The sequence below is a fragment of the Tenebrio molitor genome, chromosome 8 (genome assembly GCF_963966145.1).
Source record: "Tenebrio molitor chromosome 8, icTenMoli1.1, whole genome shotgun sequence".
NCBI lineage: Eukaryota > Metazoa > Arthropoda > Insecta > Coleoptera > Tenebrionidae > Tenebrio > Tenebrio molitor.
The window spans coordinates 11,382,202-11,450,719 of NC_091053.1; the positions used below are offsets into that span (position 1 = coordinate 11,382,202).

General features: G+C 37.2%; 1 protein-coding gene and 2 long non-coding RNA genes across 7 annotated transcripts; 1 reads left to right on the forward strand and 2 right to left on the reverse strand.

Moving 5' to 3' along the window:
* The first annotated feature begins 9,104 nt into the window (after positions 1–9,104).
* Positions 9,105–30,582, forward strand: LOC138137574 (uncharacterized). Of its 5 annotated transcripts, none has more exons than XR_011161792.1 (5): positions 9,112–9,231; positions 9,418–9,621; positions 21,545–21,851; positions 21,906–26,903; positions 29,743–30,582. It is a non-coding gene; the product is annotated as an uncharacterized lncRNA (long non-coding RNA). The 5 variants fall into 5 exon arrangements; XR_011161791.1 differs by lacking the exon at positions 9,418–9,621 and adding an exon at positions 21,104–21,173 and having other exon boundaries at positions 21,302–21,851; XR_011161789.1 differs by lacking the exon at positions 9,418–9,621 and having other exon boundaries at positions 9,105–9,231.
* On the reverse strand, positions 18,235–18,604 carry LOC138137576 (uncharacterized). The gene is made up of 2 exons (XR_011161795.1): positions 18,463–18,604; positions 18,235–18,402 (listed from the first exon to the last, which is right to left on the reverse strand). It is a non-coding gene; the product is annotated as an uncharacterized lncRNA (long non-coding RNA).
* Positions 30,583–57,015: 26,433 nt separating the features above from the next.
* Positions 57,016–57,567, reverse strand: LOC138137045 (uncharacterized). Its single transcript, XM_069056341.1, has one exon. It carries the CDS (start codon positions 57,565–57,567, stop codon positions 57,016–57,018), a length of 552 nt encoding a protein of 183 aa, XP_068912442.1.
* Positions 57,568–68,518: the final 10,951 nt, after the last annotated feature.

Below are 68,518 nucleotides of genomic sequence, written 5' to 3' on the forward strand. Positions count from 1 at the left end.
CCACATTTGTTACCGTTTTGTGCAGGTTCAAATATTTGGCGGAAAAAGTAATGTATTCAAATCATTACAGTCTTAAAAACCAATTTTTGTAAAATTGTGAATACCTAACAAAAAATAATTAAGATAATTAAGGTGAACATCGTTCAGACCCTAATTTTTTTTGTCACAAGTGTGGAGACTATTTTGAGGAGGTAAATAACCATATGAATGAGAGGAATCCAACGGTATCAAACTCAATGTCATACGTTGCCTAACAACGTAACAATGGTCCATTAACGCTGTAAGCGACGCATTGTCAATTCACAAACAATGTATATTTTTATCATAATTCTACTGTTTTGAGATGTCTTATGGGATTAATAAAACACTAATGTCTTATACAGTGTGGAATAATAGTAGTTTATTTAACGAGTTCGTGTGTAAAGTGGGCTTTTTTTGGCATGAGGCTCGTTTCACTCGCGTTTTAAAGGCCCACGAGTGCCAAAAAGAGCCCAATTTATACACGAACGAGTTGAATACAACGTTTTTTTGTCCGACGAGCCTCTTAAAGGCTCGAAATCGCTTAAAATCTTTAAAATTAGCTTGACGTTTCGTTTTGACAAGTTGTGACATTTATCAAAATCCGTTCACACAGGAGAAAATTCTCAAATTCTGACAGTGTCGAACAAAAAAATGATTTACATCTAGTTACCTTTGGAATTTTTGCACATGTAAATTTTCCTTTACCGCTCTACTTTTTTTTTCGAAGTGCCGAACTATTCTGTCAATAAATGACATCAATCGAATTGACAATTGTTACAATTTACTAAATTGAATTAACAAACGTTGGTGGCCACTTTCAACACTAGCTGTGACTTGCTTTTGTTAGCTCCTTTTTAATTTCAATCTCAACTTTGCATTCATATCATCCCTTCGCAATAAATCACATTTCGAATTTGGATATATATTTTGAGGTTAGGCGTTCTTTTTCTTTGTAGAACGGCATTTCGTATTTTTACAAGGGTAATGCAAAGGTAACTAGATGTAAATCATTTTATTCCACACTGTATTATAAGACACTATAGCGCTAAAGTCAAAATAACTTTATAGATCTACTTAAGGTTTACATTAATATTCACATTAACAGACAAAACATTGGCGTTGTTTCCTTTTAAAAAAGAAAATATTATCGGTCTTTCTTTTTGTTTCATTGGCGAAGACAATAGTAGATGGAATTGTAGTCTCACCAGAAGTTTCGGTGCACTTTCAAAGTTGCCTTTAACATAGAGACATTTGTCTACGACGATGAAGGTACATACTTTTTACTGACATTGAAGAATTACGCCGATAGGAGCTCTTCGGTTATCACTGATGTTACACTCCTTTTTTTCTTTCCAATTAATAAAGTATGCAAATTTTCGTAGGCTTTTTTCGATTTTCTCGGTAATGACTCTGGAGTCGCTTTTTCAATTTCTGCAAATATTTCCGCTGAAATATTCTGATTCTTGTCAATATTTTCTATTTTTCAAAAATGAGTGATTGCAAATGGGGTCGACAAAACAATCGAAAATAAATGGCAACCGTTCCATGACTTCCTGGTACAAATTAATTCATCGTACAATGACACACGTTATTTGAAAAGGTCAAATAAAAATTTTCCAAAAAATAGAGGAAAAACGTGATTCTTTGTAGTTATGTACCTGGTTGTGGATAAAATTTTGTATTGCATTCGTTGTCTTATTAGCTTAAAACACTCAAAAAAAGCGTAAACAGCTCGAGCTAACGCTCTCGTGTTTACCTTTTTCTTTCGTGTTTTATATGCTTAATATGACACTTATACAATAAATAACTATTAGAAGTATCTTAAAAGCATCTGTAAAGTGATCTCTATTTGTAACTGGGTGGCATAATGCTTTGATAAATGTGGTGTTCAACAGGGTATCTCTTTGAATTATTTACCTATAGGTAATGTCCAGATTAAAGTTCTTTCTTCTCATCAAGGATTGAAGGTTACTATAACATTTAACTTTATCAAATGCCTTTACAAATATTATATGCGAATATCCCAACCTAGCGTGGAGAAGGCACCTACACTGCGGCGTTTTATTCTTGGAGCCTGAAGAAATTGTGCTTTGTGGAAGGTAGAAGGGTGACGGAGCAAGTAGCGCTTGGGGTGCACAAATAAACTTAAGTTTTAATGCGTTGAATTTCGAACCACAAATAATGATAAAAAGTCAAAAAAACTTTCTACACCGACACCGAGTTGGTTACTAATCTATAGATATGTTACGGGAATAGTGCGTAAGGGGGCGAAAGTGCACATTTATCGGGCAAACGTTCATAATGGCCGGTTTCGATGGTAAATGTGCATAACAATGTTTTTCAGTCGTCGTTTTCGTACATTCACCTTTCAAACATAGATTGTGTGGACATTTACCAGAGGCGGATGGTAAATGTGGATATAAATTTACAATAGTCCGTACGCTGATAGATTGCACATTTTTAAATTCTAGTTCCAAAAATAGTAAACCGTTGTAGCCTTGCAGATTAATTCCCGCCACACATGTCTCTGTGCCTGTCTTCTGCCAAAAAACGTGCAATATATCAGCGTACGTAGAAATGAACACACTTCGTTTAGTGTGTTCATTTTTGTCTATGGAATGACCGGTAAATGTGGTTTCCTGCCGGTGGCGGGCAAGAAAACTAAAATATTATAATCAAGGGCACCAACTTTGAAAGTCAAAGTTACTAGTTACCTTTAATACGAACAGAAAATTAGATTTTCATGGGTTGCTTAGATGCACATTTCTATGAAATTGATTGTATTAACATCTTGGTAACAAATGAATTTTCGTTAAATACTTAAAATCAATAAACCTACTGCAGACTGCTCCAGTTTACTAAATTTTCATTTCCCAGAAGTACTAGGACACTGTACACATTTACTGGTTAAAGTCCATATAAGAGATAATTTACGCACATTGGCCGGTTCTGCTGGTCAATGTACACATAAGCCGGCGGATGTGCACATCGACCCTTTTTGAACTCTTACCGTAACAGATATACCACCATTAATGAAACTTATTTCCATTTGGTGTTCGTTAAAAGATCTACATAGTATAGTATGAAACAATTTCAACATGGAGTTACTTGATGGTTCAACGAATATTCCATTATAGACTATAAATCAAAGACTTGATTGAAACAAACCTCACAAAAGCTGATTTTAGTTAAATTTTCCGTTTGACGTCAATGAGGTGGTCCTCGTTCCGAATGCACGTTACATTTATTTTGCTCTAGTCAGAGATAACTAACAGCCTTCGTCCTCTTCCACATTCAAATTTATATATCAGTATCAATATTTGTTACAGAATGGACAACCTTGTACGGTTTTGCTGTTTTTCATTGGAATATGTTTATCCAGTAAATTTTTTTGTGCTTTGTTATTAATGAACGTGTAATAGTTATTTGTATTAAGGGCATAATCAGGAGATTATGCTTCCATAACACCCGGTGTGCACGACAGATTCAGTTTTCTGCACGTCAAGACCCATTTCCACATCATTCTATCACTGATTAATTGTAACCACGCGAGGAGGTGGAGCTTATCAGCAGGGCCGGCTCAGAATAATTATTGTATGAGCACTTTGTCATATTAAAATTAACGCTTTTAATAGTTATTTATGTGACGCGCTTAGTAAATTAATCTTTACGGGCGAGCTGGAAGGTTGTGGGACGAGCGACGAAGGAGCGAGTCTCCATAATCCAGGGAGCCCAGTAAAGATTAATTGCTAAGCGAGTCGCATACAAACTTTTATTTCCATCTTCAGTAACTGATTTTAAATTGCTATTTATGTTTATAAAAAGATGATATTTTGTAACGAAAGGCGGTGGGGCAATTATACCTACGTCGCCATGGTGTTGTGATAAACAACAAATACTGTCAGAAGTTTTGTGAAAATTGTTGCAAAAAGAAGAAAGAAAACAAAGAATGACTTTAATGCCCGATGAAGACTTTGAAGGCGATTTTCTTGAAGTGCAAGAAAATAGCCAAGGAATTGTCAACGCTGCAAGTGGGGTTTTCTATTGATTCGATTTAAAGAGCGGTATGAAAATGACTTTCGAAAACGGATAAAAATGCATTATTAACGTATGTACAGTTGGTTGCAAAAAAAAAACGGGAAATGTCAGAATAAAATTGACACATTTTTACAATTGTTTTCATGGTGTGAAACCTTCTTACGAGAGATAGGTTAGAATTAACGTCAAAATTCAATGACATTTTTTAAAGTTATTTGATAGGTACATATTGTCAAGTAGACATTTAACTGACAAATGGACAAAATCAAATTTACATTAGGAATTTTTTGGCAATCAACTGTAATTGCAAAAATTGATAGTTCAATTTGTTTGTGTTTATAATAAAGTTTTTCAAAAATCATTTAATTAGTGATTAATTATTATTTTTTGATGAGCATCGTGAGCATAAAAAGTCTCTTCTGCAAGCCTGTCAAATATTACAATCTACCCGTAACTACTCATATACTTAGTTACCACTAATATCTGTAAAGTAACGCTTACTTAGAAGGTGGAAATTATTTTTTTGTTTGACACTGTCAGATTTTGAGAATTTTCTCCTGTGTGAACGGATTTTGATAAATGTCACAAGCTAGTGTCAAGCTAATTTTAAAGATTTTAAGCGATTTGGAGCCTTTAAGGGGCTCGTCGAACAAAAAAACGTTATATTCAACTCGTTCGCGTGTAAATTGGGCCTTTTTTGGCACTCGTGGGTCATGACCCACTCATGCCAAAAAATGCCCAATTTACACACGAACTCGTTAAATAAACTACTATTATGTTCGATTGTATTATAATTCATGATTTATGATATCGTTTATTGTCCATAAACTACCTCTTTAGGGACTCGTCCGTAATGATAAAGTAAAACGGACGTTTGTCAATTTTGGGTATTACTTCAAAATAAACGTCAAAACTACTAATTTTCATAATTTTATTTAAATCAGGAAAGAATAGAAAATTTTGCAGTAAAGATTCTTTGACTTTTGCCACAATTTCACTTACTTCAGCTTCAGCTCGTATTTCAAACACAAACACTGGTCGTTTTCAAATAAATTGTAATAAACAACTTCGTAACCGCAGCTACTAAAACAGAACACTTCGAAATTTTCGTAATTTTTAGAATCTATTAATTTTGCATCTAAAAGAAACTTAGGCCCGGTTTATTCACCTACTTGTAAACTCCCCAGTAACTTTAATCAACAGATAAATTTAAAAATGCAAAGTAAGTGTTTATTCACCTCTGAGTAAATTTAAATGACAAGTAAAGTGTCAAGTAAAATCAGTTAATTACTACTTATTTATAGGGCCGTTAATCCAACCAGTAACTAGTTTATTGTAGTGAGATGTCAAAAATATTCTAATAATTATTAGAATTATTACGTATGTTTCCTCTTTTGTCGTGAATTTTTCGTTTGATTTATTACTGTTTCTATAAATTATATGGAAGATTTTCAACATATTGAAGAAAATGATGAAGTTGAGGAAATAAACAACTTGCTTAATCAATGCCGGCCATATCACACTCATAAAAATATACTTATGATGATGTTGACGTTTTTATCGATTGTCACGCGAATCTATTCTGCATTTGTTAACTTTGCAACATCCCTCACACAGAAATATTATGTAATCCATTTCCTCCGCTCACACAGTTATTAATCGCACTACGATTTTATGCTAGCGGCAGTTTCTATACAGGTGTCCCAGAACTCGCTCCCCCGAGAAAACTGTCCAATGCCGACGACAATCTAGATTCCAAGAATGCAAACAAAGAAAAATTAATGGCTTGCATAACATAGTTGTGAGACATCTAAAATGCACCAATTCCAGAAATGGAACTCCAGATGTTAATGTGAATAGAATCGGTTGCTAAGCGTATATTATCAGATTATCACACTGTCAGAATGACATTTTTGTCCAAAGTGTCAACATCCACATGTTAGGTTAGGGCAGATGTCATTCAAGATGTCACACTCGCCATCGATCACATGAATCTATTTTTATTTTTTAAAATAAAACAACAAATGGCGCTTCTTTAACAACCTTGTTTATTCTAATGGACGTGAGCTTATCGTAAAAACCAGGAGAAAAGGTATAACACAAGCCACAAGGGATTATGAAACGAAAAATAAATTTAATCAGAGGAAGTGCTCAAAGTAGCCACCATTCATTTGCAAGCATAACCGTGCCCGTCGCAATAAATAGTATATTAAGTATAAAGAACAGTAATGACAATGTACCGATCGAAGACAATTGTTTGGAGGACAAGCGCAGCGACGACTCCAAATATTGTCTGCGATCAGTACATTGTCATTAACGTTCGTGATGCTTATGATAAGATTTTTTACGCGATTGAATATTTATTACAAAACATTCCTAACTAAAATGCAATGCGATACGACGCTCTTCACATCGTGTTGCCATAATGTCGATTCTTGTATCACGTTTCTAAGACAATCTGCAAACAGATACCGCCATTGCAGTTTTTGTGTGCAAATATCGCCAGTCGTCTTGAAAAAGGAGCAGTAAAATGAGTGATCTTGGCAATTCCGAAAACGAAGTAGTTGTTGTAGAAGAAACTTGGAATGTGGGGTACGTTCAGCCCTGATTTCTGAGAAATTCACAAAACGCTAGGACTAGGAGTCACTCGTTTCCTGGAAGTTCAGCTACATTGAAGATTATGTCGAAAACAAGATTCAATGTACAAGAAAATGGCATCACAACTAAAGAATTTTTGAAACCGACGACCTCAATGTGTAATTAAGAAGACAAGGAAAACACGGGGTATGAAAATTTTGACAATACAAATGTCGCGGCAAGTCCCCTAATATTATTTCATTGCAGCGGCAAGGAATGCCGACTACAAGAGCCGTGTGAGTTTCCAGAAAGTGCTAACATCTTGTCTTCAACTTCTGTCTACATAAAAATTATTATAATAATCGATTAATTTTGAATAAACTTTACTTACCGTTCTAGAACGCCAAAAATTACTTACCGTCGAGTTTATCGTTAGCTTACCGTCTAAGAAATAGACGTGGTAAACAAGCAAATAGAGTACAAGCGCGCAAAAATGTATATACAGGGTGATTTTGAAAGTTGTGCAGATATTTTAATCACGAGCTACTGGCTTCATGTAGAACTCGGAAAAAATGTTTCAAAAATTCTATGTCAAAAAATAAAATGACGTACATTTTATAAAACATGATATACAAGGGTGTATTTTTAAAATGTGCCGAAATTTTACTTACGAAGTTGTAGGACAGCGTAGAAAACTAAAAGCAATTAAAAAAAATTGTAGCTCAAAAAATAAATATCATTTTATTTTTTGGCATAGAATTTTTTAAATATTTTTTCCGAGTTTTACATGAAGCCAGTAGCTCGTGATTAAAATATTAGCACAACTTTCAAAATCACCCTGTAAAATCGTTGCTGAAATGCTCTTGAAAATAGAGCATGTGGATTTACTTGATTTCCACATTCTCCGTAAATTGTCAACATTTCCACATAATCCGCTGCAGAATACATGATGAAAGAGCACGGTTGACCACAACGGCGGTATTAAAGCGATTTGAAAGTTATTTAAATGAAATTTTGACACTGACGTTTCTCAAAAGTTTCATAGCCGGTAGTTTATTGAAAACGCAATAAAATATGCAACCTAGCAAAAATTACGGGAAATAGACCTGGATGGCTTAAAATGCCTTGATTGGTCAAATTAAACTGTTCTTTTCTTGAATACCGTTCAAGATAGAACATTTTTTTATTGGGATTATTTATTTGTCCTTTTATGAAGATTTCTCCTCTTTTCTCTGGGGAGCGAGTTCTGGAACATCCTGTATAACAATGGGAGATTTTGGAGGTATACATGAGTTCAGTTTCAAAAATCGATAAAAAAGTAACCGAAGCGATTGCAGCTTTAAGACAATCAATCAAACTGCCAGAAACTGTACAAGAAAAATCAATAATCAACAAGCATTCTATCATAAGGCACGCTTTCCTAGAGTTTTAGTAGGAGTAATTGATGGCACCCATATTAGAATGCATCATTCTCCTTTCCGTCCTTTGTACGTAAACACAACTTGACATAACCTCAAATAACACAAAAATGACGCGCGACGCCGTTGCCGCACGCGCCGCACGCGCCGCACGGCGGAACACATGATAACTAACTAGTTATTTTTATTAATTGGGAAAGTGTTGATTAGTTCCTTGATAGAAGTTATACAATGAACATAAAGCTTTGTACGAGTATGTAATTCGTACATAATTCGGCTTTGTGAACTTGTCCTATTTATTAGCCTCGCTCGCAAGCTCGCTCTACCGTAAACTATAGGGCTCGTCCACAAAGACCTATATTATGTACTTATTACATAAATAGCTATTAATAATACAGTGTGGAATAAAATGATTTACATCTAGTTACCTTTGCATTACCCTTTTAAAAATACGAAATGCCGCTCTACAAAAAAAAGAAAGCCTAACCTCAAAATATAAATCCAAATTCCAAATGTGATTTATTGCGAAGGGATGATATGAATGCAAAGTTAAGATTGAAATTAAAAACGAGCTAACAAAAGCAAGTCACAGCTAGTGTTGAAAGTGGCCACCAACGTTTGTTAATTCAATTTAGTAAATTGTAACAATTGTCAATTCGATTGATGACATTTATTGACAGAACTAATAATTCGGACTTCGAAAAAAAAGTAGAGCGGTGCAGGAAAATTTACATGTGCAAAAATTCCAAAGGTAACTAGATGTAAATCATTTTATTCCACACTGTATTAGGTTAGTTACTACTAATGAACTTAAGTGTATATTTTCAAATCTAAAAGATATAGAATTTGTTTATTATTTTTTTCATTGTTTTCCAACATAAGCTGACGTTGCCCCATTGAGTTGTTCCGCAAATTTTAGAACACCTGGTATGTAGGTACACTAGGTGTAGAATTTCGCTGAACAGAATTTAAAAGAAGGTAGATATAACTTGAACAAACTCACTCCCCCTTGACGTTGCTCATATAAATATTTATTTGCTGATAATGTGTTAGTTATTGAGTTTCCCCTAAATAATCCACATTTCAGAATTATTACGTAAAAGTATCATTCTTAATGTTATTAACAATGATTAATAAAATTGTATACACTACCGAAGATTGTCGGAATATCACGTAGGTATGTACATTCATTCTTATAGACTATAACCAATCACAAATAATCATTTTTTATATGAAAACTCTTATCTTTACATTTTAAAATTTCAATTGCGTCATTTAAGAATCATATTATAATTAACTTTTATTTGCGTACCTGAAATAAAAGAAAATTTGTTAAAAATCAACTGTACACTAAAGTTTGCAGGTTTTCCTTAAATTTCAATTTGTTGACTGTTATGAAGAATTTTAAGAACATTTTGTTTGTGAAGCAGCCGACCATTCGTACAGTGACGTTTACAAAATTGTTTTGACAAAATTTCAACCAATCAGCTTGTAGTACTTTGAATCATTGGACCAATTAGGAACGAATTACACCGATTAATTCATTCATCATCGTTTTCGACCAATCGTAAGGCTTTATTTTTTGGATTATAGTGATAATTCGATAATTCGTCAAGAAGGTTTCTCAGATGTTTTCAATCCTATTGCTAAAGCAATAAAATAAATACTGTTGTCAAATGCTACTGTTTAATTCATGAAATAATCAACCGAATTACACTCTAGCTCTTGAAATGATCTGTTTTAACACTCAAGCTCTCAAAAGGTAACCACTCGTGTCACTTTGACATAATTTCCCTCCACCTTCGGTGTCGAGAAATTAATACTGTCAAACTGACACTCGTTGTTACCTAGGAGAGCTTTCGTGTTAAAAATCGATCATTTCAGAGCTCTCGTGGAATTACAACCGATAATTTAATTCATGTATAAAGAATCCCATAAGCCGCGATGCATTTGTCACTTTGACATCGGATAAAGTTAGCCCTAACTTTGCATCTGGATAAAATGTTTTTAAACTTCCATAGCAAACTTTTTCGAAGCTGATTATTGTTTGTTGTTATTATTTTTTATTATTCATTACTTTATCTCAAGGAATTACGAAAAATTTCATTTTTTAAACTCTACTTTGGTTTCTTTTTGGTAAATTGACTCCACAAACCACCAGATAAAAAAACTCGTCCTTCGGACTCGTTTTTTTTATCGTAGGTGGTTTGTGTCGTCAATTTACCAAGCAACCAAATTATCGTAAAAAAAAATCAATTTTATCCGGACAAAAAAACCTCTCGTGTAATTACAGTCGACTATTCCACTAGTGGTCGAGGTGAATATTTTAAATAAACCTTGATTATTATTTTTATTCAAGGAAATTATTACTTGCTTACGAAGTTAACTGAACAATGAAATCATGTGTAATGCAGATTTGCGAACTAGCTTTGAACATTTTTATTTTAAACATTGATTTGGTTCATTGAATAGTAAGGAAAATTGATTTTATAAATTTTGTTCGCTGAATAATCCCTCGAATACTACTTTTAGTCAAAGTTAAGAAGACTATTTTTGTGGTGTTCTCACTCATGTCTCTCACGTTTAAGAAATCAAATTCAAGCGTGGGTGACGTTCGTGACAGCACCATAAAAATAATCGACATGACACAATTTTGCCTACTCGTGGTTTTTAAATGATTATTATCAGAGACAACGTAGGGATGGTCAAGTACGTGGTAAAATAGTATCCGAACTACTAAATTGGGAGACTGGAAATATCATGGCGCGTGGCATAGGTGGCGCCATATGTCAAATGTAGAGTTCATATTATCATAATTTAAACTGGTAATTAACATCGATCAACCAAAAAAATTTGAAAAATTGGCCAAATTGAGAAAATAGTCCAATCTGCACAATTTATCAAAAATTTTGGCTCATTTAATGTTACCATAGGGATGAAATAACTAAATGTAAAATAAAATTCAGCCTTATCAATAGTGACTAAAATATTTATTAGTGTTATTGTTAAATGTTGTCAAATAAGGTGAAAAGTAAATGCAAGCACTCTTTTATGTCCATCTCATCAAAAACAAGTGCACACAATCTATCTTCCTTCTTCTAAACAAAATCATTATGTTTGAAAATATGATCATTAATTTCTTGGAGATTTGAATGCCTCTACTGTGCAGTAACCCAAATTTTCTATGTTATTGTGGATAGTCATAATAATTCAAAGAACATATATACCATTCACGATGTTTTGGCATAAGGGGAGGCTATGATTTCATTTTTTAACGTTGGATACATGTTTGATTTCTGTCATCTCTGCTGTCACCAAAGTGCCTGACATGCGGACCTATCAAAATGAACGTAACATGTTGCCGAATTTACCGTAATCTAATCATAATTAAGCGACTTTAAAACGTATTGATGGTGTTTGTATTAGACTGCAGAACCTATTTTCAGTAAGTTACAATGAAGTCAAGTTTTTTTTTTGTGTATAAATTGAATCGTAGGTGAGTACAAGATAAATATGTAGCACGGATAGTGAAGGAAGAAACAACGACTGTTCACTTGTGTCGAAGGACCAAAATTGATAGTCGTGTATTGGGTAACTAACAATTTATTGAATAATATAAAACAAGAAAGTGTTTGTATTGAGACGTGTCTTGTCTGGAGTCTTGAGTCGATCTTGAGTCGTTCGGTCGTCCAGGGTTGATATCCCCACCCCTTCGACAGAGGGGGTGTTGCAAAGGTGGTTGGACGAAGTTCCAACAACGACCCAATTGAAATGGCACAGGGGTTTTGTAAGACCTTCGCGATAGAGTTGTCAATTTATGGCTTGAGCCTATTTTGAAATTTACTCCTGAAATTTGCCAACATTTTTGTAGATATTGAGAAGAACTTATTTCGGAAGATTGGGCAAAATTAATGTGAAATCTTTTATTTGAAAACGTTCTTCCTTTAATAATTTCATTAGGAGAATGTGACTCGGAATTTGATTGGGATTTTGATGCAGGTAATGTTGATTCAGAATTTTCTAATGAAATTATGGAAGTTGAATAGTTTTGTTCTTTTTTGTCATAGACGATGGGTGTGTAAATATTTTGCAGAAAGATTCGAATAAAGTAAGGCTTAATAAGTAGGTACAAGATTTTATATAATCTAGTTCTAGGAATGTTTTGGTTAAAATGAAAAATTCATTGAGAAGTTACTAACTGGTTGGTTAAGACACTGTATAGGTGGGTTATCTAAATGGTGCATAAATTAACAGGAGCCACTTCGTCTTCCGGTCCCGGTCCCTACTATTCTGTAGTCTGTTCAAGTCAGTTTCCTGTTGTGTTAAATTGGATTAAAAATGTGTGAGTATTGTTGTATTGCAAACTAGTAAAAGTGACAACAATGCACTAGACAATGACGTATTTTATAACCTCAAACTTAGAAAAACATAACCTAATTCAACAGACAGCTATACTGCCAACTTAAATGCACTTTTTCCATGGCCTCCCCTTATGCCAAAACATCGTGAATGGCATATAGATATACGTCATAGTTAAAAATAAATAATTTTTATTGTTTTAATATTGAAGAGAATGTATTGGATATAACTTCGATGTCCTTAACAAGACGGTTATGGAAAACAATAAGGTTTTTCCTGAAAAATATTCTGAATTCTGCAAGGATTATTATGCAAATGAGGATATAAGTTATCTAACATTTTAAGCTTATTTTTATCAGACAATTATACATACAGAGTTATTCACCGTAGAGTTCCCGCGAAAACTTAATGTTATGCAACACAACATACTGAAAGCTCCAGATTGCTAAATACCACGTTTAACGTTTTACAAATAAGAGATCAAAGTACTTAGTTATTTTAATAAAAGTCAAAATGACATTTTGTTCTCTATGTAAGGTTATACGAAGAAATAATGGATGAAATCAACGTTAGACAAAAACGTTAGAAATAGGCCTATTTGGATATCTTGGAGACTAAACATGTGCAGGTTGAACAGCATTTTTAAGGCACTCATCAAAAATGAGAATTATGTCTGTTTTTTATCGTTTGAATCATGATACAATCGTGTAAAATGTAAGATTTTTTTTATTATATCAGACTATAAAATTATTCTTCTTATAACCTTACATATAGAACAAAAACATTAAACACGCTATATAGCAATCTGAGCTTTTTTTATTTAGTGTTGCATAACATTAAATTTTCGCTGGAACTCTACGGTGGATAACCCTGTATACTATAAGTTTGTCGGTCGAATTCGGTTACGCCCTGTATAAAGTAAATTCAGTGGATTGGATATTGCAAGGTCAAATAATTAATAATAATTAATTAATAAGCGTTTTTATGTTACAACAAATGCTCCAGTGCGCCCCGTCATGTACTTATAGTTGTTTCTGAATTATAAATTTACTTCTTTTTCGTATCCCACCTCCACCCGGCGGCACGGCAATTTTGCCGGAGTACATACACTATTACGGATATTACTATCAAGTAATAGTGCAGTGCTTATCAACATAATTACCGGCGTCTCGCCTCCGCATTTTGACTTTGTTGTGTATTATGTTCTGTGTCAATGTTAAGGAACTTCCTCACGATGTGACATGAGTATAATAATATACCTTTTTGAATTTCAACTACCAATGTGTTATCTAAATCCAGAATTTTTAAATTTTTAAAAAGAGATTGCGGTACTATTCCCGTTGCTGAAATTACAAGTGGTAAAATCGAATTTTTTTCTAAACACCAAAGATTTCTCATAGCAACGGAGAGCTCTAAATATTTATTAATTTTTGTGTTATATGTCTGTGTTATATAATGTTAATTTGGAACAGCTATATCTAAAAGATATGCTTGCTTTTGTTGTTTATTTAAAATTATAATGTCTGGTCTGTTATGCTTAATATGAATGTCAGTTAAAATTGTTCTATCAAAATATAACTTGTAACTGTCATTTTCCAAACAACTTTCTGGTGTATAACTATAATGTGGTTGTGTATTCTTTAATAAATTGAATTTAACAGCTAAATTCATGTGTATAATTTTAGCGAATATATCGTGACGTTTTTTATATTCGCTTTGAGCCAAAACGGTGCAAGAAGAAATGATGTGTTCAATTGTTTCCCCTTAAGTTCCACAAATCCTACATTTATCAATTATCGATTGTAAACCGCATATGTGTTTTTTATAATTTCTTGTATTTATAACACGATCTTGTATTGCAAATATAAAACCCTCCGTCTCAGGGTGAATATTTGATTTCTTAAGCCATGCATGAGAGGCCTGAATATTAACTTCTGGTTGTTCCAGTTCTTTAAAGTATCTCCCATGTAAAGACTTCTGTTTTATATTTGCTATTGTGTCAGGTATATTTGGCTTAACAATGTCTGAAATTATATTATCACTTAAATTTAAAGGTGTGTAGCCTTTATCGGCTGAAACCAAAGCATTGAAAAAGGTGTTATCACGAGCTCTATGGAAGAAATAATTTTTTAGTGAAGCAATTTGATTTTTTAGCAGTATTTCTAGATTTGAAAAACCCCTACCACCGTTTTCGCGTGGTAAATTAAATCTTTCAATAGCAGATTTAGGATGGTGTTTACAAAATTTGGTAAAAAGAACTCTAGTTTTAATGTTTATGTTCTGTAAATTAGTTTTGGACCATTTTATAACACCGAAAGAATAGGTCAGTAATGTTAATTTTTTTCATGTACTTTATGTTACAAATTACAATAAATGCATCTGTGCGCCCCGTCTTTTATACGCCACTGGTACCATCCCCACCAACCACCCTTGTTTGGCAACCTTTTATGGCTCTGCACGATTTGGCGGGTGGCATCACTTTTTCAAACTGGCTTTCCCTCCTCTTACTTTAACCTCCTTGATTTTAGTCGTTTTTTAGCGACGAATAATATTCAACACAAATATTCAAGAGAATTCGTCTGTGACGTCATAACTGATTAATTTGTATGCGTCTCGCTGAAATTTGAAGAATTCAAAAACTTGGGGAGGGATATTAAAATATATTCAGATTGCAGGTTAGCCCCAGCAGAGGCCCCAGGAACAGTTGAATCTGCAAAGAAAAACCCGCAGTTACCTCTGATAACCAGTATAGCAGATTTTATTTTATACCATTTTCTTTTGGATCGCCCATTCTCGTTCTCGCATGCAACAGCACACTGATCACTAAACTGAAAACTGACACTGAATCTGAAAAATTGAAGATTAAAATAAAAATAACCCTACGAATTACGAAATAACCTAACTTTTTTTGTTTGACCGCGAAAATTTGACGTTTCTGCGTTTCCCCTCCCACAAATACAACATTTAAAACCTACTATGTGACTGATTTCACGAATATTATTGGAAAATTGACACTTGTGACGTCATAGTTTTGACGATAAAATGCAAGGTTTTAAAAATCTGATAATATGTTTCAAACAAATTCGTCGCTAAAAAACGACTTTGTTGACCTACGGATAAAAACCTACATCCGCTTGCGGATGTCTACGTTATCTCTGTTACTATGTACTTTGCTTGTTTTTTTACATCGTACAATTGTGGCCACGGAATTTTGGCCGTCACTTGTCATTCCATTGTCATGAGATGTAAAACGGCCCTTACGTATTCGTAACCTCACATTCTGCTATTTCAAGACTTGTGATTTTGACGCTGGCTGACTTGCATGAAAACGCGCTTCCTCATTGCCTGCAACAAGTCAAGCACACACATATTATACATGTACGAGTATATGCAGGAATAACGCAAAGAGATTCATTCCCCTCGGATTCAAGACAAGACTTTCTTGGATCTTCTTGAATTGGCGCACTCGTTCCATGCAAAACTCCCCTACGGGTCGTTTTCTACACCTGGAACTTGTGCGCCAAATCAACCCTTATAAAACTCGTTCTTTAATATACTAGTTTCGTATCACAGTTAAAAGTTGTTCGTCTTGATTACGTGTAGAAATTCGACGTCCCCCGGAACCTTGACGTCGTTCCACTATTTGATCTTGCCTCCATTTTTTAATAATCGCACTTATCGTGTTTCTTCCTATACCCAAACGTTCCGAAATTATAGCATGTGATAGACCATCTTGGAACAGGGATATTATCTGCACTTTATTAAAATAAGGTATTGGTGCCATGTTCGCAACTATTTGAATGAAGTATGACAGTGACAAATTTTTGGATGTCAATTCCAAAAGTCAATCATAATGACAATAAAGCATGGACTACATCCATTTTTTTTGAATTGACATGAAAGTGACGGCCAAAATTCCGTGGCCGCGATAGTACCTAGGTATTTTTAAGAAATATGTAGTTATTTGTATCACAAGGCTAGAAAATGCCATTTTGCAAGTGCAAGCACGGTTTGTGGGGCTAAAGCGCCAGCAAAACATTTTCTAGCGGTGTAATACACAAAAAAATTTCGGCCGATAATTTATTTAAAGCAAAATATAATAATTTTTGTTAAGAAATTACCAGATAGGGAATTTATTTTTCTTCCATTGGCAACATAAAGGATTCAAGAAGCGACAGTCACGATAAAAATCAAACCAATTCCTCAAATATTCAAAACCGTCATCGTCGTTTCTGTTATTCCTAAGACATCGCTTGATACCCCCCTCGGCCCCTACTGCTATACACAATGTACAGCTTGCGATAAAGAATACAAATTTACCCGACATCAATATTTTACAAAAAAAAAATGTACAAAAATGCCACATGACACTGACAATTTGTGCTGCCAACCTAAAATCTTTCATTAAAAATTCCTGTATCGATTTAGACGAATGATGTTGCGGATGTTAAAGCCGATGGGCCTCAGCGGGGTGGGGAAGCAACGCCCACTCAGGGGTTGAACGCTACCTACCCCAACATTATAAATTCTAAGAATAGTAAAAATTCTGAGATTCTTGTCTTAGATTCTTGTCTTCGTTTCTTGTCGCGACTCTTGTCGTAATAATTGTCTAAAATTCTCGTTAACAATTGTGTAATTCAAGTGTTGAGTTTTAAATAAACAAAGTTCAAGCAAACTACATATTTAATTGGTCATCCATTGTGATCCTCAACTACAAAACTGGTCATCCATTGTGACCGCAAACATCTTCATCTGTCGAGATTGGTCCTTCGAGCATTCCTCAAAAATTGGATCATCCATTGTGGTCCAAGTCAGCACGAAACAAATGAAAAATCAGTGTTTCTAGACGGAGCCCGAAATAGTTATTTGGATCACAAGTCCAGAAAATGATATTTTGCGAGTGTGAGTGATATTGCGTAGTCGAGGCGGTTTAGCCGAGGCGAAGCAACACGAGCACTCGCAAAACATTTTCTGGACGTGTACAATGAGGGACATGGAATCCTGGGCAGTCTGTTATTGTCATTTCAAAAAGTGTCAATGTAAATGCACCTTTACCGTCATTATGATTGATATTTTCAAAAAAACTGTCAACTTGGTTATGAGTAGCTAATATATGGTTTAGAAATTTTGACAACTGAATCACACATCTGCCCAGTTTTCCGTGTCCCCAATAGTACCACAAAATTTTTCATGCCGACAAATTTAAATCATTTTTAAAAAGTAAAAAATTTGTTTCACAAGCGGAATCGAACCCGCGACCCTCGCGTCCCTGAGCCGAAACGGAGTCCGTTCGCTATATTCAATGCTGCCTGCCCATTCTCTAGGGAATTTTTAGTCAAGGTCACTTTTGTAAGTACTAGGCCGGGAATTTTACGTTCCCGGTGGATTTTGAATCATGCAAAACCGTCGATAATGGCCGGCAGCATGAAAAACATTTTTAATCTATGTACTATTTAAATTTGTTGTTATTATTATTATGAAAATTTTTTCATGGCCACGACATTGAGACAGGATGTAGTGTCGGGAGCAATTAATTTTGGTCGTCAATGTCATTTCAAAATTTGGTTAGATTTTCACAAATTTAAAAAATTTCCCTGCCTGATTATGCTCATGTCACAGTGTCAAAAAAATTAGAAAAAAATGACAATTAATGTCATACAACATGAGAGGTTGTGATATTTACGACTGTTTTACAATGGAGCATTTTCGATTGCGTCAAAGAATGACCTTGACGACCAAAATTTATTGCTCGCGACTGTACCTATTTATCATTACGGATATATTTATTTAATAAATAATGATAACAACTTTGAAAGTAGGACTCGTTTTATATTATGTAATATTGATTGTTTATTTTACTTATTGGAGACATTTGTACAGTTGTATGTTAACTGGAGAACGGTGTTAAAATAGCCAGGACAATCACCTATACTTTGATGTAAATCATTCTGTTTGGGATGTGAGGGATTGCCAAGCTTATCAGAGGCTTCTTAATAAAATAAAATCTGAAATTTTAGGTATCAAATAGCAATTAGTATCAGTTTCTTACAGTCTCTCGCCCGAAGCGTCTCCATCGTCCATTCATAATCAGGGGAAAAATGTTTCAATCTATTATCAGAACGTTCGCGGTCTCAACACTAAGCTAACACAGTTGTATAATGCTATCTCATCCTGCAGTTATGACTTTATTGCTTTAACTGAAACATGGCTTAATGATTCTGTTTTAGATTCTGAGTTGTGCAACAATAATAACTACTATACTCTCAGATCCGACAGAGATTTAACGAAAATGAATTTATCTAGAGGTGGCGGTGTCCTTTTGGCGAGTAGGCGTGAGTTTATAGTAGATGCAATTTACGGACATTCTAGGAGTTAAAATTGTTTGTCACAAGTTCTGTCTTTACATGTTTCTAGTTTATATTCATCCCAAGTCAACTCTGCAAGAGTATGATTTGTTGTTTCAATTGCTTGGGCAGCTGAACTATATTCAGGGTAAAAATGTCATGATACTAGGTGACTTTAATATACCAGCTTACACCCTTGATATGACTATTACTTCTATCCATGATGGTAAAACCTCAGTTTTGTTCAATTTCCTACAATTCTATAATTTGCATCAATATAATAGAGTGCCTAACAACTTCGATAGATATCTTGATCTTGTTTTGTGTAATAAGGAATGCGCCGTTTTTAAGGCAGTCGATGTTCTTTTATCAGAAGATTTACATCATCCCTCTCTTTTAATGAATTTAAGCCTTAACGTGTCAACAGTTAAATCCTTCAGCAATAAAAACTTTAAGAGATGGAATTTCAGGAAAGCTGATTTTCACATGTTATATAAGAAAATTGCATCCACAGGGTGGTCTTTTTTGGAAGACTGCACCAATGTTGACATAGCCTGCTCTCTATTTTACAACAAATTTAACAACTTATTAGATACGTGTGTCCCAAAAACTTGCAGCGGTTACAATGGTTGCTATCCGCCCTGGTTCAACTCATCGATTATTAAAAATATTAAACGGAAATGGCAAATTTGGCGTCAATACAAAATTACTAACAATCCCGTAACATGCCAGATATTCAAAACGATCCGCTCGCAAATTAAACACGACATCAATCAGGCGTATAAGGTTTATATTGACAGTATTGAAGGTAGCATTAGAACTGACCCAAAAAAATTTTCGTCTCACGTTAATAGCATCAAAAATTCTAAGGGTGTTCCATCAAATGAGCACGGACGTTAATAAAAAATACTGTCACAGTTGTCATCTATAGATGACAACTCTGGCAGTATTTCGACTAATTAGTCGGAATGGGTTTATCATTACGACAATATAATTCATGTATCACGTGATCATAAATGCCCAATCCAAACGCATAAAGTCCTTAGTTACATGGCTATCACAGCGATAATAAAAAACAAAAAAATCATCATCTTGTTTACTTTTGTTGTTACGATTTTTTATTGTAATAAACTTGTCAGTTTGACAAATAAATAATTAATTTTCTATTTCATTCATTATATTGTTTCATCGAGTATAACACGTGGTATGATTAATCATCGAAGATATTTTATTCGTGAAACTGAAGCTGGACATTCCACTCGTCCTTCGAACTCGTGGAATCTCCAGCTCAATTTCACTCATAATAATATCATCGATAAAAATAATCAATGTTATTATTATCACGTTATCAGAATGCAGCTGTGGCGTCCAGGGAGTACGCAGAGCGGTTTCCGGAAAGACACCATCCTGGGCCACGTCAGTTATTAATCTAGTACAGCGGAGAAATAGACAGGAACCGGACTCAAAATTTTAGAAAACATTAAAAATATACAATCAAATATCTCCCTTAATACAAACATTTTACTAAGAAGATTTAGGCTAAAATTCTTAAGAATAATGTATAGTAAAGTAACGCTTAAGGTATAAGATTATATGGCAGCACTAAAATTATCCCAATAATGGAAACCAATATTGGCGTTAAGATGGTTGTCTTGGCTCGTGCAGCTGCATCCCTTTTCTTTCGTTCAGGGCAGGGATTAAAAATTTGTGATAGAACATGTTTTTGCTGTTTATTGTAAATTTTGTTATTGTAACGAAATTCCCTTTAGTACTTTGTGTCTTGAAAACGGTAAAGATGATTTGTAATAGTATTGTATATTTAATAAATAAATATAATTTCGACGGTACGCATTTGTTTTGAGGCCGGCTCTGGAATTCACAACAGAGAATTGCTTGAAGCATGATTTATGGCTGGGCTGACCGTCTACTGCAATTGCGACAAAAGGAACGTTTATCTCCGGCCAAATACTTTTAAAGGGCCATATAATCTTATACCTTAAGCGTTACTTTACCTCATGTTACAAGGAATGCCTAAACTTCGAAAACACCCTGTATAAATAAAATGACCGGAATACACTCTAGTCTCTAGTGGTCTAAAACAAAATTCAAGTTTCTAGAAATGTGGGTAGCATTCTCTGTAAATATTGAATCTATCATGACAGCTGTTATGAGATTCAAATGGCGGCAAAACGTCCCCGTGGCGAAAGGGGAGAACTTTACCTAGAATAGCTTTACGCCAAGTTCCAAAGCATACAACGTTTATGCAAGACAAAATCATTAAGCTACAACTCAGTGTTATAATTATTAAATTAGGCAATATTTTTTTTTTATCTTGTACTGTTACAGATCAGATTAAGAATGGGGTGTCGTCGTCTAAGTTAATATTACTTATTAGATAAAAACTTATCAATTAATGGTAATTACTTTCAAAGCACTATTTTCATTATTACATTAATTTGTTTGTATATAATTATTATTTCTTTATATCGGTCATTTCTGTAGAGTTGTTTTACACATCAACGTCATAATTGCATATATTTTCAGACATTCCAAGATAATCGATGCAACATTAAAGAAAAATTGCTACAGTTAAACTTTAATTCCAGTTTTATTGAATATAACAACGAAATTAAATCAACAATACTAGCAAGTAAAGATTATGCAAACTTTGATGCTGCATCGTCAGCAGTGCAATTTCGTCCTAATGAATTCGACATAAACCTCGGATATGATAAATGATGACTCACACAACATAGATTTTTTTTAATTCTATAATTCATTTTTTAGGCGAGACTGAAAACATCACCGTCTACTTTCAACCACCAAAGAACTATCCTTTGAATTTATACTTAATGGATCTTACATTTTTCATGAAACAAGACTTAGCTTCTGACTTAACATCGACTTTGGCAAAGCTAACCCAAAATTATCGCATTGCTTTTGGTTTTTATGTGGATAAATTAGCAATGTCGTTTTATTCGGTGACTGACCGAGAATTAACCCTTGTATTATCGAAAATGAGAATTGTGAACCAGATTACTTATTCAAACAGAGACTCAAAATTACTGACGACGCAGAAGAATTTATTAAAGAAGTTTGCATTAACAGATTAAAAAGAATGAAAAATTCTAATTTGCTTTATTTTTAGATCAAGCTTAGTAATGTTACTGCAAACTTGGATACTTTAGAAGGAGGAATGGAAGTTGGTGGTAATTGCTACAAAAGGAAGAATGCATCTTGCAGGCGACGGTATATTGGCAGGAACCATAAAAAGAAATGACGAGAAGAAGTGTTTAGTTGATGATGATGGGAATTACGTGAATGACACTTTGTACGATTATGCTTCTCCAGAGGAAGTTCACCACGAAGTTAAAAGAACAAAGACAAATATCATTATAATTTAAAAGTCCACAATCCTTGACTACTACAAGAAAATGGCCAAACTTTTACAAGTACAAGATAATTGTTTGCCGGAGAACTTGTAGAAGAGTCCGGGAACGTCTTGCAGTTAGTGGAGAATAGTTATTATGCTTTTATTACACAAGTTGCTTTGTCTGTCGATACAAAACATATTAATGGGCTTAAAGTTAACTTTTTTGCTGAGTGCGTTCCAGAAAAGATTAAAAAACGCATACTTATAATCTGTTTCATAATCAAAAATCCACCAACAGTGCATTCTATCGAGAAAATACAACCGACAACGTCGCCGACTTTTGTTTTTAGTGTGTCTGCAAGTGTCAGAAAAAAGTGGGGTTATGAAAGAAAACTGTTGGACAGTCGTAATGGTCGTAGTTCATCGTGTTTTTTATTCTCATTTTATTATTTCACTCTAAAAGTACAGTGTGCCCATTTTATCGGTTCCCGCCTTAAAACTACAAAATAGGCAACACAATTTACTTTTCGGAAGGTTGCATTGAATATTACTGTCATGGATGACATCAGTCGTCAAATACTTCAAAAATTTGGAAATAGAGGAACTCTAGTTTAAACTATTAGGTTATGCCTTATGTCACTTTGTGGCATATTAAATGTTTCACTTTGGCTAACTATGTTTCTTATTTCAAAAAATAAATAATTTCCACCAAGATATCTGTGCAATGTATTATGTGTTGCCTATTGCTAAACCGTAAGGCGGGAAGAGATAAAATAGGCACCCTGTATGATATGGTACTGGTAGCTAAAACCTTTTTGTACATAATAATTACATATTTTGTGTTTCGTTTCAACAGTTCAATGTCAAATTTTGGCGGGAGGTTGAGCCAACCCAAAAAAATTAAACTTTTTCTAGGGATTTTTTTTTCTGCCAACATAATTCAACAGATAGTGGATTTTTGATTTTGAAACAGATTATGTGACAACGCAAAAGAAGGGGTACCAATCGAGTTTCTAATCCAATTAATACTTATTAACTGAATATCAATATAACACTTCCGTAATTTTGTCAAACTTTTCTGTTATACCGGGTGTATTATGAAAAACCTTTGGTGGTATAACTTTCTTATTTTTTATCCGATTTTAACAAATGATACGTCAAACAAAATCGTTTTAAAAACACTATAGCCCGACATGCAATGATTTTTTTTAACATTATATTTTTTGACAGACCGGAGCTAACTTTATTTTTTTAAGTTGCACTGTATATTTTGTTATCTTTATTCTGAATACACAAACATTAAATTAAAAAATCAAAAATTTGCTTTTAATAAAAGAAATACCGAGTGACTATAAATGATTGAAAATTATTTTGTTATGTTGGTAACACATTTGAAATCTTTAGTTGGCAACATCGTTGGCATGACACACTTAATTTTTAAAATTGAAACAAACGTCAAAAAAATCTAAATCGACAATGTACTTCGTGACTTAACCTAACCTAAATAGAAATGATTGACAGAAGATGCACGAGAAGACTTGCACTACCAACTGCATCAGTGTTGCCAATCCACTATTTTCCTTCAATCATTTATAGTCACTCGGTAGAATTTCCAGAAATCAAGTAACCATAACTTTACTATAGCAAATGTTTGAAATTACCTCCATTCTCTCTAAGGCACATTCGACACCTTCCACTGACGCCCATTGCGGCGTTTAATAAAAATTCTGGTGGTATTTGTTCACATACTGCTACGATTCTTTTTATTAAATTTTCTCTGTTATCGGCCAGAGTCAAATAGACATTGTCTTGAATGTCCATAGCTGTCTTAGTCACTTTGCAAAATTAGAATGCATTTTTATTACTGTTTAATGTGACTGCTTGATTTAAAAAAAAATACATCATTTTTTAATTTCTTCTTTTTGTTTCTATGCATGAGCGTGGTTGTTTACAATAAAAATGTCTATAAAACTAAGCAAAAAAAGTTAATAGTGCCATTTGAAAAAAAAAAAGTTGACTATCATTTGTCAAAAACAGAACTTAAGAACAAATATTGGATGAATTCACATTGTAGCCCATTTAAAACGATTTTGTTTGACTTATCATTTATTAAAATCGGATAAAAAATAAGGAAGTTATACCACCAAAGGTTTTTCATAATACACCCGGTATATTACATAATTATACCGGGTATATGGATTTTGGTACAGTTGCGGCCAAATAAAAGCGACCACTAAATTGTCATTTTTGTCATCTTTATAAGTTTTGGTAATTCAGGCTTTTAAAATGAAAGTTTCTCGTGTAACAAGAGACCCATACCTGTGGCACAACATAACACTGACGGATGATATCAATTTGAAAAATAGTTTTTTATTACAACAGAAAAAATTGCTACCCAGTTTTATTTGGCCGCAACAGTACATAGGCACTTTACGTGTAAAAATAAAAATCCTCGGATATTGGCTCCCCTAATTATTTTAGAACAAACTGTTAAATACAAAAGTTGTAGAACTTTAAAACTGGTTTCCAATTATTATTTGTTTTTTTTAACATCTTCTGGAAGTACACAATAATGGAAAAAAGAATTAACGAATTTGAGAAAATAGCAATAGCTGGGAAGTGTAACCGAGGTGACAACCGAAGATGACAATGTATGATATTTGAAATGTCAAACTTGGAATTGGTCGCTCCGGATAGAATACAGGAAATGTTGCTTGCATGTCTCTAAAAGACAATCCGGAGTAATACCGTTTTACTAAGTTAACTTTTCCTTCTTTGCTAAAAGAGTTCATTCTTTGAGGAATCAGCAAACTCGTTACGTTTGTAAAAAAATGTACTTTATTGTTGTCGGGAGTCATGGATATTACGATTTAATCGGTAGATTTTTTATATTTAATTTTTCTTGTCTAACAGAACCAGAAAGTGTTAGAAAATAACTAGAAAAGGATTTAGGTACATTTTTTTTTACTCTAAAACTTTTGTCTTTAAGGTTTTGTTGGAAAATAATTAGGGGAGCAAATATCAGAGGATTTTCACTATTGCACGCAAAGTGCCTATGTACCAAAATCCATTCTACACCCGGTATAATAATAAAATGAGCATTATTATTTGAAAATAAATTTTTCAGGACGGGTATCAATTGTTCCGAACCGTGTGTTAATGCCTTAGAAACGTGCAGCATTAAAGATATAATGATTATGTCTCATTGACTTGTTCCGGATTGTAACTATGAACATTGTTATTATTAAAATTATTATTGATAATTTTATTTTAGTGGAAATTCCGTAAGCAGCAAATGTCGATGTCATTTTCCTCATTCTGGAGAATATTGTCAGTATGAATGTCCTTTTGCTGTAGATCTACTAAACTGATTTGTTGTGACTGCATCAAAGGCGACTGTCAGTGTCGAGGACAATATATTGGTGAAGATTATACTTGTCTAAATTCCATTGAAAACTGCAAAATTCCTGACAGTGATATACTGGGTGCCCCAAAATTCGCGGAACAACTCAATGAGGCAATGTCAACTCATGTTAGAAAATAATGAGAAAAATAATAAAAAAATTCTATACCTCTTAGATTTGAAGATATGGGGGCTCAAAAGGTGCAGCTTTGATCTCATTTATTTTAAATATTAAAAAAGATTTTGACTATTTGTCTTTTACTAGCCAGTGACCTAATAATTTTGAACGATCGTGATCAGGTTGGCAATTATTTTCTTCATTATTTCCAGCACTTCGGTGTAGTAATTTTATGTTGGTTTTACCTCAAATAGCGTACGGCAACATGGCTTTGATGTTTCCCTCTCATAGCCATGGATACAACAAAAATGAAATATTTGCAGACTATTGGGATGCATAGAACGTTTTTAAATGTTGCCACATTTAGTGTAACGAATAGGTCCATATCTTCTACAAAAAAGAAGATTGATTTTTTTAAACATTTTTACCTGATATCTTAATAACTACTTAACAACGTACTACTACGTTGTTCCGCGAATTTTGGGGCACCCGGTAGAGTGCTACAATAGTGGTACAGTCGATAGACAAATAAAACTGGGACAAAAATGACAATCACATAAGTCAAAATTTACAAATTTGCATCGTTTAATTACGGCTTTATCACAAGTAGGTTAACTTTGGTATGACATATTATATAGACACTGACAAATATACCTACATATTGACAATTCAATGGTCTTACATAGATTAAATTTTAAGTGTCCCAGTTTTATTTGTCCACCGACCGTACATATAATTGCGATAAGTAAAGTCCATGTAATAACCCAATGCAGTAAAATATCCTTGTCAAACATAAGAATTTTGGATAAAACGGAAAACTACTAAAAAAATATCGGGTGTTCATTTAATATTCTGGTAGCATTACCTATGGAATTATTTTGTTTTTAAGGCATGTCGTCGTTTGAACTTCCGATTAGTAAAATTAGAGTAGAACTGTCATATTTTAACTTCAGCCAACCTCTTGCTTATCTGTATAACTTGATTCTTAGATCTTCGTCATTTCCTGCATGTTGGAAGATCGCAAAAGTATGTCCAGTCTTCAAATCCGGCAGCAAAACTGATGTTAGTAATTACCGCCCTATTGCGCTTATTTGTAATTTTGCAAAAATCTTTGAACGGCTTTTGGCTAAAATATTATGTCGTCATATTGCCCCGTATATTGTTAATGAGCAGCATGGTTTTGTTAAAGGTAAATCAACTTGTACAAATTTGTTAGAATTACGCAGTATATTTCCAATGGTTTAGATAATGGGCAGTGTGAATAAAAATGAAGCAAAAGCTTCTACTTACAATTATTAAGTAAAAGCTAGGTTTGGGTAGAATAAAAATTAAGCCTTTGCTAAATGTAAAAAGTAAAAGCTTATACTTTAAGTATAAACTAAATTTTCCAGCATTTGCTTAAAACTGTGTGAATAAAATAAGTAAATACTCGATATATTAAGTAAAAGCTTAAATATTTCTAAGCCTGAGTTCTCCCTAACTTAAAAATTTAGTAATGCTTGTTCTCTCGCATAATATGGCAGCTTTCATGAATGTAAGGTCGCAGAAATACTATCCAGAACGAATTACAAGTCGAAGTGAAGATTACCACAGTTTGTATCGCTTTAGGGAGGAAAATGTAAACTGGTTAGCTGAGCACTTTCTGGGGCAGAACAACGAGACTAGAGGAGGTGCTTTGAGTACAAAGAAACAAATGCAAATATTTTTAAGGTTTCTTAGTGACCCAGGATTTCAAATAGGAATCGGAAAAGAAGAGGGTGTACATAGATCAACAGTCAGTAAGACCATAAGTTTCGTTTTACCAAAAATAGTGGCTAAAGTAGATACATGGATAAAATTTCCCGACGACAATACGAATAAAGCACTTGCCGATTGGAGTGCTCATTATAGATTTCCATGTGCCATCGGAGCTATAGACTGTACTCACGTTCCCATTTTAAAGCCATCACAACATGGGGACGAATATGTGAATAGAAAAGGTTATTGCAGCATAAATGTGCAAGCTACGTGTAACGGAAAAGAAGAATTTACCAGTGTTGATGCACAATGGCCTGGATCAGTGCATGACAGCAGAATATTAAGAAGATCATTCATTTACCATGAAATGAACAATCGTAGGCGCAACCATGAACTTCTTTTGGGTGATATAGGTTATGGAATTACACCTTGGCTGTTGACACCATATAAGACACCTGCAACTCCTGCAGAAATTGCATACAACAAGCTGCATAAAAAAGAACGCGTCATTATAGAGCGGTGTTTTGGACAATTAAAGCGTCGATTTCCAGTCTTGCAGCATCCTGTTCGAGTAGCCAACGAGAAAATTCCTTTGGTTATTATAAGTTGTTGCGTATTACATAATGTTGCCAAATATTTAAAAGACAATTTGCCAAATGATGATGAAGTTGAAGATTTACTTGAAGAAAACGACGAGAATAATGAAGAAATTGAAGAAAATCAACGAGAAGATTTGCGCCAGCGTGGTCAACAAAGAAGACGTGAAATTCAGAATATTATATATCAGTTAAGAGGAAATAATCAGTGAAGGATAATAATTTATTTTCGTTAGTACAATATAATCAAAATAAATTTATTCAACATTTAAAAATAACAATTTCTTATAAGTACACCTAAGAACCTTAAAATTTAAGAATGATGTAAGGTTATAACGCTGTATATTGCAAATCATCTTCTCTCAAAACTTCTTGAAGATTTTCTCCTCCTCTTGCTGCATTTTGTAACCTCTCTAAAATTATATTTTCTTTTTGTTTTTGCAATCTGATAAGTTCCAATTGCTCCAATAAAACGAGCCGTTGCAATTCTACATTGGATAATGTTGCCGTTTCTTTAGTTTCATTAAATTTTATTTTCTTTGGAGCAGTAGGAGTTTTAGGAAGAGGGGGTGGGTCCTGATATGGTGTCCTTTGTGGAACCTCTAAAGCAGATGATGTGGCTAATTCTATTCCTGCAGTTAGTGCCCCTAAAAAAATATTTTTTCCTGTATCGAATAGTTTTTTTTTGCTAAATACATTTGATTTGTAAAGCTCCTGATATGAAAACAAAAAACGGTTTTTCTTGTTTATTTGTTTGTTTATTAAAAAAATTGTCTTACCTGGTATTTTTTCAAAAACAGGATTTCTTTCTCTATCCAACAAATCCAAAAGTAGTTTTTCCCAATCCTTTAAATGAATTTTCTTATTTCCTGTGGCTTTTTTATCAACTTTTTTTTTTAATTCATTCTTCATATTTTGGATTTTCTTTTTAACTTGTTTTTCACTAATATCTAGTCCAGTTTGTAACATATAATCCTTATGCACTTCTTTTAAAGCTCTTTCTTTCCCTATTTTTATTTTGGGCACTTGGGATTTATTGAACAATATTAAGTGTTCTTTCAAAATATTTACTAATTTTAAATGAGTTGAATCTTTTTGCAATAGATCACCATTTGAAGAATTTTCTGAAACACTCATCTTCGATTCCGATATTTACTGAACTGATGTGAAGTGTAAAACTAAATACGTACACGTAAATAAATGCAATCAGGGATATTCTTATTTCTTTAGGGCTGGGCCGAGCGTTTGGCGATAAGTTTTTTACTCAGTTTCCTATTTTTGCTATAAAAACGAAGATATGAGCATAGATAAACATCGAAACGACAAATAATTCCGAATCAACCGAATAAAATACCGGGTGATCAAAAAGGACTGTTTAAGTTGGCAATACAATTAAGAAAATTTTTTAATTCGGTTATTTATAACACTACAACCGGATATGTTTTGTTGGTTTATTTGACAAATATCTGATGTAGGTATAGCATTAACAACGACAAGCCATCAACAACCGAAAGTTACTCCTGTTATACGATTTAAAATACAATTCAGTGTTACCAACTTAAACAGTCCTTCTTGATCACCCCGTAATTTAAGCAAATGCTTAAATTTTCCAGTTTTTGCTAGTAAGTAAAAGTAAAAGGTTATTCACATCGTTTTAAGCAAACGCTTTTAGCAAAAGCTTAAACTACGTAGCAAAAGCTAAGGCTAAGACTAAATACTAAAAGTAAAGACTTAATTTTTATTCACACTGCCCAATAGAGAACAAATTGATGTGATATACACTGACTTATCGAAGGCATTTGATGTTGTCAATCATGGGTTGCTACTCCAAAAGCTCAGTAGGTTTGGTTTGTGCAATGACATTGTGTCTTTTTTTAAATCGTTTCTCTATAATCGATATCAATTTGTGGCTTATAATGGTTATCATTCTGCATTATATCCAGCAAGTAGCGGTGTAACTCAAGGTTCCAATCTGGGTTCCATCTTATTCAACATTTTTGTTAATGATGTAGTACTAATGGTGTTGTATTTCTATATGCAGACGATTTAAAAATCGTTAAGTACATTCGGACCCCGAGTGACTGAATCTCTTCAAGATATTTTAAATAATTTCATCCACTGTTGTGATAGGTACTAATCAATTAAAAGTTAATGTCAACAAATGCCACTTTATGAGGTTTAGTCGTAAGGCTGAAAATATTGAATTTAATTATTCTATATCAAATGTACAACTTGATAAAAAATCTGAATCTCGTGACTTAGGTATAATCTTAGACTCAAACTTATGCCCTTAGTATGTTAGGTTTTTTGAAGAGAAACAGTAGCGTATTTAAAAATATTGATTGCTTATAGCTTCTTTTTACCACCTTTATACGTAGTAAGCTTGATTATTGCTGTTTAATTTGGTCTCCGTATTATGATACACATATTGCTGCTCTAGAAAAAATCCAAAGAAAATTTTGTAAGTATTTATATTTTGTCAAGCATGGTTACTACCCTGTACAAGATTATCCACATACTGAGCTACTCGCAGAATTTGACATGTGTTCGTTAAAGGTTCGGCGTGATTACTTAATTGTTTTGTTCTTATATAATAGTTATTTATCCAACATTCAATAGTAATATCGTGTTTTACTAGTTAGTTTTAATTGAGTAAACTGGGCTATAACTAGTCTGTTGTTTTAACCCACGTTGCCATTTGCACCGTGGGTTATAACATACATAACCCACGTTGCCATTAGCACCGTGGGTTATTAACGTTCATAACCCATCGGGAGCAGAATTTCATCAATAATGTCATTATCTAAAAATTTTGGAATATTGGATAAAACGTTGTATGGCATACGTGGGTTATTAAGTACTACCCACTCGAGGTAATAACCTACTCGGGCAAGCCCTCGTAGGTTACAAATACCTCTCGTGGGTAATATCTTAAATAACCCACTTATACCATAAATAACTATTACATAATTAGTGGGATAAAAGCAATATTACAGGACTCGAGTGTGAAGATTGCAGATGACGAGGGCGTTAGCCCGAGTTCATCTGTAACACACGAGTTTCCTGTAATATGCTTTAGCCCACGTGTTATGTACAACATTTTATCTACGGCTGCGAATTATTAATTAAAAAAAATCAATTTTTGGCAAAAACGTCAAATTTGACATTTACAAAAATATATTTTGAGAATTGTTAAATGTCAGTTTCAATCGTTTTAATTCAAAATCAAAGCAACAAGATTGAAACAATTTGCTCAATACCAGGACAACCAGCTAATTCTGTATGTAAACAACGCGTTGTTTTAAATTTTTCATAATTGAGAACCGGGTCGTTTACGTCTTATCGCGGTTCTTGGAAGTGAAGTGACTTCGAAAAATGTACGTTGGGGTTACCCCGACGTCAAGTGAGAAAAGTACCAGAACCTGGAATGGAAACGTGTGTGATCCTGTTTCGAGGACGACCTGGAGTGCAAGAGACGAGCGTCTCTGGAGGTGTCACTGCAGTTTGCGTCGTTTTTCCAGTATGACGTGTATTACAAAGTGGTCTCTTGTGCGAGTAACCCAAAAGAGAGTAGTAGATGATATCATTAAAAGTGGAAGTGAGTCTTTTTGTGCCAAGCCCAGAGATTGAAGACCGAAACGAAGTCGATGCCGGCTAGTGGGCGAACAAAATGCAAGGACTGTGTTATTTATTTACAATAAGTAGGTACCTAGCTTTTCTTTTGTATTGTTGTATTTCAATAAATTTTGTCTGTTTGCTTCTAAATAAAAATGCGTTACGTAATGAAACCAGTGCGGTAATGAACTACATTACGCAACTCAAATGACTGTAAATGAGTGTGGTAATAACGACTTATCCAAGCAGCCGTAGATAAAATTATTAACGGTTTTACTTTTTCACCATTAACTTTAGGGCAACTCAATATACATGTGCCAGTGTTTAATACCAGGAAAACTTGTAGCTTCTATTATGATAAACCCCATACCAGTCATCTTCTCCACTCACCATTGTTTAGCATGTGCAATTGTTATAACAGATTTCAAGAAATAATTCGAAGTCTAGATATTTTTAATGATAGTCTTCAGAGCTTTAAGCTAAAGATTCAGTCGGCCATATCACAGACTACTTAATTTGGACTTAGTGTGTAGTATTTTTGCCAACAGTAAATTCTGTACACCTCTTTTTTTTTTTTTTTTTTATGTACTTATAAGTTAGGTTTAGTTCATTTCATGTATTATTTTGTATCCTAAACTGAGCCTCTCCGGTCTGCTGGATTAAATATATATTGTTATTATTATTATTATTATTTCGTCGTGGAACTTGAACTTTTCGGAGTAAAACGATGCAAGAATTACAGAAATCGAGGTTTTAAGACGCTAACTTTCCTCTAAATACGTTTTTACACACGCAAGTATGAAAAATCACAGCAAAACCGCATCGAATCGAAATTTCGTCGTAGAACTTGAACATTTCGGAGTAAAACGATGTAAGAATTACAGAATTGGAGGTTTTAAGACGCTAACTTTCCCCTAAATACGATTTTACGCACGCAAGTGTGAAGGATCACAGCAAACTAACGCCGAATCGGAATTTCGTCGTGGAACTTGAACATTTCGGAGTAAAACGATGCAAGAATAAGAGAAATCGAGGTTTTAAGACGCTAACTTTCCTCTAAATAGGTTTTAGACACGCAAATATGAAAAGTCACAGGAAAACCGCACCGAATCGGAATTTCGTCGTGGAACTTGAACATTTCAGAGTAAAACGATGCAAGAATTACAGAAATCAAAGTTTTAAGACGCTAACTTTCCTCTAAATACGTTTTTACACACGCAAATATGAAAAATCACAGGAAAATCGCTCCGAATCGGAATTTCGTCAAAACAAGCAAATAAGAACTTTACACGTGTTTATGTTAGTGACCGGCAGCAGTTTTTACACTATAACAGTTATAAGTTTATCTGTGCCGGTTTGAGGTCCGCCAGTTATGCCCCGACCTAAGATATGAAATGACCATACGAGATGGATGATGGACCATCTCGTTCGGTTTTATCGGCCCTGCCGGGCGAATCTCCCCCGTTTTACAGTTATTTAGGATATAAGGCACTTACCGGGACATGACATGGGACAAGTCTCTCTTCAATACGGCCCACTTTTGTAACAGAAAAAACCGGTGGTGAGTCTGGACAGTAACAGGGTCACCTCGCTACTATTGTGTAACCACACCTCTGTCGCGGGGCGCGGATTAGATTATTTTGCAGGAGTGCCTATGGAAACATCAGATAATAGGGAATTATCGCTCTGTCCCCACTAAAATAAGTTACTATTGGGGACACGGAAAACTGGGCAGATATGTCATTCAGTTGTCAAAATTTCTAAACCATACCTTAGCTACTCATAACCAAGCTTAAGTTAATTTGACAGTTTTTTTGAAAATATCAATCATAATGACAGTGAAGGTGCATTTACATTGACACTTTTTGAAATGACAATAGCAGACTGCCCAGGATTCCATGTCCCTCATTGTACCTAACAGAAAAAAGTAATGTGACCTAATACGATATTTGAAGTTTAGCGTTGAATCAATTGGAAGTTATTGCAATTTAATTTTCGAGTTCGTTTCCTGAGACCAAAACGTGCAAATACTGGAAGTGGTACACTTCTGTTCATGGAAAAAGCATACAAGTCTTGAGAGAGGTTTTTGTAATTTTTTGGCTGTGTAAATTTCCTTGATATTTGTTTCCATGTTTACCCATTTCTACACTGTTGGACACAAAATTTGGGACACCTAAATTTTTCCCATTTTATTATAGATATTACAATAAAAATTGTATTTTTCAATCATTTGGCAGCTATAATAACAAGAAACTATCTTTTTAAGTAAAAAGAGCCGAAAAACTTGCTCGGACAATAATGAAATTGTTGAAGAACGTTTTCTTTAAAATAAGCTTAGATCTTTTTTTCTATCCTAATTAAAAAAAAAAAATACGGAGGCTGTGGAACTGACCGTGTTTGTGTTATGGTAACTGTCAAAATTTCTGGTGTGAGTTTTTGCAAGTGAAAACTTGTTTTCATCAAAAATGGGACCTGAAGAGGTAGCAAAAGCAGTTGATCTGTCGGAAGATGGACGTAGTGTGCGATACATTGCTGAAGCTCTAGGTTTCCCACGAAGTACCGTCAATAATGTCATTAGACGATTTAACCAGACTGGCTCTTCAAAGAGAAGGCCTGGATCAGGCCCGAAAAGATGTACTGACGAGAGAGATGATCGTTTTATGCGTATGTGTGTTTTGCGAGATCGGGACATGACTTCCAATATTGTTGCACAGCGTCTAGCAAATGTCCGACAAACAAACGTTTCTTCTCGTACGGTTAGAAGAAGGTTAAAGAGTTTTGGCCTTACCTCTAGAAAACCTGCAACAGCTCCGCTACTGCTACCACATCATCGAAGAGCAAGGTTGAATTTTGCTATGGAGCATACATATTGGACAGAGGAACAATAGGGAAGTGTTCTCTTCACAGATGAGTCGCGATTTACGCTAAGATCTCCAGATGGTAGAGATCGAGTGTGGAGACGTCAAGGGGAACGCTATGCGGCTTGTTGCATTTCTCCACGAACACCTTTTGGAGGCGGAGGTGTTATGGTTTGGGGGGGAATTTCTTTAGAAGCTCGTACAGAGCTAGGGATCGTAGAACACGGCTCAATAACCGCCAGAAGATATATAACGGAATGTCTACAAGATCATGTTATTCCATATGCAGAGTTTTTAGGCGAAAACTTCATTTTAATGCAGGACAACACTCGTCCGCACACGGCTGGAATCGTTAGACAATATCTAAATGAAGTTGGTATTGTTACATTACCATGGCCAGCGAGGAGCCCTGATATGAATCCGATAGAGCATGTATGGGATGAACTAGGGAGACGGATTCGACACAGAGAAAATATCCCTGAAACCATTCCAAGTCTGCGAATTGCTCTTCAAGAAGAATGGGAGCAGTTGCCCCAATATGTGATAGCTAACTTAATACGAAGCGTGCCACGACGGCTAGAAACACTGATTACAGCCAGAGGGGGTAACACTCGTTACTAAGAAGTGCAAAAAGAAGATTTTGCTACATGTAAAAGTCTTTGTTTTCGTGTTTTGAATTTGTTATGTTTTTCCAATTTTTGATTAAGTTTATTTTAAGTAAATGTTTCTAAGCAAATTGTGTCAATTTCTTTATAAATAGTGCTAAAAGGCATTGTAAAATAACATGACAATCAATCCTCAGTAGGTGAACAAATTACTCCCGGAAAAAACAAAAAAAAAACAGGTGTCCCAAATTTTGTGTCCAACAGTGTATTAAGTTATCAGTAGGGCCCGGATTTTAGGCAAAATGGACTATTTTTATTTTTTAAGGCACGTGTATGAAACTTGTCTATAAATGATTTCTGGCTTAATTTGAGTAATTAGAGCTATATTTGATTCTGCCTATTCGGCCTAAAATGCCCTTTAAATACCTATTTTACTTTATAACTGCCTGAACATGCCTAAAATGACCAAAAATAAATTTCATTTTCGCGATTTTTTCTCAATATTCGAATTCTGGGAAGTTTACGGTATTAAAAATGTAAAAGTGGTACCTCAATAAAATTTACAATTCTTTATGATTTTGAAATTTAAGGAGATGTAATTATTGAAATGTACAAAGTGCAGTACAATAGAGGAATTACTTTTTCGCTTTTACGGTTGGGACCATGGTGTCAGCGGTAAATACTCCGACAATACCTAAGTACCAGGAACCATTAGACTGGTCTGGCATAAATTTCAGAGTTTATCTGTTTGCCTCTCTTCGAAGGGGTGCAGGTATACACAGTCTAATGGTTTGTGACACTTAGGTATTGTTAGAAACTTTAACGTTTATACAATGGTCCCTACTATAAAAACGAAGTTTCTCAAAATATAAGTCCACTTTGGTGGATAACAGACAATGTTTTAAAATAGAAAATTCAGAGCAATATATTGTATGCCATGTAAATACGAGTATATAACTAACAAACTTGTAGGTAGATATATTAATTAAATTACTCGTAATAAAGAATAATTGGTAATTGTTCACTTTAACTACTTCGCGTTTTTTCTGTCTAGACAGCCTCAGGACGTCCTCCTACATCGTTTCCCACCAGTCAAACCTTGTGCAAATGAAAATTTTCCTTACACTTTAGTTATACTAAGACTTGGCGCGACCTTGACACGACCTTGACACACAACAAGAGAGAAAAAAAAGGCATTTGCACAAGGTTTGAATGGTAGGACACGATCTAGGAGGACGCCCTGAGGCTCTCTAGCCAGAAAAAAGGCGAAAATTCCCCAGAAGTAGTTAAAGTAAACAATTACCCAATAATTAGTAAATATCTTGTTGGGTGTACGTAAAACTTTAAAAACCCATTTTTAAATTTAATTAACCACAATTTTAAGGACCTATTGTGGCTTATTTTCAGTTTTTAAGGGACTATTTGCAGTAATTTAAGGGACTATTTTAGGCACCTATTTCCGACTTTTTAATTGCCTAAAATCCGAGCCCTAGTTATCAGGTAAGAATTTACAAACCAATTTTGATTATATGAGACTTAAAAGAACCCACAATAAACCTTGAAAATAAATAATAATATTTATAATGTTGATAACAGTAACATTAGAGGGGATTAAGTACACTTTTATTAACTGAAATCGAATTATTTCAATTATCTGCCACTGACAATGACAGTGACGTCAGGTACTGGTAAATCTGATTTACACAAGCAAAATATACGTGTATGCTTTTTCAGTGAACAGAAGTGTATACAACTAAATATACTGTTACTATTTAAATTTGCCACCAAATCAATTTTCTAGAATATTCTCGAATGTTCGATTAATGTGCACACGGCCGGCCCTGTTTCCGTATCCGCCGAAGAAAAACCATCGGGAGAGAGGCAAAAGACATATAAGGGGGGAACCAGTTCCAATCAAGGAAGTTTTCGCGGCCTGGTGTAATTTTTCAAGTGTTTAAAGGGGGTGTAGGAGATAGCGGCGTTGACGGGGATCGGTCGCCGTTCCTCCCTAGTTCAAAAATTTGTTTTTCACCGGAACTCGTCCGGTTGAACGATCGGAACCCCGAGGAAGACCCTTCGAGAGCGCCAGTGGTTAGTAGTTTCTCTTAGATTTGTACGCGCCATCAGGCCAGCTGGGATTCGTTTGTCTTTTACCTTTGTTCCGTTGCAATTCAGAATAAACGATTAGTTGTAAGAATTTGTATTATTCTCTCGATCTCCGGGCAGTGTCACGATTTAGTCATCCCACCTCCGCATTTTCGAGGCGTCAACTGTGAGAGCCGACACGGAGCCAATTCTTTTTTTTGAAATCGTTGTTTCACCGAAAATAAGGAAAACCCAAAACTTCCATTAAACAATAACGTAACAATACATATAAACTTTACCGGGAATATACTGTTACGTTATAAAAATTTCTCGCCAACAACAATTTGAACGGTCCGCGCCAATTCGAGCGTTTTCTCCCAACAGTTCTTTGCGGAAGGCGCTCGCGCGTTCCAGGCGAAAAATTTTGGTGTACGACCGACGAGATACCTGTAGGAGAGGAAAAAAACAATGGTGGATTGATTGGTGGACGGGCAGTTCGAGTATAATGCTGTGAAGGCGTGATGGGGTTCCACGTAAGGGTCGTCAGATTTTACCGTTATCATATTTATTTTAGCGTTATCTCTATTTTAACATGAATAGGGCAATAACTCCCTAATTCTCTATATTAGATCGGCGCTCCGTGATTATCATTTTTGTCCGTTTTTTTCCACCCTACTCTTAGACATCCATCCACCACCTGGAAATTGAATCGCGATTGGGGGGCTCCAGAGCACCTCTACCTTGTTTACGTCTTGTAGCAATTAGGAATTTAGGTATTGCGTCCCACGAGACTCGCTTTGTTTTACTGCAGATTATGAACACGTTTTGTTGATGATGATTTTCAATTTGACACAAATAGGTGGTCCCTGTTGACTCACTGATTCATAATCTTATTGATTTGGTGTCTCATATCAGAAGTTAAGTGAAGCCGATCCTGGCTCAGTCAAGCGCGCGAAAATTTGAATTGTGTGTTCACCTGGAAAAGTGGTGGCCGATTCTGACTCACTCGAGATTTGTGAAAGTTTGAATTGTGTATTGACCTGGAAAAGTGGTGGCCGATTCTGGCTCACTGAAGTGTTCGAAAATGTGAATTGTGTATTGACCTGAAAAAGAGGTTGCTGACTCTGGCTCACTCGAGCGTACGACAGTTTGAATTGTGTATTGACCTGAAAAAGTGGTGGCCGATTCTGGCTCACTTGTGTAAGCTGTAAATGTGAATATTTCGCGGCGCAAGATATTTGATTTCGTGTTGAGATGTAAAGTCGAAGCGGTGACCGATGTTGTCTGAATCATCGTGCGCTAAGAGTTGAAATGTAAAGTGGACGTCCATTCAAAGCGGTGATCGATCTTGGTTCATTCGTCGGTTGAAACATTGGTTCGAAGCGGTGGTCGATCTTGACGCAGTCATCGTGTGTGCAAAAGATTGCTTTCCTGATTTCTTGGTTCAATCATTGTGCGTGTAAAAGTTTAATTTGGTGTTGACGTGAAAAAAAGTGGAGTTCGATATTTTGATTCATCGTGTGTGCAAAAGTTTGCTTTCCTGCTGCGATGGAAAGTCGAGTTCGATTCAAAGCGGTAATTGATCTCTTCACGTAGTCGTTGTGCGTGCGTGCAAGGGTTTGATTTCCTGTTGAAATGTAAATTCGAATTGGTTCAGTCATCGTGCGGGTAAAAGTTTGATATGGTGTTGACGTGAAAAAAAGTGGAGCTCGATATTCTGATTCAGTTGTGGTTTCAAGCGTTTGAGTCGGTCGTTGTAAAATGGATGTTGAAATTTGATGTGGGGGCGGGGCCGGGCGCCTTGTAAAATGAAGTTTGATTTTGGGTTATAGTTCTCCCAGAGCTGCAGCGGTTTTATGGCAGGGCAATAGTAATTATTACGCCTGTTGAGATGCCGATACGCGACATAAACAGACCCCTGTCAATCATCATTTTCGTTCTATACCTGTCAGTTTACAGGGTAGTACTTGGACGAATTTACGATTAGGGGTTGTACTTGCGGTTTAAACCTATTGTCGGTGTTGTTAACGTTTATACAATGGTACCCTGCCATAAGACCGCTGCAGCTCTGGGAGAACTATAGCAACAGCCACAGCAGCAGCAGCATCAGCAGCGGTAGCCTCACAAAATTGTGTGTGTGTGATGAGAGATTTCTTGTCATAAAATTGTGTGATAGACGTTCGGGAGATTTCTTGTTGTGTTATATGTTATTCTTTATAATTTAGTAAGTAAAGAATAAAAAATGATCAAGAAAAACAACGAAAATATAATATAGAATCGGTGTAGCTAATAATGTGAAATAAAAGTGTATCCAACGTTAAAAAATGAAATCATAGCCTCCCCTTATGCCAAAACAGCGTGAATGGTATATATCGTCGGCTTTCTTTAGAAAAAAATAAGTTTCATAATACAATCAGCAGACTGTTTTGATAAAATACTATACAAAACTTTAATACACGTTTTTTGCAGTTTACTTCAAAAAGCTAACATAAAAATAAGAATTTGAAACAGTTTTCCAGAAAAATTTTGCTAATTAAACATACACGGTTTCTAAAGAAAGCCGACGATATGTAGTTTGACGAAATAATTGAACTATATTTGCTATGTTTGCGCTTGCAAGCCATTTCAGCGGCAAAACCTGAGACTTCAGATGTTTTCAATACGTAACTGTCTGCAAGTGGATCTACAACAGTAACGTCCCAAACCAAAGGTTGACCTTTAATCTACGGTACTAAAGCCATCCAATCATCCATCCCAAGATAGTCCGTTTGGTTCTAAAGTTGAATTAACATGAATAGAAGTCAAAGACTGGTTGATAATAGAATTAATTTCAGTGTGTCTTGAAAATCCACCACTGCTTTTGGAACAACTTAGACCGTGAATGCCAATTTCGTCAACTTTCGCATTGCATTTGCAAATATGAGGTGTACAAAGATTACAACCCAATCTTAAACCAATACAAACTTGGAAGGAAGTGTTATCTAAAAGATTACCAATATTAGGAGAAGGTATTGCATGTAACCAAGATCCGGATTCTCTGCATTGCAAAGCCTTAAAACGAGCCAAGTCCCTAGGTGAATTAAAGATTGTCATTGGCAATTATTCGTTTGATATTGATATTATCCCAATTCTTCTGAAATTGTGGAATTGTTGGTCTTTCGTTCTCATTTTCTACATCCCAGACTGTTAAAGCTTCATCATAATGGTGAATAATAAGCTCATTATCCTTTGAATTTAGTAATTGAGAAACAAGCTTTTTAACACCATGAACTGAAGATAGGAAAGCAGGGAGGCAAATATCGGAAAAGCGGCGAATTCCCAGTCCACCAAATCTAATCGGTAAAGTGGACTGACACCATTGTAAATCAGTTTACCGGTTTCAGTATAGTAAGCCTTGGTTTACATTCACAAAAGTTGGATGGTAGGTAAGTCATAACTGTACTAGTACAGTTATGCTGTAGGGTAATATTGCCATAGTGACATGTCAACATTCATCAACAAATGAAGGGCAATATCTAACTTTATTCATTAATAATTCAAACAGACAGAACTAAAAACAATAATAATCACTTAAATAGACGGAGCTATGCCATAGTAAAAATGAACTGCACTTCGTAGCATCGAGTGGTACGTCCATAATGATGAGGGGCTTCTTCCACTGTATAAACAAATAGATAATTACGCTACGAAACTACACTATGAGGACTTACCAGTTCATAAAAATACTCCAACATCACTTTCATTTACAGTTGTAACCTTATTTAGATCCTGCCATTGTTTGAATGTCTCTTAGAAAATCAAACGTATGCTGTCATAATGACATGATTGAAGAAAAGCATTTGTAAAGGAAAGGATTTCGAAGCTATGTTGGGTTGGATTTGCGATTCGGATTCTGCGAGATGGCCTTCGATCAATTTAAAACATTGGATTATTGAACATGTTAACTTGAGAAAAATTGTGGAAAATAAAACTGTTTAAGTAGATTGTATTGTGTTTTATACATAAAATAAATATTACATTATTCCTAAAGACAGAATACTTTTAAATAAGCAAATTACAATAATGCACAGTATTTATTGAATTAAAGAAACAATAGTATATTGTATATCAAGAGTTGAAAATGAAAGATTTCACACGAGTTTGCAGAATTGAGCCACAAGCCGTAGGCGCGTGGCTTAAGCAAACGAGTGTGAAATCGAATTTTCAACACGTGGTATACACGATATTTTTCCGACGACCACAAAAAAAAAACGCTAATATTCGGCATCCCTTCAAACTTCAAATATTATTCGACAGAGCTGCGGACAAAACATACATTGGTGGCCATGGTTACTACAACTGTGTGCAATCATTTCATTGCGCACAGGTTAGAAGGTATCTGATTGGCTAACCAGTTTCTTTGCACACGGGTTCGCTATTTGCATGCAATAGCCAACTTTCAATAATAGTTATTTGTGCGAATTTACGCATTTTTCATAGTGGTCGTCGGAAAATTTTTTTACTGGAACATAGGAGGGGTCGTTTTTATATTCCCGGACTAGGCCATTTCCAATTTTAATGTAATTTTTCATTACAATGATTGTTAATCACGTATGCCTTGGTAATGTGTTTGACAATTTCGGAAACAATTGCAGCAGTATTGGTTCTAATATCTGTCAGTTTGTGTTGTCGCGTATCAAAATGAACAAACTTGAATATCGAACACTTATAAAATTCCTAACAAAACAAGGAAAAGCTCCAAAAATTATGCGTGAAGAAATATTGGCCGTATACGGGGATGATTGTTCTTCCAAATCGACTAATTGCGAATGGTCACAATTGTTTAAGTATGGTCGAAAAATCACTGGATGATGATCTCTGCCAGGCAACTGTTTTTTGTGATTGGCAAAAAAATGTAATGACAGATTCTCTGCATAAGGGTAGTACGGTAACAGGAGAGTATTATGCAAACTTAATGCATCGCCTCAGAGACTCTATTAAAGTGAAAAGGTGCGAAAAACTGACGCAAGGTGTCCTGTTGCTGCGCGACCATGCATCAGTCCACAAGTCAAGACTTTCAAAAGCTGCCATTGCTGAATGTGACTTCGTATAAATTGACCATCCGCCTTATAGTCCAGATCTAATCCCTTTTGACTATTTTTCGTTTCCAAATCTCAAAAAAACATTAAGGGAAACAAAAATGAGGGACGATGAGGAACTTAGAGCGGCTGTTGAATGGCATTTTGCGGACAAACCAAATGAATATTTTTATAATGGATTAAAAATGTTATTGAAACGATGTAATACTTGTATTCAAAAGCAAAAAGCCTATATTCAAAAATACATTTTTCTCGCTGTTCTAATCTTTTTCTTTCATGCCTAGTCCGGGAATATAAAAACGACCCCTCGTATTTTGCAATTCTGTCATGAAGAATTAGACAATATGCTGTTGTCTTGTTGGGGATAACCACATTAGTTTCAAATTCAATTCTTATATCGACTGGACTTCTCTTTAATTCTTCCTTCTGTTTGGAACAGTCGATGACCACAATCGGCGCCAATTCTTTGAACTCTTCTCTTTATAAAGAAATGAAGTTTGAAATTCTGTAAACATTTCATATAGAAATACGTACTGATTGTTTGCATAATTTATCATACGGATAAACCGTATCACTAACAAATATATACTTTGATATTGCTTAAATTACAATGATCGAAACCACTGCAATCTTTTCTTATTTGATTTTTTCTGTCAGTTTGAAGACCAAAAACTAGATACTGAGGTTTTTCAACCGACGATTTATTTAGTGCGATTCTGTTTCAAAATTTAACGATATTGTTATTGAACAACATTGATTTTGGATAGATCAAACCAATCAACAGCTCCATATCATAGCAACTACAACCTTCTTATTTAGCAGTATTGGTAAATTTTAAAACACCAATAAATAGCCCAAGTATGTCTTTGAGTCTGTGACAACATGGGATATTCATGCAATTCTCTACTTCTGAAAGGGATGTATAATTCTCTTGCGCTCTTAACAACATCCAGTAATTTTAAGTGTGCCTTAATAGCCACAGATATACAGTGTGACCACAAAAAAACGCCCCAGCTTATATCTTTCTTATTTGAAATGCTATTTCAACGAGCGGTACATCAAATTAGAGGGTTCTAAAAGTGCTATAAATTGGATATAAAATATTGCCCTTAGCAACCCTACCTTGCAAGGGTTAAGGGCCAACTTAATTTTTTTAAATAGCAACATCTAATTTTTTGGTACAGTTAGATACATTATGTTTTTCCGAGTTCAAAAATATAGCACAGCCTGTATATTGAAATGTTATTCTAACATAAGAAATAAGTAAATGTCAATTACAAATTATCACTAATTATCAGGAATAAGTAGAACTTTATTCGTAACTGACCATGAATTACTTATAGCCGTGGAAACACAAAAAATAAAAATTTATTTTGAAAATAAACTTTATTTGTCATAATTTTTGTTTCATTTTTTTCTCCAATTTCGTATTGTGAAATAAAATTAATAATAACGAAATTATGGATATTTTACAAGCATATTTCGAAAATAATAAAAATTACTGCATGCAGAGAAACACCACCTGAAATCCTTCTGAATGCCACGCAAAGTGTGATACGTAGATGCCTCGAACAAAATGGTGCTCAATTTGAACAGTTCCGTTGAAAAATGTTGTTATTTTCATTGTTTGTATTAATGAATAAAAATTGTTTCTTTGGCTACAAAAATGTCTTCATAAGTAATTCATGGCCTGTTACGAATAAAGTTCTACTTGCTCCTAATAGAATTAAAAATTAGAATAACGTTTAAATATACAGGGTGTGCTATATTTTTGAAGTCAGAAAAACATAATGAATCTAACTGTATGTTACTATTTAAAAAATAAAATTGCCCCTTGACCCTTGCAAGGTAGGGTTGCTAAGGGCAACATTTTATATCCAGTTTATAGTACTTTTTGTACCCTTTAGTTTGATGAATCGCTTGTTGAAATCGGATTTCAGATAAGAGAGATATGAGGGGCGTTTTTTTGTGATCACTCTGTATGTGGTACTCGCCAAGTAATTTTATGTATCAAAATTTTGGCCGATTTTGTAGTAGCATCTACATCATCAAAGATTAAAGCGTTATTACCTGTATTACTACGGAGTAATACCAATTCTTGCCTCGAGTTTAGTACGATTTGTTTGAAATCTTTACAAAAGCCTAAAATAGTTCTGAGTGGTATGATTGCATCAAGAAGTCCAGTTGTTTTATGAATTAAAGTTACTTTCGGAAACCACCCACCATTTTGAAGAGCCTTACTTTGCCCCGTGTTGTATGTAACGTATCCTTTCATGACGGACATAATTCCAGGATTTCTAACGCGATCGACAACATCTCCAGCCACTTCTAAACAAATTTCATCGAACAAAAATAAAATACCCATATTAACAAACCGAACGTCAGGTGATTCGATGAGCACGTTTGTATCATTTCGTACTTCTACTTTTCCTTGTACATACAAAGAACTCTATCGAGGTAAAGTGTATATGTCTTGCTGCTGAATGGGAATTCTAATTACATCATTGTTGTTGAACGAACTTGATGCATAAGGTGGATGAGTCCGTTCTTCTACATATGCAATTGTTGTATCAAAAAGAGGTGACTCGTTCACGTTCAATATTTCAAAATTTATTTTTTCAATTAATTTTCACTTTAAATCCTCAACTCTGAAGAAATTTTTGGTTTTCCAATATTAAATGCTTGCCTCTCGTCAACTGACTAACCAATTTTCTTTTGTCAACTGTAATTATATACAACGTGTCTCAGAAATAAGTACATTAATTTTAACTGGTAATAGAACTAGTTAATAGCAACAATATATTTAAATATTTTTTTCCTAAACCTTATACCTAGTTATCCAATTAAAATTATTGAAAGATTTGGCAGAAATTTCGTTACCCGCCTATGGGGATTACTTGCTTCGCCGATGCCGATAAGCGAAGAACAAAAAACAAATGCAAGAAAACTTTCACTTATTTCTTGCGAACTTAAGTACAGCGGCTAATTGCTACGCTCGTTGCTGTAACATATCATGATAAGGGTGAAAGGGAAAAAAAGAGAATCATATGGTAGGTAGATATTAAATGAAAACCATTTTAATAATAAATATTTTAAACTGACCATAATGAATCGCCCATACCCAAATAATGACAAAATATCTCCTGAAATTAGTGTATTAATCCGTAAAAATTCTTATAAAGTAATTAGAGTTGTAATCAGTAATCACTAACCATTACAAGAAATGTACAAAGTGACCGCCGTTATTGTCAATACAATAATGAAGGCGCCGACGAAATGATTCCTCCACTCTTTCCAGCATTCCTCTGTTATTGCTAATTGTTGTGGCAGCATTTTCCACCCGTTTTCTTAAAACTTCAGTTGTCAATTGTGATCGAATATACCAAGTCCTTCATGTACCCTCACAAGAAGTAGCACGGAAATTCTCTACACCCAAGGAGCACTCCCAACGCTTCATTATACACCAACACAATATCTATGTATTCACTACTTGAAAATAAACTCGCCATTTTCACAAAATTTTAGCTTAAATCACCGAATCAAGACGTAAACACCTGCCTTGTGGAGTCGGACAAAACTAACTAAAAACTACACCTCGGCCGAAGGGCGGAAAAACTCATCATTTGGATGAGATATTGTCACCCACCTCCCCTATTCACCCGTGTTGGCGCCTTCGGACTATCACTTTTACACTAAACCAAAGGAGTTTTTGGGTGGGAAACGTTTTTCCAACAATCAGGAGGTCGAGGAAGTGGCTGAAAGAGCTGGCGGTGGAGGTCTATGACACTGGCATACAAAAGCTAGTGCCCCGACTGCAGAAATGTATCTATCTCGACGGCGATTACGTTGAAAAATAGTTTAATATATTTGTCAAGTATCCTGTGAATTTCAACTGGATACAAGCATTTCTCGATCCTACATAAATGTTGTAACCTTACTTTCTGGATGACCCTCGTAGTACCACTTTATAGCACTGCGCATTTACGCGGCATTTCCGCTTTTTTCAAATCGTGCTCCCTCCTGTTAATACTACCTCCATGACAGTGAGCGGCAAAAGTATGGAATAAATTAATTAAAAATTAAACAAATTTTTTTTCAAAAAAATCTTTGGACAGGTCAATTTTTTAATGCAAAATAAAATTCCAAGCAGTCATTTGTTTTCGAGTTATGACGTCATCGATAGTTTTTTTAAGTGGAAACCACCTATTTCTTTTCTTGATTCTGATAGCCCTTTTAATTGTCTAAACGCCAGTATAAAAATTTTGTTACCTTACATAAGGAAATTTTTGAGAAAAAAAATAATAAATTTGGAAAAAATAAATTTTATAACGAACAAAAACAAGTCAAAAACTGTGTTAGTAAGTACTTAAAATTATGGAATTAAATGTTCGAATTGCCATCCCCCAGCTTGCTGACAAAAAGCAAGTTTATGAAGAAATTCCCCCTGTTTTGGTTTTATCTAATTTTATCCTCGCACCCAATCAAAATTCAAATTTCAATACGTTCTGTTTCTGTTAAATGAGTCATTTTCGAAAACGTTTTGTAAAACAAAAAACACATACGAATGAAATTGACAGTAACATTTGACTGTTTGATTTACCTACTTGATTTTTTGACTTGTTTTTGTTCGTTATAAAATTTATTTTTTCCAAATTAATTTTTTTTTTCTCAAAAATTTCCTTATGTAAGATAACAAAATTTTTACACTGTCATTTAGACAATTAAAAGGGCTATCAAAATCAAGAAAAAAAATAGGGGGTTTCCATTTAAAAAAACTATCGATGACGTCATAACTCGAAAACAAATGACTGCTTGGAATTTTCTTTGGTACTAAAACTTGTATTTTTATAAACTAAAATTGACCTGTCCAAAGATTTTTTTGAAAAAAATTTTGTTTAATTTTTAAGGAATTTATTCCATACTTTTGCCGCTCACTGTTTATGAAATTAATATACAGACCGTTTTCGCAAATTGGGGAGACGAAAATCAAATGTCCGGTTAATTTTGCGGTTGAATTTATCTTGTAGCCGGTTATTAAAACTGACGTGTGAGAATAATATATTGACCACAAAGTGATTACATTGGTAAATAACTGGGTTATAGGGAAAAGGAGCTCTTGTGTACCGCAATACCAGTTCTTCTGGGTGGCAGTAGAGAAGAAATGAGAAGGTCTTCTGTAGTGGAACTATGTAACTCGGAAGAAAGAAAGGAAAGAAAGAAACAAGAAAGAGAGGAAATTTCCCAGTGCAACTATGTAGCGATGTTTCTATGACGCGTCGGAAACGTTCGGGTCTGGAAAGAAGTGTCATACTATCGTGACAATTTGAGCTGAAAACGTTCGGTTTCGTGGATATTTTTAGAGGAATATTATTTTATTCATGGTGACTTTTCGCCTGACGCGCCTGTCAAACGTAATTTCGAATTTCGTGGTTTGTTTTAAGGTTGAGTTTATATAACACTGTGGATTGAATACGATATAAATATGAATCCGATTTGATTTTTAAAATTGTTCTGATATGAAGAGTGTCTAAAAAACATTACTACACTTGAAAATAATTGATATCACATTGCTAAAAGCTAAAAGCGTCTGAAACCGTACACATACAGAGGCTACTTTAGTTAGATTTCCAATAACATTGTTAAATCGATGGAAGCTTCCGGTGGGAATTTAAGAAAAAATCACATTAATAATAACAAATCTTGCCAGAAAGTGAACAGTCCTCATTTTCCATAAGCATATCAATTACAGAAAATGTACAATATACCTAATGTACAGGGTTATTCTAAATTATTGTAGTCAAATTAGGAGTGAAAATTGAATGTAAAATTTATGGTTGCCGCTCCACATAAAAAAAACATCAAAATTATGTGAATAAGTGAGTACACACGGGAGTTAAAGTGTGTGCAAAACAACTCAATATTACAGAATTGGTTGTAAAACAACTCAATATTTCTGGATTCAGTCCTTAATTTAACAAAAATAAATAAAATTCTCATCACCGCACTTTTCACCTAAAAAATGACAGTGACAGCGACAAAAATTTAATAACATGGGCATGGCCTACTTCGACTACAATCATTTAGAATAACCCTGTATTATATTATACTTATATTTTTTATTGTACCTACGTAATCAACAGAGTAAACATAATTACATAAAATATACAAAACATATTACATATGTAGGCAAATGCTAATGCTATGATGCGAGTGCGAGAAAGATAACTCTCGCAGAGAGAGACAGTACACAAAAGTAATAATAATACTGATACTAATCAAATCACCAATCAATATAACACATCAGACTTGATGCAGTGTCAGGATGTCGTAATTTAGTAATTGTCAATAGATGAAATAATTGGGTGAACATTACGTTAACAATGGTGTCGTGGCGGCTTGAGTCGTGGATCGAGGTGATCGTGGTCGGCACATCTATCACAGGCTTACCTCCTGTAAAATAATAAAATGGGGTGGTGAGTAACCAGTTCGCTGAAAGTGTTGCGCGAGCACAACCAACACATATTTACAATAATGAATCACACACACCTTAAATATGGTACTATCGCAACGTCAGCTCTTAATACCTTTGGTGATTGTCAAATATTATTACATATTCATTGAGCTCTAGTACTTTAGGTCATTATCAATTAACATTAACTAATTGAGCTCTGTCCAGGGTTAAGGGAAAGACTAGGGTTCACACAGAACCCTCTAGGACTCAGTCCTCAACTCAATAAACAACTGTAATCAAACGAGGCGCCCTGATAACACTCAGCGACCCTCAATCAATTGTGATCACCATCGCGACGAAGGTGTGCAATGAGTACAAGTACTCGCTCCGCCCGATACACAGATGAGCAGCCCTGATAACACTCAGCGACTCACTCAATCTGTCTCACATCCACTGGCAGCTCCCCGGTCTCTGCCAGTCCAATAGATCACAATCAATTTCACACCACTAGCAGCTCCACGGTCTCTGCTAGTGTACAGTTGCCGGAAACAAAGGAAGGGTGGACAGTCTAATTAATTAGCTCGACATGTCGGGGCTCAATCATATCAAAATTAGGAATCTCATCAACTGTCATTACAACTCTAATTAAATTAACAACATGATCACCCTCAATGGTGAAAATAACATTATCATAATTAATTATAACTCACGAGCAGTCCTGATCTCAGTCAGCGACTCTCAATTAAATATTAATCGCGAGCAGTCCTGATCTCAGTCAGCGACTCTCAATTAATTATTATTATTAATCACGAGCGGTCCTGATCTCAGTCAGCAACCCTCAATTACTTGTAGATCACGGGCAGTCCTGACCCCAGTCAGCGACCCCCAATTAATTATAAAACATTTAAAGACTCACAACACTAATTGTATTTAATTATGGCCATGATCGTTATCAAAATCAATTATTAAACTAGGTAAACTCACCACAACACCAACAGAAACAGGTCACTCAGTGATACACTCACCTTATTGAATATTTTTACACCACAACAACTTCTGCAGGAAAATCGGGTTCAAAATAACGACAGCGATCGAGTTTTGTGCTGCACGACCGTTTACTCCGAACTTACTAACGCTCCCCTAACAAAGAATTCTAATCAGTATCAATCACGTAACGTGTAGCGTCTTAAAACTATGAACCAAAAAAGGAAACAAAAACGGAAAAATCACGGCCACACATTGCGCCGTCCTACAGATTCGGCCATCCTGCAACCATCTCGTCCCGAGATGTCATTCGTCGGATCACTGTCTTCTGAAAGAACGACCCCGTCTTCGCCGCTTTCGTTCGCCGTTGAGTCGGAAACACCTCCAGGTGTGCACCATGGTTTCATGTGGTCAGCAGCAATGACTCTGTTGTAAATTGACTTCTTCGAGGTTCGATGGGAGGCTTTCATGTCTGTGACCACATATCGATCGTTAGGTAACACTTTCCTAATTACCATGGGACCACTGAACGGGGGTTGTAGTTTTCGACTCGTGCCCGTAGCCGTCGAGTTTTTCTCGATTGCAACCAGGATCACCTTCCTTGTACTTTCGTGGAGCCTTCCTTTTCCGGTCAAAAGACTTCTTTTGTTGTCGCTGTGCCGCCTCTATCTGTTTAGCAGCGTCCTGTCTTGCGGCTAGCAGGTCCTCGATCACTGATGGTATTTGAGAGACTTCGTCTCGTAAGACGACGTCGGTACCACTCCGGGGTGTAAATCCAAATAATAATTGGCTTGCTGTTTTGCGCGTTGATTTATTTACGACGTTATTGATGGCAAATTGGACAGAGCGCAACTGTTCGTCCCATCTTTCCTCTTCTAAGACCGACGTAAGTAATGCCGACAGAATTGTTCTGTTTAGCCTCTCAACTTGGCCATTGGCTCTGGGTGTAGCTACGGCGTTGGTGACGTGCTTGATATTATTTTGCAGACAGAATGTTTTAAATACGTTGGCTGTAAACGCGGTGCCTTGATCGGAAATTAGTATTTTTGGTACCCCGTACGTAGCAAAAATATCGCGAAAATACTCAATTACGTACTTCGCTTTTGTAGATTTCGCTGCCCGTAGAAAGATGAATTTTGTGAATGCGTCTATACCCGCAATAATGAACATGTGACCCTTTCTGCTTCTGATACACCCCAATGCCATGTGACTGTTTTCTTTGTCAGGTTGGTTAACGGCTTCGCAATGATGGCAAAATCCTTTACAAAGTGTCTGAAGTAACCAACCAAACCGAGAAATTGTCGAACCTGGTGCACCGACTTCGGTGGGGAGTAATGCTCTATTGCATCGGTTTTGTCCTGTCCGGGTCTCACTCTTCCGTCTCCGATGTCAAATCCAAGAAAAGTCACCGAAGTCATGAGGAAGTGGCATTTCCTCAAATTCAGAGTTATGCCTTCATTCCGGAATATCTCGAAAATTTTCCGTAAGTTCTTCAGTGCGTCGTCAACCGTTTTGCCGTGTAATAAAACATCATCCAGATAAATTGCGGCGACCTCGCGAGCTGGTTGTAGTACTCGATTCATGAATCGTTGAAAAATTCTTGGAGCGTTCGTTAAACCGAAGGGGACGCGATTATACTCGTACTGCCCAGCAGGTGTTACGAACGACGTATATTTCTTCGAGTTTTCCGAAAGGGGAATTTGGTGGTAGCCGGCTTTGAGATCTAAACTCGTGAAGTAGGTGCCCCCTTGCAATCTGTCTATTTGATCGTCGATCCTGGGCAGAGGGTGATTATCCTTCATTGTCATCGTGTTTAGTTTGCGGTAATCTATGCATAGTCGTTGCTCCCCGTTTTTCTTCTTAACTAACAGGACCGGTGAACAATAATTCGAGTCGGACTCTCGGACGATGTTATGTTCCAACAATTCATCGACCATATTTTTCACTATCTCTTGTTCGGATCTAGCCATTCTGTATGGTTTATAAGAGAACGGTTTGTCCTCTGTCAGTCTAATCTCCATTTCGGTGGATTTAGCGCATCCAAGCTCACTAAATGATTGCGCGAAACAGTCTCGAAATTCTGTGATTAGCGCAATCAATTCCTGTCTTTGGTTGCTGGTGATGGGTCCGACTTTGATTTCGTCTAGTGGCAGGTCGGTTAACGGTAAGTCCGTCAATCGCAGAACATTCTCTGTGGCTAATTTTTCCGGGACGCAAGGCCAGGCTCTTGCGAATACGTCGTTAGTCTTAAACATTATGTCGTTATCTGATAAATTAATGCAGGGGACCGGTGCAGGTGTCTCTTTGGAGACGTAGATCATTGTCCGTGGTATACAGTGCTCTCGTCCCTCCTGCGCCCGTATGCTCGCTTCGATTACTAGTTCGCCGTCGTAGTCACCACCAGTGACAAAGACATGTCCTACATGATTGGACGGTATCACTGTCGTTCGAATAACCTGAAGTTTGATTTTCTTGATGTCTGGTTCCAGCTCTATTGATGCAACGGTGGGACTACTTGTCATAATTTGCAGTGACGAATTATCCTTGACAACAATAACTTCCGGCAATTCAGTGAACGTTCTCCCGATGAGTACCGGTACAATTTGGGCTGCATCAGGTACCACATGTACCTTAACGGGAGCCTCGACTTGATCCACCGAAATCTTGATTGTAGTGGTACCCAAGGTGGTCACCCGTCCACCGCCGTAGCCGCGGAGTAATGTCTTATCGGTAGGGTCATACCGTATACCTAGGCGTTGAATTTCGGACAATTTTATTGTTGTACAGGAGCTCCCCAGGTCGATGTAAGCGGTTGAGGGGGAACCGTCGAGTAGAGCGTCCTTATAAAATTTGCTGTTGGGAGATTTCGGCGACGATGACTGTGCTAGTCACGCGATCGGCCTCGCCGCTTGCCCGGATTTCTTCGATGGACAATCCGCCTCGAAATGTCCGGCCTTGTGACAAACGTAGCACAGTTTACCTCTTTTATCCTTGTTCCTGTAACATTGCCGCGAGGTGTGCCCCGTCTTTCCACAAATGAAGCACTTGTAGATGGTTTTTCTGGCACCTGTCTCAGCCCCCTTATAAAATTTGGTCTTGTGATCGATTTTTGATGACGACGCACGTTGGCTATTCCTGGGTGTTTCAACTAACGAACATAGGTACTGATACAGGGCTTCGGGTGTTTGATGGTTTCCGGCTCTTGCCCCGGTTTTAACAATCACGTCGTCAATACCTCCGATGATGCAGGACACGGCGTCAGTGCCAGTGATCTTGCATGCGTTTAGGAGGGCTGTCATTTCGTGGAAGTACTTCGCGTAGCTCTCGTCGAGACGCTTGCGACGGCGCATCATTGTTCCTAGATCCTCGTAAAAGTCCCTTTTTGACGGGAAGGCCCGCTGGATTTTATCCTTCCACTGCGTCCAGGACCATTTCAACGTTGGAAGACCTTTATACCAGGTCTCTGCAAGGCCACGCAGTTTCGCGAGGGCGAAATAGATCGTTGCCTCCTCGGACCAATGGAAAATTTCTCGTAGTTCGTCCACTTTCCCGCACCAGGCCACGGCGTCCTGTCCCACATCCTCGGGGTTAAATATGGGAATAACCTCGCCTTTGGACGAAAATCCCGAAGATTTATTAGCCGTCTGCTGAATAAACGTCGCCATGACGTCCGTTAAGCGGTCAATAGAACTTTCCGTCATGCTCGACTCGTGAGTACGGCGGCGTCTGTATCTTCTTTCTTCGGGAGAGCTTAATTCACGACGACTGCGTCTTCGTTTGTGATGAGAACTCATCGCGGAATCTCCTTATTGAATATTTAAAATAAAAACGAATAAATTTCGACTATGATCACCTATATATTTTGTTTTGATCACCTCGACCACCATTTTGGAATAACCCAATTCAAAATATTGTTAAAGTCGTACTTAAATAGTTTTCAACTGACCACTAATATCAAAGATACCAAAAATCCTTAGGCACATAAGTGACAGATCCCACTTCTGATATAATTTGTAGGCAAATGCTAATGCTATGATGCGAGTGCGAGAAAGATAACTCTCGCAGAGAGAGACAGTACACAAAAGTAATAATAATACTGATACTAATCAAATCACCAATCAATATAACACATCAGACTTGATGCAGTGTCAGGATGTCGTAATTTAGTAATTGTCAATAGATGAAATAATTGGGTGAACATTACGTTAACAATGGTGTCGTGGCGGCTTGAGTCGTGGATCGAGGTGATCGTGGTCGGCACATCTATCACAGGCTTACCTCCTGTAAAATAATAAAATGGGGTGGTGAGTAACCAGTTCGCTGAAAGTGTTGCGCGAGCACAACCAACACATATTTACAATAATGAATCACACACACCTTAAATATGGTACTATCGCAACGTCAGCTCTTAATACCTTTGGTGATTGTCAAATATTATTACATATTCATTGAGCTCTAGTACTTTAGGTCATTATCAATTAACATTAACTAATTGAGCTCTGTCCAGGGTTAAGGGAAAGACTAGGGTTCACACAGAACCCTCTAGGACTCAGTCCTCAACTCAATAAACAACTGTAATCAAACGAGGCGCCCTGATAACACTCAGCGACCCTCAATCAATTGTGATCACCATCGCGACGAAGGTGTGCAATGAGTACAAGTACTCGCTCCGCCCGATACACAGATGAGCAGCCCTGATAACACTCAGCGACTCACTCAATCTGTCTCACATCCACTGGCAGCTCCCCGGTCTCTGCCAGTCCAATAGATCACAATCAATTTCACACCACTAGCAGCTCCACGGTCTCTGCTAGTGTACAGTTGCCGGAAACAAAGGAAGGGTGGACAGTCTAATTAATTAGCTCGACATGTCGGGGCTCAATCATATCAAAATTAGGAATCTCATCAACTGTCATTACAACTCTAATTAAATTAACAACATGATCACCCTCAATGGTGAAAATAACATTATCATAATTAATTATAACTCACGAGCAGTCCTGATCTCAGTCAGCGACTCTCAATTAAATATTAATCGCGAGCAGTCCTGATCTCAGTCAGCGACTCTCAATTAATTATTATTATTAATCACGAGCGGTCCTGATCTCAGTCAGCAACCCTCAATTACTTGTAGATCACGGGCAGTCCTGACCCCAGTCAGCGACCCCCAATTAATTATAAAACATTTAAAGACTCACAACACTAATTGTATTTAATTATGGCCATGATCGTTATCAAAATCAATTATTAAACTAGGTAAACTCACCACAACACCAACAGAAACAGGTCACTCAGTGATACACTCACCTTATTGAATATTTTTACACCACAACAACTTCTGCAGGAAAATCGGGTTCAAAATAACGACAGCGATCGAGTTTTGTGCTGCACGACCGTTTACTCCGAACTTACTAACGCTCCCCTAACAAAGAATTCTAATCAGTATCAATCACGTAACGTGTAGCGTCTTAAAACTATGAACCAAAAAAGGAAACAAAAACGGAAAAATCACGGCCACACATTGCGCCGTCCTACACATATATTAATTTATCACTGTTAAAATTGCAAATCAAATATTTTTCAAGAATTTCTGAGGTGCAGTTTTACCGGAAATCGGCAAATACAAACGTAGAGCCGCATCTATAAATTGCATCATGCATAACTCCATGTTTCATTGTTGCATTAGGTAGTCCGCGTCCGGTAGTCAGTTTAGTGACACGAACCGCACTATACACGTAGCGTGCACACGACAAAGAACGACAACTTGGAAAGACTAGTGAGGGTCTTTCTAGTTTTCTACGCCCGAACTCTGCATCGGCTCGTCCGGTGATGCACGATTCTAGTTACATGGTAGCGTTGTGGAGAATAGACAGGAAAGATAGGAAATTTCTTTCTATCCGAGTTACATAGTTCCGCTACTGGCGTTCTTCGTAGTATACACTACTTTTCCAACGCGTACGAACCAATGACGAGGGTGGGTGGAGTTCTGGAGTTTAATAATGGCGCCAATTTCAAAAAAAGTAAATGTGTTTCATGTAAGTACATGAGCACTGCTGCTATCACTGACAATTAATATAAAATTATTTTTATTTTTTTAGATGGATGTTTAAAAAAATGGGAGTCAGAGAAAACACAAATTCATTTTGATTCTTGACTTCATCTGATAAGGGGGTCGGATCCGTACCAACCCCAACTGACCGACCATTTTTGCCCATAATTATACTAGAAATTTAGAAATGAAATATACAGGGTGTCTCAAAAATGGCGCCCAATCTCCTAAGGATCGTAAAGAATAGAAGTCTGGTAAGGTAAATCTCAATACAAAATTTGATCGGACCAACAGATTTTGTATAACTTGCTCTTAAATATGGTGATTTCAAAGAGATGTATCTCCTTTGTTACCAAATTTTACAGATGAATTATAAATTACTTTACAATTTTACTTTTTCCAAGACCCCTTTGGGTATTGGAACAACACAGAAGTCCTTCTTTTTAGGGTAATGACTAATGACCTACCAAAATACGTTAAAATAACAGTGGCAACATTAACCTGAAAGGAGAATTGGTTTAGTTGATTGTGTATACCAACCGATGTTGCCAAATTTGCTTATTTTAAAATGTGTATAACTTGGAAACTAGCCAAAGGAAAAAAAATCACAACGAAATTGAAGTCAATTCTTCAAATAGTTTAACCCCTCAAGAGATTGGGCGCCATTTTTAAGACATCCTGTATATTTTCAAGAATTTTGCAAAATACTCACTACTCGTTTCTTGTTAGGATAATCCATTTGCTTCTCTATTTTTCTCTTTCTGCATAATTAATTAATTAATTTGTTTCTCGAAATTTTTCTTCAACTGTTTCAAATCCCTGCCACTTTCTCATATGGTTTTTCTTGCATCCTCTAGTATCCCGTCATTTGAAATACCTGCTTTGTAACTGCTCGACTATCAGTGACAGTGTCTGTTCTTTCTGAGACAAACGTTTCGTTCTTAATTCATTTTCACGACCCACATGTGTTTTTAGTTATTTAAGATATAAGTGTAAAAAGTTATCCTTTATTGCACGAACGGGTTTAAAATACGACCGAGGTACGAGGGAGTATTTTAAAAGATCTGGTTGCCTTTATTAAACTCCGGTCATTGGTCCGTACGCATTGGAAAAGTAGTGTATGCTGTTCTTCGTCCATGATCCATACTTTTATTAAGGGCCGATGGCGAGGGCGCAAGACGAGTGGGTGGTGAAGAAGATCCCTGGGAGTGGGGTAGCGTGCGGAGTGGTGCGTTATGGCACTACTGCGGTACTACGGAGCGCTCTGGTACTAAAGGGCGCGTTATAATCTCCCCCTGCAGAACTTTTAGGCGACGGAGGTTCTGAGAGTAGTCGTGGTGGGTGGTACCTTCCGGGGTCGTCCTCGGCGCCGGATTGGAATCACAGGGGTTGATTGGTCTTCTTCTTGAGCGGGGGTTAGGACGGAAGTATGATATACGCCGAGTGGAATGTCCGGAGCCTCAAGAGAAGCTGCTTCGTAACTGCACGAGCCTTTGGCGGATAAGATGAGATAGGGTCCATCTCGTCTGGGGTTCAATTTTGATGTACGTTGCTTCGAGGCGTTGCTCACGAGGTGAGTAACCACGTAAACTCGGTCGCCTGGAGCGTAGGTGGGGCCTGGACGGCGTTTGGAGTCTACAGTGGTTTTCCTTCGATCTTGTTCTTTCTCTTGAACTTCTTGGCCTTCCCTCAGGTGGTCGGCTAACCTGAGTAGGCGAGCGGTGACTTCGGGAATGAAGTTTTCATTCTGGATCACCGATCGAAAATCATGGCAAACTTCAGCGGGGGTGCGGAGTTCTCGACCAAAGTTAAGGAAGGCGGCCGAATATCCGGCAGACGAACACTTCGCGGTATTCATCGCAAATCGGATCGCTGGTAATTTATTTGGCCAGTCTGTGTGATTTGTGCCTACCAGAATTGCCAATAACGCAACGGGGAAGGCCGAATCGTAGACATATTTCGTTGACGAGGGTCCATGCGCAAGCATCGGCAGTGGCTTGGGTTAATGAGAATAACTCGGTCCATCGGGTTGCGCAATCCTCTATTATGTATATCCAGTTTTCCCCTTGCGGGCCTTCGGGTAAGGGGCCGAATAAGTCGATGGAAAGGAATTCGAACCGTTGGTGCAGAACTGGCGTTTGAAGTAGACCTGCTGGTTTCTTGTTGTCTACTTTGTAGCGTTGATAGGCGTTACATTTCCGTACGTAATGTTTGACATCGTGCCTTATTCTTGGCCAATAGAAGTGTCGACTAATTTTGGTGAGGGTGTGGTCGGTCCCGTAGTGTCCTGCTGTCGGCATGTCATGAAATTCATGAAGAATATTGTCTCGTTCGTATTTGGGGACAACCAACTGAGCTTCTTCGTTATCGTCGTTTGCGGAATATCGATAGAGAACGCCATGAGTTAACAAATAACCACGGGCTGTCCAGCGTTCCGTTTCTTCGCGAGTACCATGTTCGTAGGCGTCAATTATTTTCTTCAGATCTGGGTCGTTAAGCTGTCCCTAACGTATCTCGGCGGCTCCTCTTCGGGGTAATTCTGTGTGTATCAGACTGATGTGACAGAGCGGTGGTTCTTCCGTCGGCGTGATAGGGTGCCGGCAACGACATTAGCCTTACCGGGGGTGTACTCGATTCTGAGATTATATGGTTGGAGCTGAAGGGCCCAGCGGGCTCATCGTCCGCTTGGCGATTTAAGCGACATCAGCCACCGTAACGGTTGGTGGTCGGTGATGCTGACGGCCGGGGCTTCTTCGAGATAACCACGGAATTTTTGAACAGACCATACGACGGCCAAAGCTTCTCTCTCGGTCGTTGAGTTGTTTTTTTCTGGGGGTTTTAGTAGTCTGCTTGCATATTCGATGGGTCTTTCGTTGGCGCCCTCCCCCTGGAATAATGCAGCTCCCAACGCATACGAACTAGCATCAGTGCGAAGAATATATGGACTACTGGGGTCGGCTTGTCGTAAGACGGGGACGGTTGTCAAAGCTCTCTTCAATGTATCGAATGCTTACTCTTAGGAGGATCCGCAGTCCCAGGCGGCGTCCTTTTTGGTGAGACTGGTTAATGGTCGGGTGATTTCGGTAAACTTGGGGATAAACCGTCGATACCAGTTACAGGTCTGCCTAAATGTTAGTAATTGTTTAACATGTATTTGTTCAAATGTCCTCTGGGGTTATTCGATGACCCAGATATTTCACCTCGAGACATCCGAAATGACATTTGGAGCGGTTCATACGTAACTTGAATTGTCTCATTCTGTCGAAACAGCTCTTGAGGTCGGCCAAATGTGGCGAGACTGTGGCCCATAAGATTATCAGGTCGTCGAGATACGCCAATACTTGAGTTCCTCCAATTCCGACTTTGTACCTATCCGTGAGTCGTTGAAAGGTAGCGGGGGCGTAATCCGAACGGCACCCTTTTGAAACGGTACACTCCGAAAGGTATAATGAATGCGGTCTTGTCCTGATCTGGTTCGTACATCTTGATCTGGTAATACCCGCTCCATAGATCAAGGGTGGTGATGTATTTGGCATTACCGGTCGAATGAAGTAACTCCTCTACTCTGGGAAGTGGACACACGTCTGGTCGTGTGATCGCGTTCAATTTTCTGTAGTCAATGCAGAGTCGTTGGCTACCGTCCGGTTTAGGTACCAATACTTCGGGTGAGGCCCAAGGACTTTCACATTCTTCTATGATATCCTCGGAAAGCAAGTAGTCTACTTCGGATCGGAGGAGGCGCTGTTTCGCTGGACTGACTCGGTATGGTGGACCAGCGATAGGAGCATGATTTCCCGTGTCGATTTGGTGTTCCGCATGAGGAGTCGCGGGTCCCGTTAAGGCAAATAGATCTGCATTGAGTTCCAGTAAGGAGTCCAATTCGCTTCGTTCATCATCAGTTAACATCGCTGCTTCGTCACTTTGTCGCAATTTAACTTCGATGACGTCCAAATCGACATTTCAACCACGGGGAAGAGTCCATCTTCCCGTTGGGACAAAGGTTGTTCCCATTCAAACTCTACGTCCATTGCGGCATTATGCATTATATATTGGTGTCGACTGGTGGTGAGTAGCAGTTGATATGGGGTTGGAATGAACATGGGCCGGGCTACCACAGTTGTGCGAACCGGTGGAAGCGGACCGTACCCGTCCAGAAGTTCTGATACAGTGTCACTACACGGGGTGGTGACGGGAAACGATCTCTGGTTTTCTTGGTGTTGCTGCTGTTTGATTTGGAATCTTGTCTACCTGTGTCGGGGCAGTGTCTGTTTCTATTTGCATAACGGTGTCTACTCGCCGGGGAGTTCTTTGTTGCGGAACTGTTGCTTGGAAGGGGACTATGGAGTCGGTCTGCATTGCGGCCATCGGTGTATCTTTTTGCGTTTAATCTTTCGCGACAAAACCGTAGGTCTGGTGCCGTTGTCCGGAAAAATGACATCTGGAATGGGCATAGTTGATGACCAGGCCGGCCTTCCGTAAAAAGTCGATTCCCAGAAGTGTTGTAGTTTCGTGTGCATCTGGGATAGTGATGAATGTCGTTTTTATCTCCTTCCCTTGTAGTTTGACCGGCAACGTCGCAGCCTTTACGTTTGTCAGGGTACTACTTCCGTCTGCTTGTACCAGTTGGACTGTGGTAGGTAGGAATTTGTGTCCCCTTTCCGTAATAATGTGATATAACTGAGCGCTGGCGAGGCTTGTTCTCGCGCCGCTGTCAATATACGCGGTGCCGGGTACTCCGTGTATTTGGATTTTTACAGCTGGTCGTCCCAATGGTTTTACATCCAGCAGACAGAATTGTACGTCCAGGGCAGCGGATACCGCGTTTTGTTGCACTTCGGACCGTTTCTTTGAATTACCCCTGGGTGGCCGCATCCGTAACAGCTAAAGTTTGTATTGTTTCCCGCCTGTCCAACATTGTTGGGTTCCGCTGTCTGTTGTGCGGCTCGTTTTGCCTTTTTTCTACAATCTTTCACTGTGTGACCGAAGTTGTGGCAATACTCACATGGGTTGCGTCCGTTTTCATCGTTGGGCCTAACTTTCAACTTCTTTCTCTCTTGGAATGTACCTTCTACATCTCGCGCTTTTGCTAGTAGCTGATAGAACGTCGCAATGCTTGTCCGCGGGATTTTGTCTTTAATTTCTTGCCTGAGTAGCCCATACAGGAAATCAAGTTGGCGGCTTTCGCTGTCCGGTGGCCTGACTTGAGCTAGTAGGGCACGCTTCTGGGCGATGAATAATCCGGTGGGAGTGTTGGCATCTTGCTTCGTCTCAGAGATCATCTGATAGATCCGATGCGCGGGAGGTCACGGGGCGAACTCATCCCGAATTGCTTTTTTCGCATTTTCCCATGTGGTGATGGTGCTTTTTACCCCGATCCACCACGTGAAGGCGTCACCTTGGAGGAGGATAGACAATCCTAAGAGGACGTTGGTGTCGGCGATTTCTTCGGAGTCTTTATAGAAATCGACACTGGCGATGAAATCTTCAACTGCTTCATGACTTCGGGAACCTCCAAACCGGGCGGTGCAGTGTGTAAAGTCACGCTTCGCCGCCTTTGGGGTTAGGCGCTGGATCAGCTGTTCCAATTGTTCAGCCGTGATCGCCATCGCCTTGGTTTGTGACCTGGTGATCGTCGTCGTGGTGGTTTTTGTAATCGTTTTTTTTTACTTTTTCACTACGCGGTTTAGGTGGAGATTTCGGTCTGCGACAGTACGCGGTTTACGTAATAGTTTTTTTCACTTTTTTTCACTCAGCTTCTTCACTTCGCCCCACGTTGGGCGCCAATTTGTAGCCGGTTATTAAAACTGACAACGTGTAAGAATAATATATTGACCACAAAGTGATTACATTGGTAAATAACTGGGTTTAAAGGAAATAGGAGCTCTTGTGTGTACCGCAATACCAGTTCCTCTGGGTGGCAGTAGAGAAGAGATGAGAAAGTAGAGGTCTTCTGGTGTTCTTCGTCCATGATCCATACTTTTATTAAAGACCGATGGTGAGGGCGCAAGACGAGTGGGTGGTGAAGAAGATCCCTGGGAGTGGAGTAACGTTGCGGAGTGGTGTGTTATGGTGCTACTGCGGTACTACGGAGCGCTCTGGTACTAAAGGGCGCCTTACAATCTTTTAAACTCTCAATTTAATTTACAAATTTATATGGCTCGTCTATGTAGTCAACCTTTATGCTTTTTATTTTCACGTACCTACGTTGTGTTTATTTTTCGTCGATTTTAAACAACAATTAAATTTTAAATGAATGACTTGACCGGGCGACTGAGCTACGCGTCCGGTGGGCGTCCCGCCACCCTGATAACTTAAACAAATGCCACATGGCTTTTGAAAGAATGATAATTTGCGATTTGGAACTGTCTTAAAATTCCAGGAAAACCCTTCGTGGGAACGGCTTTTTTCTCTAAATATTCTGATATTTACAAAACATATGTGCATTTGAAATGGAAATAAATCGAATTTATAAATTGAACAGAAACAAATGGACGTTGTTAAGACAAATCCAAATTTGCTGAATTTGAGGTGAATATTTTCCGCGATGGTAAACAAATAAAATTTCTAAATACCGCGTTCATCACATTCGCCCCCTGTCTTGCGTTGCTTCGTAGATGCGGCGTAAGACATCGCGTGGTAGGTAGGCGGCACCGTGTTGATGGTAGGGATGGTGGCTGCACCTGAAATGGTGGATGCGCCAGAATGGTGGATGCACCTGGGAGGGTCGGTACGCTCAAACTTATAGAAGCGTCTCGGAACAGCGCTGGTGGAACTTTTCGCGGATTTACTCGTCTCGTCGGTGATAGAATTTCAAGTTGGTCATATTATACACCTCTTTTACTTCATTTGACACTGGATCGGCGATCAGGTACGTGTTTGGATGCGGTTTGGCGATTATTTTGTACGGTCCCCGATACAGTGGCATGAACTTGGCGAATTGCTGTGTTCTCGTGTCGGAAGTGACTTTGTTCTTCAGCAATACCCAATCATCAAGTTCTAATACTGTAGTTTCACCCTTTTGATTTTGTTGGCGGAGATTAGCGTGATGTCGTAGGTTTTCGCGGGCATGAATTTCTTCTTTGTAGAGTGGTGCTTGTTACGGAAGTAAACCTGACGTAACAGCATCTAACGGATTTGGCGGTCTTCTGCCGTACAGGATTTCATACGGGGAAAATCCGGTACTGATATGTGGAATGTAGTTCAAGCAGTCTTCTATGTTGCTCAAATGGTTTACCCAACTGGCGTGATTTTCTCGACAACAAGCCTGGAAAATTCTACCGAGTTTCCGCATTACGCGCTCGCTAGGATTTGATTCTGGATGTCGAATCGACGAAAGTGTTGGCCGTATGCCAGCTGCTCTCAGACTGTTCTCCCAGGTGTTGGAAAGGAACTGTGTGCCATGGTCACTCAATACACATTTTGGTTTGATGTATCCGGTGTAATTTTCGATAAGTCGTTTGGCAGCGACTTTGGCGGTGGCTTTTCTCAATCGGTAGAGCTTGAGAAGTTTGCTGAAGGCGTCGATGACAACAAATACGTAGGACGCTTCCAATCGTCCGATAGGCAAAGGCCCATGGAAATCAACGCAGACTAAGTCCCCAACATGGTCATACACGATCGGTGTTAGTGGCTCCTTATGCGAATGGTTGGAACATTTTGTTTTCTGGCAAAGGTTCGGAGACGCTTCTTAATGGAACGGTACATGTTTGGCCAATAATATTCTCCTTTCATCGAGTTGTACACTTTGGTTGCCCCGAAATGCCCCAGGAGTTGGTGGTGGTAGTCCACAAGTTTGACGACCAACTATCACATTATTTCTTAAATTATATTGTGCCCAAACCCGTTGAGTCCTCGAGTCTGGAGCAGCTCCGCTGGTTTGTTTATTTTCGATTATCGGTCTCAATACTGGGTCTTCGGTTTGATGTTGTTGAAGATCGGACATCAATTGCAGAATTTCGGGTGTGTTGTGGACTTCAAACGTTGCGACAATTGGTTGTTCACGTGGATATTGAAACGTTTCGGCTTCCTTGACTTTTCCTCGATGAAAGTTTTCTCCCTTATTTGGTGTATTGTTGGTTGCCGCGTCCCTTGGAGGATATTTTTACGGAAAAAAAACGAAACAAAAATAATGAGAAAAGAAGTGCTTATGGATCCTACGTTGAGTTTCTGGCGCGAACAGCATTATACGAATTTGAGATGCGACCTATGTGATCCGATTTACATTTGACTTGTTTCCCCAATTAAATTGAACCCGACGCGATGCCCTGGAACTTCTCAGTCTAGCCTGGTCTAATAAAGGGTAAAATAAAAGGGGTAAAGGTTCTAACAGACTTACAAGGGTACCTCTCTTCACGTGTCAGCTGAACATAAAAGGGTTACTATCCATCTAAATTTGGCGATGGGTCTTTGTGCTCTACGCCGGACCAACAGCTAATTGAGAACGCTGGACACTGGCGGTAGCTTCCTCCGACTAAGAGAAAGTTCCAAAGCGACGGATAATGAATTAAGATGTTTTTTTTTATATAATAATTTAAAATAGATCGCCTTGGCGAGAACGTGTTTTCCCCAACGGTAAATGCAAGAAGATCACATACTTCGCGATAAAGAATTTAATCCATTATTTTGAAACAATAAAGAACTAAAGCCGTTTGACTAATTAGATCGCGACTACAATTAAAGTACTTAAAGTAGAGCCAAATGATATTTTTCGTTTTAAAAGCGAAATTCTTATTAGGAATTTACACCCTGTAATATGGCAAGTATGTAGGGAATTTTGTATTAATTGGTAATTCAAGGTAACAGATGCAACTACATCCGCAACAGATGTTAAAAAGTAGAGTTTGAACATTAATATTGAATTATTAAACTACGAGTGCTTTAATAGATAGCCAATAAACGACTCCAAATTGAAAACAATAATAGACCTATTAGCGACGCAAATTCTAAAAATGAAATTTTATATGCTGAGGCTGGTAGTTTCGCTGCCAAACGAAGTGAATATTTTTGGTCTTCATTTGCTGCGTTTATGCAAATAAGACTGGGTAGACTACGGAACGGCACTACCTGCTCCTTTGGTCTCCTTAGGCTAAATACAACTAGACAAACAAATAATGTCTGGCATGTCTGGCATGTCTGGCCGGAGGGCCTGGGCTTTTCTTTACCGGTCGAGTGTACCACATATTGTTCCAGGATATCTGTTACATAAACTGTGCTATTCATTGTCCCTCTGGGAAAAACCTCCGTAAGGCTGCCTTCCAAGAATGTTTTGTAAAGAATGAATTACTCTTACACGTCTGTCAGATGATTCCAAGCTAAATCTGGACACATCTGAGAACAGTACTCGTGCCCATTCATTACCATTCCATCTGGTATCAAGGAGGTTAAAATAAGAGGAGGGAAGGCGCCCTATGCTGGTAATGTATTGAAAGTGATGCCAATCGTTCCTTCTCCAGCAACCTTTTATGACCGTGAACGTCCTTGAACGGCCCATCGGGTATCGCATCGCTTTGACGCCAGTGGCGTTCCTTTAAACTCCGTAACAAGGTGTTAAGCGTTTTTATGTTAGACTTGTAACAAAGTGTAAAGGGACAGTCACGTGATATCTGCGCGCAAAACCAATTTGTGTGGTCGAGTCCATTCGCCGGAAAATAGGGGAGATTTGTCAGAGAGTTGTTTACATGTTCATGTAGTGCAACTTTATTTATGATTTTGCTTTATACGCTTACCAAATTCACCCAAGACTTCAAATCTGTCATCTCGAGACAACTGAAGATAACTTTACAGTGTTTTCGTAAGTAAAATAATAGGAAAATTAATTTTATAACCTCACTTTCAATAACAATTGACTTGTAAATGAAATGAAATGAAAACTTAACTAACACCAGTGGAATTTTGTAGGTTTTTTTAGCAGTTGATTGGAATGGCTTCGCATCAAACTTCTGGCCAGCAGGGGAAAATTTTACACAGTCGAGCTCGCGAAATTATCGCCAACGTTATCGCATTTATAAAACACGAACCAGAGTGTATTCTGTGTTAGAAAAAATCAGGAGTTATAAAATTTAATAAAATGTTGAATTTACGTGTAATACTTTTATCCACAATTCTGCATGCATAAATTAGGTATTATATTATAAAATAATAATGCTAGACTTCGCCCTTAAATCTGTCAAAAATCCCCTATTCATTATTATTGATTATATCACAAACTGCTCAAACGTTTTATTCTACGGTGAAAATTTTCCATTACATAATGCGCCACTGTCGTGGTTCCCAGCGATTCTCATTTTCCCTACGCCACTGACGTGTTAAAGGCCGCGCAAGCTAAGCTCCGCCCCAGGTCCTTTACAGTTTAATACGATTCTACAACAAATGCACCAGTGCTCTTCGTCATGTATTTATAGTTTTTTCTGAATGATAAATTTACTTCTTTTATTTTTGTTAAATTTTTTCACGTACTTTATGTGACAAATAAATGCATCTGTGCGCATCGTCTTTAACAGTGGACGATACGTCACTGGTAACATCCCCACCAACCACCCTTATTTAGCAACCTTTTATGGCTTTCCACGATTTGGCGGGTGGTATCACTTTTTCAAACTGACCTTCCCTCCTCTTATTGTAACCTCCTTGTCTGGTATGGTTTTCGGCAAACTCCTCCTGTCCTGTGCTGGTGTTGTGCCCCGATGTCTTCCTTCTCCAGGACGCCTAACATGGTCTCCAGTCTCCCTGTAACGTTGCTTGACCCGAGAAATAGTAGATTGCGAAACATCAAACCTTTGCGCTAGCGCAGGATGGGAAGAACCTTCCCCCGCTAATGTAGCCACTTCATCACGGCTTAAATTGCAAGAAACTAAGTTCACCGTGACCAAAACTTGTGATTTTTTCCAAATCGCTAGCAAGACAATACAAATTCTGATACAGTTCGATCAAAAAGGACAACCGTTTACTGTACGTGTTAACACCTTATCTTTTAATATGCCTTTTTTTAACAATAAATAAGCAAAGACAAGCTATCTAGAGGTGGAATTATTTCAGAAGAACACCCCGTGACACTATCACGTGGTCTGTTCCAAGAACGTATTTTGGGACGATTTTAATTCGTTGTCAGAAACAGTGTCGCACGTGTTTTTCTCCACATTTTCGCAGCGTTTAGTCTTCCTTCAAGTTTTTCATCGATTTCTGACAATAGTGTTAAACTGTCTTTTTCAAGACACATCCTAGTGAATTTTTCTAAAAATTGTGAGTTAAATATTATGTTTTGTGAGGTTATGGTAAATTTTTGTATTGTTTGTTGTTAGCTTAAAAAACGTCTCAGACTGTTTGCAATGGCAACATCTTCATCCACAAAACTTGGTATCAAGGGCAAAGTGATACACAGTCAAGGGCGAGAAATAATTTCCAACATTTTAAATTTCATGAAGGAGGAAGCTGCGAATGGAACTACTATAATTCCGTTGGCAAATTTTAAAGCAAGGCTTATTGCAGCTACGAAAATATCTGAAAGTTCGTATCGACGGATCGCCAAGGAGGCCGCAGACGTTGCATCAGGTGCAGTTCCTTATTTTTCAACACCAGGTAAAAGCAGAAAACGTGACTGTCCCAAAAGCAAACTGTGTGATGGGGAAATTGAGACTATTCGTTCAATTATACACAACTTTTATATAATTGAAAAAAAGCAGCCAACATTGAAAGGTTTGTAGTTCTACTTTAAAAAATGATCACTACAAAGTTACGTTTTTTTGTTTAGGGATTCTCAAAAAGATCCAAGACTCTGGGTTGTCATTTGGTGGAGGTCTAACAACACTTTCACGAGTACTTAAGAAGATGGGATTTCGGTAATCTTTCGTAATGTTGGCTTGTATGCAGTAACAAATAAAAATATTTATTTGCAGTTGGAAAACAATGGCAGACAAAAGGAAAATTTTACTAGAGTCCTATGACATACGTGCCAAACGGATTCAATATTTAAAGCAATTGCAACGTTATGTTCATGAGGAAAGACCAATTGTCTATACTGATGAATCCTACATCCATAGCTCCCATTCACAATCAGAAAGTTGGACAGATGATAGTCTATTGGGATTGAAAAAGCCAATTTCCAAAGGAAAACGTTTAATTATGGTCCATGCAGGTTCAAAAGCAGGATTTGTACCCAATGCACTTTTAATGTTTCCTTCAGGTACCTATTAAAAAACGTGTGTTAATGACGTGTATTAAAAAATTATCTTTTCAAGGGTCTAAATCTGGCGACTACCATGACGATATGAACTTCCAAAATTTTATTACATAGGTTAACAACCAATTGCTGCCTAATCTCCCAGCAACGTCTGTACTTGTAATCGATAATGCTTCCTACCACAACGTGAAAATTGAAAAAGATCCTAATTCTAATACAAGAAAACAGGTGATGATTGATTGGCTGGTGGAAATATAACCCATGACACAACTCGCACTAAACCAGAATTATACGGCATAATAAAACAACATAAAACTAGAAATCCGAGGTACAAATTAGACACACTGCTGCATGAACACGGACATAACGTATTGCGATTGCCACCCTACCATCCAGCAGATGTGGAGGACTTGGCAAGACAAAAATTTGATTCCGTTACTAGTGAAACGTGGTCCTCAGTTTGTGAACATGTAGATAAATTTGTTGATGAGTATATGGTAAAAGAACATATTATTGACCATCTTCAGGATGAAATGGAGTTTATGGTAAATACAGGGGATTCAGATGATGAATCATCTATTTGTAGTGAATCGGACGATGATTACAGTGATGTCTGGGGAATACAACCCTTTAG

What these genes read in the sequence shown, in the direction of transcription:
- LOC138137045 (XM_069056341.1), bottom strand. Translation starts at nt 57,567, where the DNA reads ATGAATACCGCGAAGTGTTCGTCTGCCGGATATTCGGCCGCCTTCCTT.